At 45.2% G+C, this 72089-nt stretch overlaps 1 long non-coding RNA gene and 1 pseudogene across 1 annotated transcript; one reads left to right on the forward strand and one right to left on the reverse strand.

The window, feature by feature from the left end:
• The first annotated feature begins 21087 nt into the window (after positions 1 to 21087).
• LOC120962477 (uncharacterized) lies at positions 21088 to 23162 on the forward strand. Its single transcript, XR_012182799.1, has 2 exons — positions 21088 to 21731; positions 22310 to 23162. It is a non-coding gene; the product is annotated as an uncharacterized lncRNA (long non-coding RNA).
• A 17836-nt stretch (positions 23163 to 40998) lies between these two features.
• LOC109758290 (myosin-binding protein 7-like) lies at positions 40999 to 49665 on the reverse strand (annotated as a pseudogene).
• Positions 49666 to 72089: the final 22424 nt, after the last annotated feature.

Here is a 72089-nt window from a genome sequence, read left to right on the forward strand (position 1 = left end):
TGGCGTCCTTATCCCCTCCCGGCATCGGCGCCGGCGAGGTGGTCCGGGGCGACCTGCCCCTGTAGCGACCCGGTCGCATGAACAGGGGAGAGGGAGGGATCCCCAGGGCAGGCCGGCCTGGCTGTTTAGTTAGATGGGCCAAACCGCCTAGTAGATTAGGTCTTTTTCCTTTTCTATTTTGTTTCCATTTTCTCTTTTCCTTTTGCATTTTCTTTTTGTACCAAATGAGTTTTGTTTTGAACAAAACTTGGCACATGAATCTAACACAACATATTGAGATGGAACAAAAAGTATGGGGTCAAAAGGAGTTGCCTAACCATTTTTTTAGAAATTGAAAAGGCCAAATTTAATTGTTGCTGGACCAAAAATTAATTCCAGGGGCATTTTGGGAATTCAAAAGAGGTTGGTTCCAACATGACAAATATCCAGGGATTATTTTCTACCGTTTGAACATTTTAGTTTGCATGTTTGAGAACTTTGAATTTTGGACTTTAGTTTGAACTTGAATTTGAACTAAGATCTGGATCAAGCGAGGATTAGCAACAGTAATGTGATGATAAGGCACCATTAGCAGAGGATTACTGTAGCTTAATTATTCGGGCGTTACAGCTGTCTTTTCCATTGGATGTAGCTGCTCCGTGCTCTTCCTCCAAGTACCTGATCACACATAGTGTTTCCGTTTGAGGTAGTAGCCATGTCTCATGTGTAGAAAGTGGTATTTCGGAGAGGAGCGAGTTCACCTTATCCTCGATAGCCTTTGCTCAGGCTCTTGTCATTGGTCCAAGTGGTGTCGTGGGAGATGTCGATACGTCCATGGGGATGATCGTGGGATGCTCCGCATCATCTCCCCCCCCCCCTGGGAAAGATCCGACCTCGGATCAAAATCTTCATCACCATGGTAGGGCGAGAGATCCTTGACGTTGAAGACGTCAGTCACGTTGTATTTGTTGCGCGGGAGATCGATCTTGTAAGCGTTGTTGTTGTAGCATGCTAACACCTTGAAGGGTCAATCGGCTCGTGGTAGAAGTTTGGACTTGCTTTCGTTGGGGAAGCGTTCCTTGCGAAGGTGTAGCCACACGAGATCTCCAATGTTGAATATCATGGGTTGCTTGTTGACGTTGAGCTTGGTCGCGAGTCGTTGTACTTGGCGCTCGATTGTGTGCCTTGTATCTTAATGCATCTTCTTGAGATAGTTCACTCGAGCACTCACCTCCACGTTGATGCGCTCTTGTAGTGGTAGAGAAAGAATGTCCAATGGGGACAATGGGTTGAAACCGTAGACGACCTCGAAGGGGGACTTGCCGGTAGTCGAATGTCTTGCACGGTTGTAGGCGTACTCGGCGATGGGTAGGCACTCTTCCCACTCCTTGATGTTCTTCTTGATCAACACGCGTATTAGAGTGGAGAGCATTCGGTTCGTCACTTCCATTTGGCCGTCGATTTGTGGATGGTATGCCATGGAGAATAATAGCTTGATTATGAGCTTGGCGCATAAGGTCTTCCAAAAGTAACTCAAGAACTTGACGTCGCAGTCCGAGACAATCGTCTTTGGCACTCCATGTAGGCACAAGATTTCTCTACAAAAAGATTTGCAACATGTGAAGCATCGTCTATCTTGTTGCATGGTATGAAATGTGCCATTTTAGAGAATCGATCCACAACAACAAACACGGAATCCTTTCCATTTCTAGTCCTAGGTAAACCAAGTACAAAATCCATGCTAATATCTTCCCATGGGTGATATGGAATTGGAAGGGGTGTATAAAGACCATGAGATTGAGCTTTGGACTTAGCTTTGCGACATGTCGAACATCCCGTGGTGAAGCGTGAGACTTCACGGAACATCTTGGGCCAAAAATTGTTCTTAGAGAGCGTAGCAGATGTCTTGTCGCGTCCAAAGTGTCCCATTAGTCCTCCTCCATGAGATTCTTGCAAAAGTAACAAACGAAGAGAAGACTCGGGGATGCAAAGTTTGTTAGCTCTCATAAGATAATCATCTTTGATGTAATAGCGTTCCCAAGATGTATGCGTCAAACACTTGGCACAAGGAATTGCAAAAGTAGGATCATGCGCATACAAGTTTTTTATGTGCTCGAAGCCAATGACATTCAATTCAAGTTGAGTAAAAAGCATGCATATATGGGAAAGCGCATCCACCACAAAATTTTCCTTGCCTTTGATATACTTGATGACATAAGGAAATGACTCAATGATTTCACTCCATTTAGCATGACGCTTGTTCAACTTAGTTTGACCCTTGAGATACTTAAGTGTTTCATGATCGGTGTGAAGAATGAACTCATGAAGACGGAGATAATGCTCCCAAACATGCAAGACTCTCACTAAAGCATATAACTCTTTGTCATAGATTGGATAATTGAGTTGCGCTCCGAAAAGTTTTTCACTTAAGAAAGCTATAGGGCGCTTCTCTTGCATTAACACACCTCCTATGCCATAACCACTAGCATCGTAATGAATCTCAAATGGTTTATCGAAGTTGGGTAAAGCAAGCAAAGGAGCATGTGTAAGAAAATTCTTAAGTTCATTGAATGCGGTATCTTGGGATGGTCCCCAAACAAAAGGCGCATCTTTCTTACTCAAAGCATGCAAAGGTGAAGCAATGGTGCTAAAATCCTTCACAAATCTATGATAGAAACCGGCTAAACCAAGGAAACTACGCACTTGTTGCAAGTTGGTTGGTTGGGCCCAAGTTTTAATAGCATTGATCTTAGATTCATCTACATGAACACCCTTAGAAGACACAATGAAACCCAAGAAAACAAGCTTATCAACACCAAAAAGGCATTTTTATCCATATTAGCATAAAGGCGCTCTTTCCTAAGGGTTTGCAACACAGTTCTAAGATGGGTGACATGATCCTTGAGAGATTTGCTAAACACAAGGATATCGTCAAAATAGACCACAACAAATACACCAATATAAGGTCGAAGAACAAAATGCATGACTCTCATGAAAGTACCAGGTGCTTCGGATAAACTGTAACGCCCACGATGCGGCTATATCTCCCACGTGTCGAGGCACGACTTAGAGGCATAACCGCATTGTGGGTGTTACAAGTTGGTAATCAGAGCCATCCCCGACTTAGGAGCCCCCTGCTTGATCGAATCGCTGGCGTTGTTGAGTCTAGAACAAAAATGTTTTGATTCTTAGGATTATATATATCGGAGAGTAGGATTCTTTTTACTCCTCAGTCCCTTCGTCGCTCTGGTGAGGCCTCCTGACGTAGAAGTTTTGACTCTTCTTTCCTCAAATTTCACTAAAAAAAAATTTAGGATCACGCGGGTATCTTAGAATCGTTCCGATGGTTTTGTGACGAGAACATTGTTCTTGGTGCCTCCTGACATTTAGGGGTTGTGGCAGTGTCCCGGGGAGTTGATCTCCGAGGTGTTGTCGTCACAATTTTATCGTTGCAGTTCTGGAATACCTGAGTTTCGCCGACATCGAAAATCTCTTTTATGCAGTTGTTGGTGAGATCACCTCAACGCCACCCAGTACTGGGGTGGGAGTTCGGGAGTATTGCCATAACTCGTATAACGGATGCTTTTTGAAGGTTGAGGTACACGATTTCCGAAGGTTTCTTGGTTATGTGTTGACGGATGGATACAGCTAGATCTAGGGATTGCTAGTTTGGGTGATATATTTTGTGTCCCCTGTATCCCCAACACCAGATTGCATAACCAGAAAGTTTCGGGAGTTTATAAGTGCAAATTCAAGTAGCTCCTAGGATATCTTTCCGACAGACACATGATATGAGATTGGGGTTCGACGTCTAGTGGTCCGCCTTTCCACGGTTGGTTTTACAGTGGTCTCGTAGTGTCTTAAAGAGTCCTTGGCTATGCCGACTCGGGGACGCTTCGTATGTCATGTGCACTGCCTTGTACATGATGGTGTTGTACGATCGAGCCCGTGTGGGCCCCACCACGAAAACACAAAATCTCTATCATATGTTTGTTCCAGCTTATTCTGCAAGCCAATACTTTGTTTTGTTTTGAATTGTGGTATTCGAGTTGCCTCGAAGTCAAATGTTGATTCCATACCTTTTTCTAAGTGGCTTCTCAACTTAATGGAAGTGTGATGATTTACTATGGAATTCATTCGTTCATCCTCGTTCGAATGTTTATTGTGAAGACTATATGTTGCAATTTCTATCCGTTGATTCTACTTGTCTATTTGTCTATCAAGATGCTAACGGATGTAACCCTCTTCAGGATGGCTCCGCCAACGCGTCAGAATCCGGAACGCAATGAAGGGAGTCAGGCGAACCCTCCGCCACCACCTCCGCCTCCGGAGGCATGGCAAGCTATCATGGCAGCCACCAACGCCAATGCTCAGATGATTTTGCAACTCTTGCAAGAACGCACCCAAGGGCAAGGCAATCAAGGAAATCAAGTCCAAGGCAACAATCAGCCTCACTTCGCTACCCTCAACCAGTTTCTCGCAAATCAGCCCAAGTCTTTCAGCTACTGTGCCGAGGCCACAGATGCCGATGATTGGCTCGTGGACATCAACAAGCATTTTGAATGTAGCAATGTCAGGCCTGAGGACTATGTCAAGTTCGCTTCTTTTCAGCTCAAGGACCAAGCTGCTGATTGGTATCAACACATAGATTCCAGAGGAGGTCGTGTGATCACTTGAACTGACTTCTATCGGGACTTCAAAGTGCACCACATTCCACAAAGTGTTGTTGAGAGCAAGCTTGAGGAATTCCGCAATCTCAAGCAAGGCAACATGTCTATGTATCAATTCAACATCTAGATTCAGAAACTTGCTCGCTTCGCTAAACAAGACGTTCCTGATGAAAAGAGCATGATCTATCACTTCAGAGGTGGCCTTAGAGAGGATCTGCAGTTAGCTCTAGTTCTTGTTGAGCCTACTCAGTTTGATCAATTCTATAACATGGCACTGAAGCAAGAGGCTGCTCAGCTCAAGTGTGAGGCTTCTAAGAAGAGAGTCAGGGACGCAGTTCAGTCTTCTTCTTCCTCACTAGTGGCTGCTAAGCAACAGAAGTTCTGGTTGCCTCCTCCTCCTCCGTTTCGTCGGCCTTACCAGCAGAAGAACAAAGGTGGCCATGGATCTTCCCACTCAACCAACTCTGGCTATCAGAACAAGTCCCATAATCAAGCTAAAAAGTCGAATGCTCCTTATCATCGTCCACTCTCAGAGGTGACTTGCAACAAGTGTCAGCAGAAAGGTCACTATGCTAACAAATGCTTCAACCAAAGGCGCCTTCCGCCTCCTCCTCCTGTGAGATCTTCTAGCAATGCAGTGGTCAAGCATAATCCCAAGTCTGCAAAGGTGAACATGATGAATGCAGCTCAAGCGGAGGATTCTACTGATGTGATAATGGGTAATCTCTCAGTTAATGATATTCCTGCAAAAGTCTTATTTGATACTGGTGCATCTCTTTCTTTCATTTCAAGACCTTTTGTTGCCAAGCATGAATTCACTTGTTCACATTTGGGTAAACCCATGGATGTCGTTTCTCCGGGTAAACGTTTGAGTTCTAGTTTGGTGGTTCCGGATGTTTCCATCAAGATGGGAAACTATAAATTTCTGTCTTCTCCAATTGTTCTTGGTGACTCGGATATTGATCTTATTCTCGGGATGGACTGGCTTTCTAAGAACAAAGCTCAACTTGATTGTGCTGCCAGGGAGATTCAATTGACACACTCTTCTAAGGATGTTATCATTTATGCCGCTCGTGATGAAACCATTCGGTTGTTTTCTCTCAATGAGAAGGGCGAGTTGAATGCCATCTCTCAGATTCCAGTCGTTTGTGAGTATCAAGATGTCTTTCCAGAAGAGCTTCCGGGTATGCCTCCTCACCGGCCAGTTGAGTTCGTTATCGATCTTGAGCCTGGCACTGAACCCGTTTGCAAGCGTCCATACAAGCTTGGACCCAAGGAGCTAAAGGAATTGAAGAAACAGCTCGATGAACAAGAGCGTATGGGTTTGATCAGATCGAGTTCATCTCCATGGGGTTGTGGTGTTCTTTTTGTCCAGAAGAAGGATGGCACGGAACGACTTTGTGTCGACTACCGTCCATTGAACAAGAAGACAATCAAGAACAAGTATCCACTTCCCAACATCAATGAGCTATTCGAGCAACTCAAAGGTGCTAAAGTATTCTCCAAGCTTGACCTTCGTATGGGTTATCATCAGATTCGCATTCGTGAAGAAGATATTCCAAAGACAGCATTCAGAACAAGCTTTGGTTCTTATGAATATACTGTCATGTCTTTCGGCCTTGTCAATGCTCCTCCAACATTCTCTCGGATGATGAATTTCATCTTCAACCCCTATACCAATGAATTCGTCCTGGTGTATCTCGATGATATCTTGGTCTTCTCCAAGAATAAGAAGGATCATGCCAAACATTTGCGATTGGTGCTCGACAAGCTCAGAGAGTATCAATTTTATGCGAAGTTTTCCAAATGTGAGTTTTGGCTTGATGAAGTTCTTTACCTTGGTCATATCATCTCTGCCAAGGGCATCGCTGTTAATCCCGAGAAGGTGTCTGCAATTGTGAATTGGGAACCTCCTCAGAATGTCAAGCAGCTTCGCAGTTTTCTTGGTCTTGCAAGCTATTGCCGAAGATTCGTTGAGAATTTCTCTAAGATTGCAAAGCCTCTTTCCAACCTCCTCCAGAAGCATGCGAAGTATGTCTGGTCTCCTGAGTGTGACGTTGCTTTCAACACTCTCAAAGAGAAACTCGTCACAGCTCCTGTCTTAACTCCTCCTCACGAATCCAAACCATTTGAAGTTTTCTGTGATGCTTCTCTTCAAGGTCTCGGTGCTGTGATAATGCAAGAGAAGAATGTTGTGGCCTATACCTCTCATCAGTTGAAGCCCAACGAAAAGAACTACCCCACTCACGATCTTGAGTTGGCGGCAGTTGTCCATGCATTAATAACATAGAGACATCTCTTGTTGGGAAGACAAGTGGACATATTCACCGATCACAAGAGTCTCAAGTACATCTTCACTCAGCCCAGCCTCAACCTCAGGCAAACTCGATGGGTCGAAATGATTCAAGAGTACAATCCGAGTATTGAATATACTCCAGGCAAGGCCAATGTCATTGCAGATGCTTTGAGCAGGAAGGCTTATTGCAACGGCTTAATTCTCAAGCCATTCCAACCGGATCTTTGTGAAGCTTTCCGCAAGCTGAATCTCCAAGTTGTTCCTCAAGGCTTTCTTGCCAACCTCATAGTCTCTCCTACTTTGGAAGATCAAATTCGTGAGGCACAACTCCTGGATACCATGGTGAAGAAGGTGAAACGTGGTATCGACAAGGGTCTTTCCAAATACAAGTGCTATCGCATTGATGACAGAGACACTTTATTCTTTGAGGACCGGATTGTGGTTCCTAAAGGTGATCTAAGGAAAGTCATAATGAACGCGGCACACAATTCTCTTCTTTCCATTCATCCTGGAAGTACGAAGATGTACCATGACCTCAAGCAGTCGTATTGGTGGACTCGAATGAAGCGAGAAATCGCTTAATTCGTGAATGAATGTGATGTCTGTCGAAGGGTGAAAGCAGAACACCAACGACCAGCTTGTCTCCTCCAACCTCTTGTTGTCCCAGAGTGGAAGTTTGATCATATCAAAATGGACTTCGTGACTGGATTTCCTAAGTCCAAACGCGGAAATGATGCTATCTTCGTTGTCATCGACAAGCTCACTAAAGTGGCTCATTTCCTTCCAATCAAAGAATCCATCACAGCAGCTCAGTTGGCAGAGCTATACACCTCCAGGATTGTCTCCTTGCACGGCATTCCACAATTGATATCTTCAGATCGTGGAAGCATCTTCACTTCTAAGTTCTGGGACTCCTTCCAGAAGGCCATGGGCACAAACATTCGCTTCAGCACAGCTTTCCATCGTCAAACTAGTGGCCAAGTCGAGTGAGTCAATCAAATTCTTGAAGATATGCTCAGGGCTTGTGTCATTTCCTTTGGCATGAAATGGGAAGATTGTCCTCCATATGCCGAATTCTCCTACAACAACAGCTTCCAAGCGAGTTCGGGCAAGGCCCCATTCGAGATTCTCTATGGCAGAAAGTGCCGTACTCCTCTCAATTGGTCAGAGACTGGTGAACGCCAACTTCTTGGCAATGACTTAATCACTGAAGCTGAAGAAATGTGTAAAGTCATCCGTGATAATCTCAAAGCCGCGCAATCGCGCCAGAAGAGTTACTATGATAGTAAGCACCGTGATTTGGCTTTCGAGATCGGAGACCATGTCTACCTCCGCGACTCTCCAATGAAAGGCACTCGTCGCTTCGGTATCAAAGGGAAGCTTGCCCCTAGATACGTGGGTCCTTTCAAGATCCTTGGCAAAAGAGGCGGCCTCGCCTATCAACTTGAGTTTCCCTCCAACTTCGCAAACATGCACGATGTGTTCCACGTGTCACAGCTTCGCAAGTGCTTCAAGACGCCTGAGCGCACCATCAACTTCGAAGAGATTGACCTCCAGGAAGATATGTCTTATCATGAGCACCCCGTTGCTATTCTTGAAGAAACTAAGCGCAAGACTCGCAACAAGTCAATCAAATTCCTGAAAGTGAAGTGGTCGCACCATTCCGACCGAGAAGCCACCTGGGAACGCGAGGATCATCTCCGTTCAGAATATCCGGAGTTCTTTCAGTCCTAGATCTCGGGACGAGATCCTCTCGTAGTGGTGGAGTGTTGTAACACCCCGGATGTAACTTTCCATATTTGTAACTCCAACTCTTGCCATTTTCGGCTATGTGCTATGATATTCCCTTTGTGGTCGGGTTTTGTTTTTCGTTTTGCATTTTGTTCATGTCATGCATCTCATATCATGTCATCATTTGCATACGTGTTTGTCTCATGCATCCGAGCATTTTCCCCGTTGTCCGTTTTGCAATCCGGCACTCCCACGTGCACTGGCTCACCCATCTTGTTTCTTTTCATGAGCGGGTGTTAAACGTTCTCGGAATGGACTGAGGTTTGTCAAGTGGCCTTGGTATACCACCGGTAGACCACCTGTCAAGTTTCGTTCCATTTGGAGGTCGTTTGATGCTCCAACGGTTAACCGGGTAACCGCAAAGTCCTTTTGTGTGTTGCAGCAAAACCCCCCTCCAAACAGACCAAAACCCCTCTAAGTCTCCTCCATGCTCTAGTCGTTCGATCACGATCGTGTGGCGAAAACCGCACTCCGTTTGGAGTCTCCTAGCTCCCTCTACCTATAAAACACCTTCCCCCTCCGAGAGTCTTCGCAGATCAAACCCTAGCAAAACACCCCGCCGCCACCGGACGCGTCCGCCGCCGGCCGGACGCATCCCCGCCGCCGCGCCCGGCCAACCAGGGGCCGCCACGTCAGCGGGCCGTACGCCGCACCGCTGAAGCCCGCGAGGCCCGGGGTCGACCCCCGCGGCCCGCCCCTCGCCCGCCGCCGCCCCTCGCCCTCGCCCACAGCTCCCCGCCGCCGTTCCCGGCCGCCGCCGCAGCTCGCCGGCCGGCGCCTCGCCGCCCGGCCGCGCCCGCGTCCCCGCGGCGCCCCGCCGTTCCCCGCCACCGGCGCCTCCTCCCCGCTCCTCCTCGCCGTCCTCCTCCTCTCCTCCGCTGGCCACCCTCTGCTCCGGCGAGCCCGAGCTCGAGCTCGAGGCCCGATCCAGATCCACAGTGCGTTGACTTCTCCTCCCCCCCCCCCCCCCCCCCCGATTTTTCTCTGTCCTAAAGTTTTTACAATACATGCTCCTGTTCATCACATCATAACTCTCTGCATATAGCTCCGTTTCGTGCGTGTAATATATAGAAATGTTCATCTCGAGATGCTCTTCATTTTGTTCCATTATGCCATTTTCATTGGAGTCCATCTTGATGCCCGAATCTCTGGTGCAAGAGTGCTAATTGCTGCTAACTGCTGTTACTTATCAGAACATGAGGATTTGTTATTTTTGTTGCATTTAATGTGTGCATCTTATGAGCATGAGATCTACATGTGTTTTGATGTATGTCATTCCATCTGTACAGAGGTGTATTCTATGTATTTTTGTGATCACTGTGGTGACTAGCACAAGCATGCAAACTAGGCTTCGTGATGTTTCTGTTTTCAGAGACTTAGTAATTTTACTAAGTCTGTGACTGCTGTTATTTTGTTGCTATGTATCCATGTGGCTACAGAGAGATCCATGCTTATTTTGTAGATGTTCAGTAAGGATGTTTTGTAGATATAGTTGTGCTCTATCAATCCATGCATCTGTTTGCAATTATGGAGTGCCATAGCATGACTCAATCTTGCTCTACTTTTGCTATAAAATGTTCCTGGCAGATTGTTTACGTGTTATTCCATTTTGCCAAGCTTGTTGTAGTTGTTTCATACATGCTTTGAACTTGCTCTTGCCATGGATAGATTTATAAACATGCCATCTTGCTGTAGGTATGCTTGTTTTGTCATGCATTGCTTTTTGGTGAGTGCATCAAGCTCACCAAAATGCCTTCATATTACTGTTTCTGCCATGCTCTGTTTTCTGCTGTCTGAAACCTGTTAACGAAACTTGCTATGTTTACATGGTTGCCATCATATCTTCTGATCCTTTTTGGCTTATGGTCAGTAAGGGACTTTCGTTCTATGCATTTAGTAGATTCATGTCATGCCTTGTTTTGCTATTTTAAGTTCCTATAGCATGTTGATTTCGTGCTCTGAACATTGCTACCTGATGCTGTTTCTGCCATGTCCAGTAATTTCACTAAGTCTGTGAACCTGATATCTTTTTCACTTTTGCCATGCTTGTCTGAACCTGCTGTGGTGTGATCTAGCCGTAGCTCATTGTTCATCTTTTGTCAAGCACCTCCTGTAGATTACTGCCATTTGCTTTGTTGCTATGTTGGGGTGCTGTAGGATAGTTTATTGATGTATTCTAAGTGCTATCATGATGTTAATCACAGATTCGTGTCATTCTTGTTTTGCTTGCCTTTTGCAAACCGTGCATCCGTTTCCGGTGATCTTTATATCGATTTCGACCGAAATCATCTCATCTTTCCAGTGGCATACATGTTTTGCCAAGTTACTGCCTTGTTCATCCTTTTTCCTCCAGAGCACGCATATGCATCGCATATCATATTCCGCATATCATACATGTTTTGCATCATGTTGCTTGTGCATTTCTCGTGATTGATTGTGGTTCCGTTGCTTGTGTTCTTGTTTTGGGTAGAGCCGGGAGACGAGTTCGTGAACGAGGAACCTGTTGAGTACGCTTACGAGGATCAAGCTTTCGACAACTCTGAGAACCTTGCAGGCAAGATGACCATACCCTCGAAATCACTTCTATCTTTCCTTTGCTAGTTGTTCGTTCTATTGCCATGCTACGCTACCTACCACTTGCTATATCATGCCTCCCATATTGCCATGTCAAGCCTCTAACCATCCTTTCCTAGCAAACCGTTGTTTGGCTAAGTTACCGCTTTTGCTCAGCCCTTCTTATAGCGTTGCTAGTTGTAGGTGAAGTTGAAGTTGGTTCCATGTCGGAACATGGATATTTTGAATATCACAATATCTCTTATTTAATTAATGCATCTATATATTTGGTAAAGGGTGGAAGGCTCGGCCTTATGCCTGGTGTTTTGTTCCACTCTTGCCGCCCTAGTTTCCGTCATACCGGGATTATGTTCCTTGAGTTTGTGTTCCTTACGCGGTTGGGTGATTTATGGGACCCCCTTGACAGTTCGCCTTGAATAAAACTCCTCCAGCAAGGCCCAACCTTGGTTTTACCATTTGCCACCTAAGCCTTTTCCCTTGGGTTTTTGCGAGCCCGAGGGTCATCTTTATTTTAACCCCCCCCCCCCCCCCCCGGGCCAGTGCTCCTTCGAGTGTTGGTACGAACCGAGCAGCCTGCGGGGCCACCATGGGGAAACTCGAGGCCTGGTTTTACTCGTAGCTTGAATTATCCGGTGTGCCCTGAGAACGAGATATGTGCAGCTCCTATCGGGATTTGTCGGCACATTCGGGCGGCTTTGCTGGTCTTGTTTTACCATTGTCGAAATGTCTTGTAAACCGGGATTCCGAGACTGATCGGGTCTTTCCGGGAGAAGGTTTATCCTTCGTTGACCGTGAGAGCTTATAATGGGCTAAGTTGGGACACCCCTGCAGGGTATTATCTTTCGAAAGCCGTGCCCGCGGTTATGAGGCAGATGGGAATTTGTTAATGTCCGGTTGTAGAGAACTTGTCACTTGACTTGATAAAATACATCAACTGTGTGTGTAGCTGTGATGGTCTCTTCTCGGCGGAGTCCGGGAAGTGAACACGGTTTGAGTTATGCATGAACGTAAGTAGTTTCAGGATCACTTCTTGATCATTTCTACGGTCGCGACCGTTGCGTTGCTTCTCTTCTCGCTCTCTTTTGCGTATGTTAGCCACCATATATGCTTAGTGCCTACTGCAGCTCCACCTCATTACACTATCCTTTCCTATAAGATTAAATAGTCTTGATCTCACGGGTGTGAGATTGTTGAGCCCTCGTGACTCACAGATTCTACCAAAACAGTTGCAGGTGCCGACGATGCCAGTGCAGATGACGCAACCGAGCTCAAGTGGGAGTTCGACGAGGAACGTGGTCGTTACTATGTTTCTTTTCCTAATGATCAGTAGTGGAGCCCAGTTGGGACGATCGGGGATCTAGCATTTGGGGTTATCTTATTTTCATTTGTATTTGACCGTAGTCGGTCTATGTGTGGATTTTGGATGATGTATGAATTATATTTATGTATTGTGTGAAGTGGCGATTGTAAGCCAACTCTTTATCCCATTCTTGTTCATTACATGGGATTGTGTGAAGATGACCCTTCTTGCGACAAAACCACAATGTGGTTATGCCTCTAAGTCGTGCCTCGACACGTGGGAGATATAGCCGCATCGTGGGCGTGACATAAACCCATTGGCATAACAAGCCATTCATATAAGCCAAATTTGGTCTTAAATGCGGTTTTCCATTCACCGCCTTCTTGGATGCATATTTGATAGTAGCCACTCTTAAGATCAATCTTAGAGAAAATGGTGGCTCCGCTAAGCTCGTCTAGCATATCATCTAGGCATGGAATAGGGTAACGATAACGCACGATAATAGCATTGATAGGACGATAATCAGAACACATGCGATATGTACCATCCTTCTTGGGAACAAGGATTACCGGAACGGCACAAGGGCTCAAACTTTCTCGTACATGGCCGTTGTCGATGAGTTGTTGTACTTGCCATTGGATCTCCTTAGTCTCCTCGGGATTGACGCGGTAGGGAGCCTTGTTAGGAAGGGGTGTCTGGGGATGAGGTCGATTCGGTGCTCGATGCCTCGTAGAGGAGGTAGGCCCGGAGGTAGCTAGTCAGGGAATACATCTTGGAATTCCTGCAATAGAGAAGATAACACTAAAGGTAGATTGTGAGAGGTGTTAGCTTTTGGTGCCTCGTCCTTGCACAAAAGGACATAGTGCATGACACTTGATGCATTCTCACACACTTCTCTTATCTCACTTTTGGTGGCAAATAGGACTAAGTTCTTCTTGTCGCTCATCGTGGAGGCACTCAATTTGGGCTTGTGGCGCTCACTCTCTTTTGGGAGGTTCGCTCTCTCACTATTCTCTCCATGATGGGTGGCTTGCTTGTCGGCGATCACTTGGCTTGGAGACATAGGTCATAGAACGTACTCCTTTCCTTTCATCTTGAAGCTATAGTGATCTGTACGTCCGTTGTGGATGACACCTCGGTCAAATTGCCATGGTCGTCCAAGAAGGAGGTGCCAAACGGACATCAGAACGACATCACACTCCAAAGTGTCTTCGTAAGCTCCGATCTTGAAGGAAATTTGTACCATATGCTCGACTTGGATAGTGCCGGAGTCACTTAGCCATTGAACTTGTAAGGATGCGGGTGCTTCATCTTGACCAATTGGAGCTTCGAGCAAAGTTCTTCACTTGCCAAGTTATGACAACTCCCTCCATTGATGATGACCTTCACGGACCTTCCATTGATGCCGGCTTTGGTATGGAAGATATGGCATCTTTGGTCTTCGTCTTGTTGATGTTGAAGTGTCAAGACCTTGGAGACAACGAGAGCGGGGCTCGGATCTTCATCACAAAAGACTTGATCATCTTCATCTTCGTTCACTTGCCGGTGCATGGCCACTTTCTCAAGGGCTTCCATTTCTCCTTCACTCATGGAGTCATATGTACCATCGTCGTTGAAGATCATGGTGCGCTTGTTTGTACATTTGAAGTACTTGTGGCCTCGGCCGCCGCATGTGAAGCATTTGAAGGAACTTGTCTTGATGGTCTCGTCGGTTGGAGTAGATGATGTTGAAGCTCTCGACTTGAAGTTGCTTGTCATAGGAGGACGACTTGAGGTGGTCGAAGTTTTCTTGTAACTTGACTTGTCGTTGTTGCTTGTATATGGCTTGGTTGAGGTAGAAGGTGTTGGAGTCGTTGAAGCTTGAGAGTTGGAGAAACCAGAGTACTTGGATGAGAACTTGGCATATTTGAAGTCATCTTGCACTTCACGTTCCGCTTTGGTAGCTTGATGTACTAGCTCGATGAAGTTCGAGTATGGTTGGAAGTCGGCGATCTTCTTGATAGGATGATTGAGTCCATTCAAGAAACGTGCCATAGTTTGCTCATCATCTTCCGTGACATTGGCTCGTATCATGGCAATCTCCATTTCCTTGTAGTACTCTTCAACGGTCTTTGTTCCTTGCTTGAGGAGTTGGAGTTTCTTGAAGAGGTTGCGGTTGTAGTAGTTTGGCATGAAACATGCTCTCATGATATCCTTCATTTGCGTCCAAATTATGATGGGTGGTTCTCCTCTTGCCTCACGGTGCTCAATGACTTGTTCCCACCAAATGAGGACGTAGTCTTGGAACTCAAGGGATGCCATCATGATCTTCTTCTCTTCCTTATAGTTGTGCAAGCGGAAGATTTTGTCAACCTTCAATGCACATGAAAGGTATTCTTCGGGATCATTGCTTCCATTGAACTTGGGCATGGTGAACTTTAGCTTGTCGTAGCGTTGCTCTTCATTATGTTGGGGTCGAGGGTGATGGCGTCCTTGACGAGGAGGATTGTCTCTCTCAACTTGCTCTTGTCTTGGAGGATTTCCATTGTCTTCTGCTACCTCTTGAGCATGCGTTGGTTTTCCCTTGAAGATGAAAGGGTGATGCAGCAACGTAGCGTAAGTATTTCCCTCAGTTTTGAGAACCAAGGTACCAATCCAGTAGGAGACAACGCACAAGTCACCTAGTACCTGCAAAAAAATTAAGAACCTTGCAACCAACGCGATAAAGGGGTTGTCAATCCCTTCACGGTCACTCGCAAAAGTGAGATCTAATAAAGATAGTAAAGTAAATATTTTTGGTATTTTTTTGTATAGATTGAAAAGTAAAGATTGCAAAATAGTAAACGAGATGCGATGTAAATAAAAGAGATGCAATATAATAAGAAAGAGACCCGGGGGCCATAGGTTTCACTAGTGGCTTCTCTCAAGATAGCATGTATTACAGTGGGTGAACAAATTACTGCCGAGCAATTGATAGAAAAGCGCATAATTATGAAGATATCTAAGGCAATGATCATGAATATAGGCATCACGTCCGTGTCAAGTAGACCGAAACGATTCTGCATCTACTACTATTACTCCACACATCGACCGCTATCCAGCATGCATCTAGAGTATTAAGTTCATAAGAACAGAGTAACGCATTAAGCAAGATGACATGATGTAGAGGGATAAACTCAAGTAATATGATATAAACCCCATCTTTTTATCCTTGATGGCAACAATACAATACGTGCCTTGCTGCCCCTACTGTCATTGGGAAAGGACACCGTAAGATTGAACCCAAAGCTAAGCACTTCTCCCGTTGCAAGAAAGATCAATCTAGTAGGACAAACTAAACCGATAATTCGAAGAGACTTGCAAAGATATCAAATCATGCATATAAGAATTCAGAGAAGAACCAAATAATATTCATAGATAATCAAGTTCATAAATCCACAATTCATCGGATCTCGTCAAACACACCGCACAAGAGTATTACATCGAATAGATCTCCAAGAACATCGAGGAGAACTTTGTATTGAGAATCAAAGAGAGAGAAGAAGTCATCTAGCTAATAACGATGGACCCGAAGGTCTGTGGTAAACTACTCATGCTTCATCGGAGAGGCTATGGTGTTGATGTAGAAGCCCTCGGTGATCGATTCTCCCTCCGGCGGATCATCGGAAAAGGCCCCACGATGGCATCTCATGGGTACAGAAGGTTGCGGCGGTGGAAAAGTGGTTTCGTGGCTCCCCCTGATGTTTCTAGGGTATAAGAGTATATATAGGCTAAAGAAGTACGTCGGTGGAGCTACGAGGGGCCCACGAGGGTGGGGGGCGCACCCTCCTTCCTCGTGGCCGCCTCGTTGCGTCTCCGACTTCATCTCCAAGTCTTCTGGTTTGCTTTCGGTCCAAGAAAGATCATCGCGAAGGTTTCATTCCGTTTGGACTCCGTTTGGTATTCCTTTTCTGCCAAACACTAAAATAGGCACAAAAAACAGAAACTGGCACTGGGCCTCCGGTTTATAGGTTAGTCCCAAAAATAATATAAAAGAGCATATTAAAGCCCATTAAACATCCAAAACAAATAATATAATAGCATGGAACAATAAAAAATTATATACGTTGGAGACGTATCAAGCATCCCCAAGCTTAATTCCTGCTCGTCCTCAAGTAGGTAAATGATAAAAATAGAATTTTTGATGTGGAATGCTACCTAACATAATTATCAATGTATTTTTCTTTATTGTGGCATGAATGTTCAGATCCGAAAGATTCAAAACAAAAGTTTAATATTGACATAAAAATAATAATACTTCAAGCATACTAACAAAGCAATCATGTCTTCTCGAAATAACATGGCCAAAGAAAGATATCCCTACAAAATCATATAGTCTGGCTATGCTCTATCTTCATCACACAAAATATTTAAATCATGCACAACCCCGATGACAAGCCAAGCAATTGTTTCATACTTTTGATGTTCTCAAACTTTTTCAATCTTCACGCAATACATGAGCGTGAGCCATGGACATAGCACTATAGGTGGAATAGAATGGTGGTTGTGGAGAAGACAAAAAGGAGAAGATAGTCTCACATCAACTAGGCATATCAACGGGCTATGGAGATGCCCATCAATAGATATTAATGTGAGTGAGTAGGGATTGCCATGCAACGGATGCACTAGAGCTATAAGTGTATGAAAGAACAACAAGAAACTAAGTGGGTGTGCATCCAACTCGCTTGCTCGCGAAGACCTATGGCATTTTGAGGAAGCCCATCATTGGAATATACAAGCCAAGTTCTTATAATGAAAATTCCCACTAGTATATGAAAGTGACAACATAGGAGACTCTCTATCATGAAGATCATGGTGCTACTTTGAAGCACAAGTGTGGGAAAAGGATAGTAGCATTGCCCCTTCTCTCTTTTTCTCTCATTTTTTTATTTGGGCCTTTCTAATTTTTTATGGCCTCTTTTTTTCGTCCAGAGTCTCATCCCGACTTGTGGGGGAATCATAGTCTCCATCATCCTTTCCTCACTAGGACAATGCTCTAATAATGAAGATCATCACACTTTTATTTACTTACAACTCAAGAATTACAACTCAATACTTAGAACAAAATATGACTCTATGTGAATGCCTTCGGCGGTGTATCGAGATGTGCAATGAATCAAGAGTGACATGTATGAAAGAATTATGAACGGTGGCTTTGCCACAAATACGATGTCAACTACATGATCATGCAAAGCAATATGACAATGATGGAGCATGTCATAATAAACGGAACGGTGGAAAGTTGCATGGCAATATATCTCGGAATGGCTATGGAAATGCCATAATAGGTAGGTATGGTGGCTGTTTTGAGGAAGGTAAATGGTGGGTGTATGGTACCGGCGAAAGTTGTGCGGTACTAGAGAGGCTAGCAATGGTGGAAGGGTGAGAGTGCGTATAATCCATGGACTCAACATTAGTCATAAAGAACTCACATACTTATTGCAAAAAACTATTAGCTACCGAAACGAATTACTCACGCATGCTCCTAGGGGGATAGATTGGTAGGAAAAGACCATCGCTCGTCCCCGACCGCCACTCATAAGGAAGACAATCAAAAAATAAATCATGCTCTGACTTCATCACATAACGGTTCACCATACGTGCATGCTACGGGGATCACAAACTTTAACACAAGTATCTCTCAAATTCAAAACTACTCAACTAGCATGACTCTAATATCACCATCTTCATATCTCAAAACAATCATAAGGAATCAAACTTCTCATAGTATTCAATGCACTTTATATGAAAGTTTTTATTATGCCCATCTTGGATGCCCATCGTATTAGGACTAATTTTATAACCAAAGCAAATTACCATGCTGTTCTAAAAGACTCTCAAAATAATATAAGTGAAGCATGAGAGATCAATAATTTATATAAAATAAAACCACCACTGTGCTCTAAAAAGATATAAGTGAAGCACTAGAGCAAAATTATCTAGCTCAAAAGATATAAGTGAAGCACATAGAGTATTCTAATAAATTCTGATTCATGCGTGTCTCTCCCAAAAGGTGTGTACAGCAAGGATGATTGTGGTAAACTAAAAATCAAAGACTCAAATCATACAAGACGCTCCAAGCAAAACACATATCATGTGGTGAATAAAAATGTAGCCTCAAGTAAAGTTACCGATAGACGAAGACGAAAGAGGGGATGCCTTCCGGGGCATCCCCAAGCTTAGAATTTTGGTTGTCCTTGAATTTTACCTTGGGGTACCTTGGGCATCCCCAAGCTTAGGCTCTTGCCACTCCTTATTCCAAAATCCATCAAATCTTTACCCAAAAACTTGAAAACTTCACGACACAAAACTTCAACAGAAAATCTCATGAGCTCCGTTAGTATAAGAAAATAAACCACCACTTTAAGGTACTGTAATGAACTCATTCTTTATTTATATTGGTATTAAACCTATTGTATTCCAACTTCTCTATGGTTCATACCCCCCGATACTACTCATAGATTCATCAAAATAAGTAAACAGCACATGAAAAACATAATCTGTCAAAACAGAACAGTCTGTAGCAATCTGATTTGTTCGAATACTTCTGGAACTCCAACAATTCTGAAATAAATTGGTGGACGTGAGGAATTTGTCTATTAATCATCTGCAAAAATGATCAACCTAAAAGCACTATCCAGTAAAAAATGGCAGCTAATCTCGTGAGCGCAAAAGTTTCTGTTTTTTACAGCAAGATCGCAAAGACTTCACCCAAGTCTTCCCAAAGGTTCTAATCGGCACAAAAACTAATTAAAACAGACCACATCTAAACAGAGGCTAGATGAATTATTTATTACTAAACAGGAACAAAAAGCAAAGAACAAAAATAAAATTGAGCTGCCTCCCAACAAGCGCTATCGTTTAACGCCCTTAGCTAGGCATTGATAATTTCGACGATGCTCACATGAAAGACAAGAATTGAAGCACAAAGAGAGCATCGTATAGCATATGAAAAACACATCTAAGTCTAACATACTTCCTATGCATAGGCATCTTATAGGCAAATAAATTATCAAGACAAGCAAAAACTAGCACATGCAAGAAAGAAGTGAGAAACAATAACAATCTCAACATAACGAGAGGTAATTTAGTAACATGAAAATTTCTACAACCATATTTTCCTCTCTCATAATAATTATATGTGGGATCATATTCAAATTCAAAAATATAGCTCTCACATAAAATTTTCTCCACATGATCTACATGCATGCAAAGTTGACACTCTTCCAAAATAGTGGGAATATCATTAACTAAAGTCATGACCTCTCCAAACCCACTTCTATCAAAAACTTCATAAGATTGAACATTATCCAAATATGTGGGATCTAAAGTTGACACTCTTCCAAACCCACTTTCAGTATTATTGCAAACATTATTATCAATCTCATAATCATCATGGGGCCTAAATAAATTTTCAAGATTGTAAGAAGAATCACCCCAATCATGATCATTGCAACAAGTAGAGGACAAAGCAAAACTAGCATCCCCAAGCTTGGGGTTTTGCATATCATTAGCACAATTAACATTAATAGAATTTATAATAACATCATTGCAATCATGCTTTTCATTCAAAAGATTTACCATGAATCACTTCATAAAGTACTTCATAACAATTTTCAGATTCACGGATTTCAAGCAAAGCCTCATAAAGATAATCTAGTGCACACAACTCACTAGCAATTGGTTCATCATAATTGGATCTTTTAAAAAGATTAGCAAGAGGATGAGGATCCATAACAATAGATTTTTAGCAAGCGAAGATGCAAGCAAATAGAAGGCACATGGTAACACGAGCAAACAAAAGGACGAACGGAAGAGGGGCAAAGAAAAAGGCAAAGGTTTTTGAAAATCGTTTTAGAAGTGGGGGAGAGGAAAATGAGAGGCGAATGGCAAATAATGTAATGCGAGGGAGAAGAGTTTATTGTAACATCCCAAATTTTCAAATTTGGATTTGTTAATAGGATCATTTTTTCGTCTTGATTTCTATGCATATTTGAATTTTCTGAATATTCAAATCATTATTGCAACTTAAGGCAGACTGTTGGAGTGGAGATAACATGACTTCTCCCCTATTATAAAAAGTTCATAATGATAAAAATATTATTTGGAGTTCACCTGATGTATTTCTGTAATCTTATGAACTCCAAATGATTTTTAGATTTGTTTTATACTGCTCTTTGTGTGTTCTTTATTGCATGCAATAGTTTTACAAAATTTCGTTGGGGATGGAATTATATTTCCTGTAGTATATATTAGTAGTAGTATTTTACTGTGTGTTTATGTATTTTAGAAATTCCATCGGCACTTTTTTGATAGCCAATAATTCTTGTAGTTTTCTTTACCAGCCAGTTTTACTGTGCATTTGGTCTGCACAGTATGCCACCCCCTCAGCCCGCCTCTATCCCTTGCCTACGCGCACTCAAGCGGAAGCAACAGCAGCTAGTAGGCCAGCCCATCACCGCAGCCCCTTTGTTTTTCTTTTCTCGGATGAAAGGGGCCCAGCCGTCATCTCCCTCCTCTCGCCTGACTCCTGTTCATCCACGAATCCCACATCGAGTCCCGACCCATGTCCTCACCTGATTCATTCCCCTACCACACGGAAATCACCTTATAAATATTCCTCGTCTCTCTCTCATTTGATTTCCGCCAAAATTGCCAACTCCTGTGCCCTAGAACAGCGCCCTAGCCTCGCCGGAGTTTGCCGCCGCTGGAGCTTCGTCCTCGGTCACGTTCGTCGCCTCCAGATAGGTTCAGCGCCTCCTTCCCCTCTGATTCACTTCGCCTTGGTTTCCTCTCTCTCCCTCTTCATCTACTTCGCGCAGGGGAGCAGTGCGGCGACGCACACAACCTCAACAGAAGGTTGCCGCCAGCAGCCGTGTTCCAACCGGACGGTGCTGTCGCGGGAGCAATCCCCGGTCATCCCCGCAGACGTATTCCAGTCGCCGTGGACGCCGCCAAACTCACCATCGTCGTACGCCTCTTCCTATGGTCGGCCCGCCGTCGCCGGAGATTTCCTGTAGCTGTTGGCATCATCGAGGTCCGAGCCGCCGAGGTCCTCTTCTCCAAGTCCGGCAGCCACCCGGCTGTCCTCTGTTCCTCTCCGGTGAGTCACCTTGCACCGTCCGATCCCTCTCCGATGGTCAAGATTAGATCTGTTGTTTTTATTTAAGGCCGAACCATTTTTCTCTATGTTGTGGCCGTTTGCCGTTTAAGCCTCCGAGCGGACAGGTAACAGCCAGTAGTAACCCACCACATGGCAATGCCACAGCAGCCGCGGCAGTTCTTCCCAGAACGCTATTATGGCATAATTTTATCTTTGCAGATTCCATATCAAATTTTCATTTAGGTATATTTTGAGATCTGTATATCCAAATTCATCGATTCTTTTTCCTAAGAACTTATATTGACCAGGAGCATCTAGTAGAACCAAAATTTCACATTTTTGAACTGTTTAAATTTGGATTTTCTCTAATTTGAATTTAACCTTTCAGAAGCCATATCTTTCAAACCGTAGATCCAAATTAGATGATTCTTTTTGCATTATGATCCTACTAGCATGTAGATAATATATACCTACTGATATGTTCTGTTAATTAAGTTTTTATTTGAATTCTTTGATGTTGGTTTTATTGTGGGTTATGTGAGTACGGTTTATTTATCGGTGCCTTCGTTACCGTATAGATTGTCCGAGTGTGAAGCGGATCAGAATTAATCATTAGAGTACTTCAACACTGCTCAAGGCAAGTTTGCACTTTTGATTTTGCTCATCCTATATTCTGCTACGCATGTGTGGTCTGATGCTATGATATATGTTTGGCCTGATATGTGTATCCCATGTTGTCATGTTTGATATTGATTGTGTTATGTGGTGGTGTGGTCATCTTGCTATGGTAGACGTGGGGCTATGTCGAGTGATCCATGAAAGTGGTGAGTATTTATAGCTGTAGGCTCGGGACTTTTTCTCAGGTGAACGCGTCAATGGCTGAGCGCTCTATTGCCCCTAGAGAATGTGCCATGGCTGAGCGCACTTGAGTTGTCGGGGCTTTTTCTCACGTGAATGCGTCATTGGCTGAGCGCTCTATTGTCCCTAGAGAATGCGCCAGGACTGACCGCACTTGTGACATCTTGAAGATCTTTATCATTTGTGTTATTTGCACCTTGCCTATGTCATGGAGGTAGGTGAAGGTAGTTTTACGCGAAACCAAACTTGAGTGTTTTGTTTGTCATACTTTGCTTGTGGATGTTGGTTTGCTTTATCATATTGTGTGATTTACCAATATATTCAACGTATTGACCCTTGTGGCTGCAACTTATCATGTTGCAGGATTTTCAGATGATCAGTGAGATATAGTAGGGTCGCGAGTCTTCATTCAGCATTTTCGCTAGTGGGCATTGATGGGATTCATCGTTTGCTTATGCTACCTTTCCGCTGTTATTATTGAATAAAGTTAGCTATGTGCTACTCAGTTTGTAATACTTTATGAATTATGGATCATACATTATAGTAAATGATGCACTTGTTATTTGATATTCATATGTACTGTGTGTGCTAGCGAATTGATCCAGGGACTAGCACAGTGAGCACAAAGACATCGAATCTTGTCAGGTTCAGGTCGTTACATTTATGATGGGTACTTGGTATGTCTTGACTTGGCGTAGATCTCCCCGGCAACGGTGCCAGAAATCCTTCTTGCTACCTCTTGAGCATGCGTTGGTTTTCCCTTGAAGATGAAAGGGTGATGCAGCAAAGTAGCGTAAGTATTTCCCTCAGTTTTGAGAACCAAGGTACCAATCCAGTAGCAAAGTAGAGATGTAAATAAAAGAGATGCAATATAATAAGAAAGAGACCCGGGGGCCATAAGTTTCACTAGTGGCTTCTCTCAAGATAGCATGTATTATGGTGGGTGAACAAATTACTGCCGAGAAATTGATAGAAAAGCGCATAATTATGAAGATATCTAAGGCAATGATCATGAATATAGGCATCACGTCCGTGTCAAGTAGACCGAAACGATTCTGCATCTACTACTATTACTCCACACATCGACCGCTATCCAGCATGCATCTAGAGTATTAAGTTCATAAGAACAGAGTAACGCATTAAGCAAGATGACATGATGTAGAGGGATAAACTCAAGCAATATGATATAAACCCCATCTTTTTATCCTCGATGGCAACAATACAATACGTGCCTTGCTGCCCCTACTATCACTGGGAAAGGACACCGCAAGATTGAACTCAAAGCTAAGCACTTCTCCCATTGCAAGAAAGATCAATCTAGTAGGCCAAACTAAACCGATAATTCGAAGAGACTTGCAAAGATATCAAATCACGCATATAAGAATTCAGAGAAGAACCAAATAATATTCATAGATACTCAAGTTCATAAATCCACAATTCATCGGATCTCGGCAAACACACCGCAAAAGAGTATTACATGAATAGATCTCCAAGAACATCGAGGAGAACTTTGTATTGAGAATCAAAGAGAGAGAAGAAGCCATCTAGCTAATAACTATGGACCCGAAGGTCTGTGGTAAACTACTCACGCTTCATCGGAGAGGCTATGGTGTTGATGTAAAAGCCCTTCGTGATCGATTCCCCCTCCGGCAGATCACCGGAAAAGGCCCCAAGATGGGATCTCACGGGTACAGAAGGTTGCGGTGGTGGAAAAGTGGTATCGTGGCTCCCCCTGATGTTTCTAGGGTATAAGTGTATATATAGGCTAAAGAAGTACGTCGGTGGAGCTATGAGGGGCCCACGAGGGTGGGGGCCGCGCCTACCCCCCTGGGCGCGCCCTCCTGCCTCGTGGCCGCCTCGTTGCGTCTCCGACTTCATCTCTAAGTCTTCTGGTTTGCTTTCGGTCCAAGAAAGATCATCGCGAAGGTTTCATTCTGTTTGGACTCCGTTTGGTATTCCTTTCCTGCGAAACACTAAAATAGGCACACAAAAACAAAAACTGGCACTGGGCCTCTGGTTAATAGGTTAGTCCCAAAAATAATATAAAAGAGCATACTAAAGCCCATTAAACATCCAAAATAGATAATATAATAGCATGGAACAATCAAAAATTATAGATAAGTTGGAGACGTATCATCTTCTTGCGCTTGGTGAACTTGAGGTTCTTGTCGAGCTTGTGGAGGAGCTTGTCGAGCTTGTGGAGGAGCTTGTCGATGCACACGTGATTGATAAATCCTCTCTTGAACTTCATCGCGAAGCGCTTCCTGTTGCTCACGAGCTTGCCGGCTTCGTGTGGCTACGGCTCGACTTGATTCTCGGAGGGCACGTTGCGCCTCAAGTGCTTGAGCTTCACGTAGTTGTTGTTCTTGACGTTGTGCCTCGGCATCTTGTGCATCTTGGTGTTGTCGCGCTCGCTCTTCCTCTTGTTGTCGTAGGCGTTGCCGTTCTTGTGCTTGCACAAATGTAGCTTGGTTTTGACGATGCCGATGCTCTTGCACGCGAAGTTGTTCTTGATGATCGGTGTCGTGTAGGGGATTGTGATTTGCTTGACGATCTTGAAGCGTGGCACGACGAAGAGTGTTCGATGTTGAAGTACTTGAGCCAGAGATGGTGTCATCGGAGTGTCGACTCGAGCGGCTCCGTCTTGAGTAGGACGAAGATGTAGAAGAGTGGTTGACCAACAAGGCACGAATCTCGTCCATTCTTGCATTGTTCTCTTGCTTTTGTTAGTCGAGCTTGTTGTCGAAGTAGTCTCTTGTACGTTGCTCGGAGAGTCGCAAGGCGGTGGCGAGATGGTCGATGCGGTTGCTCATTGCTTGTTGCTCTTGATGCAAAGCTCGTTGTGTGCCAAATAGGTGGAGCTTGGTGACGTAGTTGTTGGGGTCGTCGTCTTGCTCTAGGAGTGGGTTGGTAGTAGAACTTGGCCTATCCATCATGCCAAGCAAATATGTGAGTGGGAGAAAGAGAAGAACTTATACCAAATGTACCTTGACTGATGTTGAAGATGGATCAATGATCACTCAAATGTGTAACAAGGAAATAGCACAATTGGTACCAATTCTTGTCGGTTCTCACACCTACACAAATAAAAGCTTATGGTGGAGCTTGGTTAGGATGGTGGCACAAAATTTGTTGCAATTGTTAGTGAGCCTCGGTAATGTTGGAAAAGATTCACAAATTTGCAAATGCAACAAGTAGACCAATAGCAAGATATGGTACATAGAAACACACACGCAAATAGATAAGTGGGGTTGTGCAACCAAGGAATGAGCCAAAATGTGGAATCCGCAAAATGCTCTTGTTGCACAACACTAGAGAGACACTAGCACGATTGCACAATAGGCGGATATGAAACTTGTGCACAACCTACTAAACAAAAATGCAACGACTTCTATCCCAAGTATGCTATATGTATGGTATTCCGATGATATGATCCAAGATGATTGAGTATGACAATCTTAATGTAGTATGATGCTATGGTTCTTGCTTATAAGCTCTTTGCTTATCTTTCCCTTTTGCTTAAAAGCTTGGTTGGCTCTTTCTCTTTTGAGACCTTTTCGCATGCAAAACTTCACGAACCAAGATAGCAACTGTGTATGCGAAGACAACTTTGTGACACAAGAGATGATACCAAGATATGCACCACGATGATATCGTATGTATGCTATGGGAAGTATGATCACTAATGTGCACAAGTAATGTTGCCGGCAATACTCAACAGCTAGTCTCGATGGGTAAGTTACGCAAAATGGGCTATGTGGTTATCAATGTAATGGCAAGGAGTAGACAAAGATGTCGTCAAAGTTACCGTCCGTGGTATGTCGAGTGTAAGCAAGGACGTATGAAGATGAGGTTGTTGTCAAGTCGTTGGCGAAGATGAGCGGCGGTGATGTTGATGTCGAACCATTCCTAGTTAGTTGAAACACCCTAGGAAACGATGAACCACAACTCAAATTCTCAAAACCAAATGTGTCAAAATTGTGATGGAGTGCGAAACAAGTAAGCAATGGTGGTTGCGGAAAGCGATGATGGTAACGGGGTGCTTATGCGGAGGTGGAATTGGTATTGGGGTGCGTATGCGGAGGTGGAGGTGGAGAGGTGGTGGTGGCCGAACTGAACTTTTTCAGTTTCGTCAGGAAACGGCGGACATCCGGTGGATGTCGGACGACCGGTGGTCGGACGTCCGGTGCCGGGGCGATTTCGGGAACGAAATGAACAGCTAGGGTTCATGGAGGAGGGGGCAAAATTGGTCAAATCCGAGCGATTTTGTGGATGGAAAAGGTGGAGACAAAGGGGAAACGCTAGATCCACTCGTGGCAAAGCAAATCCATGGATCAAATCCAACAAAACTTCATCAAACCAACAAATCACAAAAAAAATTAGGGCTATTTTTGGTGGAGATTTTCGAAATTGGGTAAGAACACAACAAAATCAAGCTAGAAAACAAGGTGTAGGGGCTCCAACTCCGTGATCAATGTGGCTCATGATACGAAGATGATGTAAGGTAGAAACCTAGGGACCCGATCTTTCACGAAATGGAGGGATCCTACGAAGAACACGAAGAACACGAGGGGAACTCGAGGCAAAACGCAAGAGAAATCACTCAACCAACAAGATTCGGTCACACATATGCTAGATCTTCGGAACACAAGGAAATACATGATCCACAATCAACAAGGGACGATACATAGGGTAACTGGTTCTTCTCCGTGAGGAGGTCTTGAGTTCTTCCCATTAGGGGTCTTGAATCCAAGTGGATCTTCTCCGTAGAGGCACGGTCTCTCTTGGAGGAGTAGTTCCGGATGGATGAGCAAGGCTCTATCTCACAAATGAGTTATCACTTTGCTAACCCTAACTAGGAGGAGGAGGTATATTTATAGTATTAGTGCAAATGGGGGCAAAGTGAAGGGGTACATGGGCCTCGGGCCTGAAACTATGCGAAGACAGGTACCGGACGTCCGCTGCGTATCGGTCGTCCGGTGGCTCGTGGGCGTCCGGACGTCCGGTCACTTCAGACTTCCGCTAATTTTCCCTCGGTGGTGATGGTGCCGGTCGTCCGGTGTAGGCCGGACGTCCGCTCCCTGGGAGGTGTGGCCGGTCGTCCGGTGAAGGCCGGACGTCCGCTCGATGTAGCTTGCGTTGGCTGGGACTTGGGTATGCTGGGGCTTCAGGTGCCGGTCGTCCGGTGGTTGTAGCTTCAATGGCAGCTCTTCTTCTTGTCCCTCATACTTGGTGTCCTCCCCGTCTTGTCCGTTGGATGTAGCTGCTCCGTGGTCTTCCTCCAAGTACCTGATCACACATAGTGTTCCCGTTTGAGGTAGTATCCATGTCTCATGTTTAGAAAGTGGTATTTCGGAGAGGAGCGAGTTCACCTTATCCTCGATAGCCTTTGCTCGGGATCTTGTCATTGGTCCAAGTGGTGTCGTGGGGGATGTCGATACGTCCATGGGGATGATTGTGGGATGCTCCGCATCACTTCCCCACCTTCATCACCGATACATTCCCTGTCTCCACCTCTAGTGATTCCGGCTCTTCCCACCTTTCCTTTCCATTATACTCGTCGTCCACATGTTATGGATGAGTCTACTGATGTGCCCTCTACTTCGGGTGTGTCATCTTCCTCCTCTCAGCCGACTTATGGTCTTTGTTCTTGGCCTTGTCCGCTCCCTGACCAATATTCTCCTTCTCGCTATGGTCTTTCGACCATTCTTAAGCCAACTTGTTATCGAGATGTTGTTGTTCATCCTGAATAGTGATACGTCTCCAACGTATCTATAATTTATGAACTATTCATGCCATGTTTATAACAATTCTATATGGTTTTGGTATGATTTGATTAGAACTAACCCGGACTGACGCTATTTTCAGCAGAACTACCGTGGTGGTGTTTTTGTGCAGAAATAAAATTTCTCGGAATGGGCTGAAAACTTACGGTGAATATTTTTGGAAAATATAAAAAATACTGGAGCAAAAAGATACCAGAGAGGAGTCCCGAGGCAACCACAAGGGTGCCCCCCCTTAGGGCGCGCCTCCATGTCTTGTCACCGCCTCGTGGACCCTCTTGACTTGCCTCCGACGCCAAAAGCTCCTATAATTGAGGAAACTCCAGAACGAAACCTAGATCGGGAGTTCCACCGCCGTAAGCCTCTGTAGCCACGAAAAATCAATCTAGGCCCTCTCCGGCACCCTGCCGGAGGGGGCCATCATCACCGGAGGCCATGGAGGAGGATCCCGGAGGGGGGCATCATCGCCATGGAGGCCAAGGACTAGAGGGAGATCCTCTTCCCATCTAGGGGGGAGGCCATGGAGGAGGAAGCACAAGGGGGAGACTCTCTCCCCCTCTCTCTCGGTGGCGCCGGAGTGCCATCGGGGGAACCATCGCCGCGGTGATCGTCTTCATCAACATCACCATCCTCATCTCTTTTACGCGGTCCACTCTCCCGCACCCCGCTGTAATCCCCTACTTGAACATGGTGCTTTATGCCACATATTATGATCCAATGATGTGTCGCCATCCTATGATGTTTTGAGTAGATTTCTTTTGTCCTTTGGGTTGATTGATGATCTAGATTGGTTTGAGTTGTATGTTTTATTTTGGTGCTGTCCTATGGTGCCTTCCGTGTCGCGCACACGTGAGGGATTCCTGCTATAGGGTGTTGCAATACGTTCATGATTCGCTTATAGTGGGTTGCTAGAGTGACAGAAGCTTAAACCCGAGTAAGGGAGTTGTTGCGTATGGGATAAAGGGGACTTAATACTTTAATGCTATGGTTGGGTTTTACCTTAATGATCTTTAGTAGTTGCGGATGCTTGCTAGAGTTCCAATCATAAGTGCATATGATCCAAGAAGAGAAAGTATGTTAGCTTATGCCTCTCCCTTATGAAATTGCAATGACGACTACCGATCTTCTTAACATTTGCCTAGGACAGTTCCGCACACCGATCCATCATTATTCCACACTCACTATTTATAATATATAGTAAATATTCTAACTTTATATTAACATCACTTACTTTTATATTTTAGTTATTCGATATCATGCAAAGCTATCCTCATCATACCCACAATGTAGTTTTACTTCTCGTTTCTAGTTGGAAGCAAACGTTCGGTGTACGTAGAGTCGTATCAGTGGTAGATAGGACTTGAGAGAATACTGATGTTACCTTTAGCTCCTTGTGGGTTCGACACTCCATACTTATCACTTCCACCTTTGGAAATTGCTACGATGATTCCTTTCACTTGGGGATTATCAAGCTCTTTTCTAGCGCCGTTGCCGGGGAGGTATAGCGTGGGGTTGATATTCTCGTGTGTGCTTGTTTGCTTTCTTCACTAAGTAGATTTTGTTTTTATTTAGTTGTGGGTAAAACAAACAAAATTAAAATACAAAAAAATTTACTTGCCTCTTTTGCCTAAAAACTTTTTCAAAAAGAGAAGTGATTGGAAGGTTATGCATTGGAGAAGTGAGGGTCGACCTTGAACACTTGTGTTCATGCTCATGGAAACAATGTAGAATTTTTCATGGAAGTTTCTCAAAAATAAGTATCCCCTTGTATATATTCATTGTATTACAAAATTAATGTGCCAAGGTTTGGCTTTAGAATGTTTAAATTGCTTGTTTGGTGTGTGCAGCAGAAAAACAGAAACTTTGGTTGTAGTGTTTAAATTTTTTTTACTGGAGCATGATAAAATCTTGAAATTTTTACACATTACCTCACTGAAAAAAATAGATTTTACTAATTTTTTAGAATTTTATATGGAAGTTCCAGATTGCTACAGACTGTCCTGTTCTTGACAGGTTCTGTTTTCTATGTGTTGTTCACTTATTTTGATGAATCTATGGGTAGTATCGGGGGGTATCAACCATGGCGAAGTTAGAATACAGTAGATATAATGCTAATATGAAATTGGAATGAGTTTACAACAGTATCTAAAGGTAGTGATTTGCTTTATTATACTAACGGATCTCACAAAGTTTTTTGTTAAGTTTTGTGTGGATGAAGTGTTCGAAGAACGAGGAGTTACCGATATGAGAAGAATAAGGAGAGGCAAGAGTTCAAGCTTGGGGATGCCCAAGGCACCCCAAGTAAATATTTCAAGGATACTCTAAGCTTGGGGATGCCCCGGTTGGCATCCCATCTTTCTTCTTCAACAATTATCGGTATACCTCAGTTTTTGTTTTGTTCACATGATATGCGTCTTTTGTGTTTATTTCTATTTTATTTCCTTTATGCTCCATGCTAGTATGAGATAGCTCGTCGTTGATTTGTAGAATGATCTTTGTGCTTCACTTAAATCTTTTGAGTATGGCTTTCTAGAATGCTCTTTGTGCTTCACTTAAATCTTTTGAGTACGGCTTTATAGAATGCTTCGTGTGCTTCACTTATATATTTTGAGCTTGGATTTTGGTAAAATCTGTATTAATTGTATAATGCTCCACGAAACTTCACTTATATCCTTTGGAGTATGAATAACATTATCACCAGAATTGGGCTTGGAAGAGTATCATTGTAATATCATGCCTAGCTAAAATGGCATTAAAGAAAAGCGCTTGTTGGGAGACAACCCAATATTTATCCTTACTGTTTGTGTGTTCACATGATTAAGCTACTATAGTAATCATGCTTTATAGCTTTTGTTTCAATAAAGTGCCAAGTAAGACCTTTGGGATGGCTCACGGTGATAGTTAATTTGATCTTGCTGAAAAGCAGAAACTTTTGTGCTCATGGCCACAATTTTAAAAAACCACAGAAGTGTGCTTTTGATCTGAATTTTTTACACAAGATTGATATACAAATTTCCTAGGTTGTCCTAATTTTTCAGAATTTTTGGAGTAGCAGAAGTATGGTTGTTGTTCAGATATCACAGACTGTTCTGTTTCTGGCAGATTCTGTTTTCAATGCATAGTTTGCTTGTTTTCTAGTTTCTGTGGCTTATATTGCTCAATATAAATTGTAGAAATGATATGGTATAGTAGGCATTGTATGAGAACAATTATGAATCTTGTCTTCGACAGTACCAAGGTGAATGATTTACTCTTTATCATACTAACCCGTCTCACGAAGTTCCGTTAAGTTTTGTGTGATTGAAGTCTTCAAGTTTTGGGTGAGATATCGATACGAGGAGAATAAGGAGTGGAAAGACCCTAAGCTTGGGGATGCCCAAGGCACCCCAAGGTAATATTCAAGGAAGACTCAAGCGCCTAAGCTTGGGGATGCCCGGGAAGTCATCCCCTCTTTCGTCTTCAAAACCATCAGTATAACTTACTCGGAGCTATATTGTTATTCGTCACATGATATGTGTTTTGTTTGGAGCGTATTTTCATTTTACTTGCTGTTTGAATAAAATCACTGGATCTGAAATCTTGAATGAGAGAGAGTCCTCCCATGGCTATTTAACTATTTGACTACTCATTGATCTTCACTTATATCTTTTTGGAGTAGTTTGTCATTTGCTCACGTGCTTCACTTATATCCTATGAGTAAATGGTTGAATGAATTGAATATCATAGATCTGAAATTATATATGCTTCATATGCATATCCCATGGGGAGTAATTACTTCACTTATATGAAGTATAGGTGGTAAAATTTATTGAAAGTTAGCAAACTCAACATTGGTCACTTGAGCAATTCATGAAAGAATATTGAAGGAAGAGAGATTTCACATATAAATATACTATCTTCGACATCTTCTATGATTGCGAGCCCCATTAATTATTTTCATACTTGAGCAAATTAGTTGAAGTTGGACAAGTAAGACAATGTAATGAGTTATGTTTGGGTATATTTGCATAGGAGTTATATTGTTATGGATCCTCTAACATGTGGTGCTTGCTTAGGATCTTTTGCTAGCCAAAATTTTGTACTAAGTAGAGATACTACTTGTGCATCCAAAACCCTTAAACCCAGTTTCATGCCATGAGTGTCCACCATATCTACCTATGGATTGAATAAGATCCTTCAAGTAAGTTGTCATCGGTGTAAAGAGCAATAAAAATTTCTCCTAAATATGTATGATCTTTTCTTGTAAGGAAAATAAGCGTTGTACGAACTTGTGGTGGTAAATAAAAGCGATGGACTGCATAATAAAGGTTGTTATCACAAAGGGCAATACAACCGTGACGTTCCTTTGCATTAAGAGTTTGCACATACAACATTTAAAAGCGCATGACAACCTCTGCTTCCCTCTGCGAAGGGCCTATCTTTTACTTTCATGTATTTACTTTTATGCAAGAGTCAATAGTATCCCTTCCTATTTCAACCTCAATTATTCTTTAGTTGGCAAGCATCATGTGGTGGGGAAAGATCCAAGCATATATGGCCATTCAAATATATTTAATCATGAATTATTATTGTTGACAATTGTCTATATGATAAATAAGTTGGGAGGCGAAACATTAAGCCCCTATCTTTCTTTGTGTTTGACGGATGCTATTTGTTCTAAAAATATGCTTTGAGTGTTAGCAATCATGGAAGACTATATGATTTACTAAATCAAAGCTCTTACATAGACCCTTCCTGAAAATAAGATGAATTGCAATTGTTTGATGACTAAGAACATGGTTTGTTAGTTTTCAAGAAACTTTATAGTCTATACTTTAACTTGTGAATAGCTTGCTACTTGATCATGAGAAGTTTTATGAGATGAGCTATTGTTTATGATATATAATGATGCTAGAAAAAGTGTTTGGAACTATCATTGATCAAACTTTTACACTATGCTAGCATTCACACTTCATAAATTATTTCTTTTATCATTTACCTACTCGAGGACGAGCAGGAATTAAGCTTGGGGATGCTGATACGTCTCTGACGTATCTATAATTTATGAAGTATTCATGCCATGTTTATAAAAAATTTATATGGTTTTGGTATGATTTGATTAGAAGACTGACGCTGTTTTCAGCAGAACTACCGTGTTGTTGTTTTTATGTAGAAATAGAAGTTCTCGGAATGGGCTGAAAACTTACGGAGAATATTTTTGGAAAATATAAAAAATACTGGAGCAAAAAAAACCAAATGGTAGTTTGCGATGGCAGAGGAGATTGCTGCCCTTGAGCACACTGGCACATGGGATCTGGTTTCTCTTCATCCCCATGTTTGTCCCATCACTTGTAAGTGGGTCTATAAGATTAAAACTCCCTCTGATGGTTCTCTTGAGCGTTATAAAGCTCGGCTTGTGGCTTGTGGCTTTCAGCAGGAGCATGGTCGTGATTACGATGAGACTTTTGCTCCTGTGGCCCATATGACCGTTGTCCGCACACTTCTCGTCGTGGCCTCTGTTCGCCACTAGTCCATGTCTCAGCTTGATGTTAATAATGCATTTCTTAATGGTGAGTTGCGTGAGGAAGTTTATATGCAGCCACCACCTGGGTATTCAGTTCCTGATGGCATGGTTTGCCATCTTCGTCGCTCTCTATATGGCCTTAAGCAAGCCCCCGGCGCTTGGTTTGAGTGTTTTGCCTCAGTGGTCACTGCAGCTGGTTTTTCTCCCAGTGCTCATGATCCAGTGTTGTTTGTCCACCTTTCTGCTCATGGTCGCACTCTTCTTCTTCTTCTATATGTTGATGACATGATCATCATTGGCGACGATCTTGAGTACATTGCCTTTGTCAAGGCCCATCTCAGTGAGTAGTTTTCTATGTTTGATCTTGGTCCTCTTTGTTACTTTCTTGGGATTGAGATTTCCTCCATCTCTGATAGCTTTTTTATTTCCCAAGAAAAGTATATCCAGGATCTTCTTGCTCGTGCGGCTCTTAGTGATGAGCGCACTGTTGAGACTCCTATGGAGCTTAATGTTCACCTTTGTGCTTCTGATGGCGAGCCCTTGTCTGATCCAACTCGTTATCGTAATCTTGTTGGGAGTCTTGTCTATTTCGTTGTTACTCGTCCGGATATCTCCTATCCTGTCCATATCCTAAGTTAGTCTGTTTGTTCTCCCACTTCGGTTCACTATAATCAACTTCTTCGTGGGCTACGATATCTTTGTGGCACGATCTCTCACTATATCTTCTTTCCTCGACCTAACTCATTACAGCTCCAGGCCTATTCGGATGCTGCCTGGGCTAGTGATCCTTCAGATCGTCATTCACTTTCTGCTTACTATGTCTTTCTTGGTGGTTCTCTCATTGCTTGGAAGACGAAGAAATAGACTGCAGTTTCCCGTTCGAGTGCAGAGGCTGAGTTGCGAGCTATGGCTCTTCTCACGGCAGAGGTGACTTGGTTACGCTGGTTACTTGAGAATTTTGGTGTTACTGTTACTACACCTACTACACTCTTGTCAGACAGTACATGTGCTATCAGTATTGCGTGGGACCCCGTGAAGCATGAGCTTACCAAGCATATTGGTGTCGATGCTTTCTTTGTGCACGCTAGTGTGTAGGATCATGTTATTGCTCTTAAGTATGTGTCTTCCGAGTTACAGCCGACGGACTTCTTCACGAAGGCCCAAACTAGAGCGCAACATGGATTTTACCTCTCCAAACTCAGTGTTGTGTATCCATCATGAGTTTTTTACCTCTCCAAACTCAGTGTTGTGGATCCACCATGAGTTTGAGGGGGGGGGGGTGTTAGAGTTATACTTATGGTGGATTTTGGCCTTTTGATAATACTATGTTGCATATAGGGGTGGGCATTCGGTATAAACCAGAAAGGAAAACGTTTGGCTCCGGAGCGCTGGCCGAACATTGGGTCGGTCGCTCCTTCTTCCTTGCGTCTCCTTCTTCCTCGCGACTCCTGCATCTCCCCGCATCTCGTGCACGCAGCAACCCCACATATGGAACAGCTTGTCGGGGGGCGCGCGCCGCGCTTTCCTGCTCCCCCCCCCCCCGGGTCGCAGCAACACGTCTCCCCTCCCGCTCGACCATGGTCTCAAGCTTGCGGCGACCATCGCAACTCTGCGCGGTGACCATCCCATCTCACCGGTAACCGGGGTGACCACGGGAGATGCTGTAACCGGGGACGACGGGGTGCTACCACGACGATGTCCATGTGCTGCAACCCCGCGGCGGCCGGGGTGTGCGACGGCAATGACCGAGGTGACCGCGGGCTGCAACCACAGTTTTTCTGTCGCTGATAGCCATTTGAAGCTTTTCCCATATATGGTTGAATCTTTTTCTGTCAACGTTGGCAACTTTTCTCTGGTTTGAAGTGTCTAATTGGAGCTTTTTTCCAACGGTTGAAGCTGTTTTCATACACGGTTGAGGCTTTTTCCATCCATGATCGAAGCTTTTCTGTAAACGATTTGAAACTTGTTTCGTTCTTGAGCGGCGCTTGATTGAAGTTCTCTCTATCATCTGGTTGAAACTTTTTCAATCTAAGGTTGAAGCATTTTTGTGCGAGCAGTTGCATATCCCCCTGATTCGCAGTGCCGGTTGAAGCTTTTCCATATAGGGGTTGAAGCTTTTCCATCCAGGGGTTGAAGCTTTTTTCCAGCGTTTACAACACAGGGGGTTTGCGACGGTTTCAATGCCGCCGACTGAATGAGGTGGCCGTCATCGTCGGCTGCAGCGAGCATTAACGGCGAGGGGCGGTGGCGGAGCTACACCCATCGTCGTTGAGAGCTGCAACGGCAGGTGCAGCTGTTGCATGGGTCGAGGTGACGACGAAGACGGCTGACGAGGGTGGTGACTGGCGACTAGGACGGTCAGCCGAAGAGGATGAGATGGCGACTAGCGAACGAGGAGGGTCCCCACCTGCGACGAGGACGGCCACCAAAGGGAACTGGAGGCACGGCGACGAGGACGCCGAGCGGGAGCTGCAGATCTAGCCCGAGGTAGAAGAAGCCCGGGATGAATCGTTTTTTTTTTTTGCTGCATCCAATGGCCACGCGGGCTCGCATCCAAGGGCTGGGACGCGGCCGGCCAAAACTTTTCGACCGGTGCGCCGGCACCTAGCATCGCCCAACCAGAAATTCGGTTTCTACCGTTTGATTTTTTCACAATTTTGGTTTTCAGATTTACTAACCGAAAAAGTCAACCCAAAAGGGCTAACCAAAACTTTCAGTTAACCGAGTAATTCAATTCGGTTTGCGGTTTACACCGAGAAGCATTGCTTTAAGCAATTTGTGGTCATGGTGGCTGCTGCAACCTATTATATACCCGAAGCTCTGTGCCCCATTTGCTTCGTCCAAGCGAGGTGGGACTAAACGAACATCACGTTCAGACTTGTCTGGCCGACTCTCGCACACGGGCTGATTCCGATGCATGTGGTCGGCCCACAGCCCACAAAAGGGACGTCCATGGTCTCTTTTGCTGGTTGTACATGGGCTGGGTGATTCCTATTTGGCGCTTAAGTGCTCGTTCGCAAACGGGCGCCTGCAAGCGCGGCCGGTTGGGCTCGGCCCAATTTGCTCTACTACTTTCTCTGGTTAAAAAGAAAAAAGACCGCGCGCGTAAAGGATTCAAACCTGCGACCTCCTACTCGAGGGCTGGCTGATGTAACCACCCCGCCAACAAGCACAGTCATGCTTACCTTCTAACCTATAGGTATTTTATTCAATCCTTTTCCCTTTTTCTTTTTTTCGTTTTCCTTTTTTGTTTTTGTTTTTCTTTTTCTTCTTTTTCCTTGACCGATGAATTGTCCCCAAATATGCGAACATTCTTTGAATTTGTTGAACTTTTATTCAAATCGATGAACTTTTTTCAAAATCCATGAACTTTTTTGAATTTTGATGATTTTTTACATGAACTTTTTTTTTGAATTTTGATGAACTTTTTTCAAATTTAATGAACTTTTTTTAATTGGATGAACTTTTTTTCAATTTTGTGAACTTTTTTTAAAATTGATGAACTTTTTTTCGAATCTATGAACTTTTTTCAAATCCGATGAAATTTTTTTAAATTCAATGAACTTTTTTCAAAATCGATAAACCTTTTCCAAAAATTTATGAACCTTTTTTAAAGAGATGAAATTTTTTTAAATTGATGAAATTTTTCTTTAGATCTGTAAACCTGTTTTTATTTCACATTTTTATTTCGTAATTCGTAAGAAATAGGAAAATTGGGTGGTTTCTCAAAAAGAAAAAGAAAAAAATGGCTGCTAGCGAGAGGCCGAGCGAGCGACGGATATAGCGATCAAACTCAGCGATTGTTTTCGTTTCCCCGAGCGAGCGAGCGCGCTCGTGGGCCGGCCCATGCTAGCTACAGTGCAAGCGCCAGCTCGTCAACGAGCGCCTACAGCGCTGACTAGGGGCTCCCCACGGGCTGAGTTGTCAAGCTCTGTTTAGCAGAACACCCATGCCTACTTAGCGTAGAGTTTTGTCTAAAAAAAAAAAACCTTAGCGTAGAGTTTTCTCGAAACAAAACAAAAACTTAGCGTACAGAAGTGTACGGGAAAATGAGCAACGCTCTTCGTCCATACTGCCAGAGCCCAAGAGAGAACTCCATACCAGTATGTCTGACATGTCCAGTTCGGTGTTATTTCGGTCAACCGAGATACGTACCAAATCAACAGAAGTTAGTTCGGTTATTGCAAGTAGAAACCAAAAATTATCTGTTCTAAAAAGAAAAACCGAAAATTCAGTTTTTTCGGTTTGGGCTTTGGTCCGGAGTTCGGATTGTCGGTTTTTATGCCCACCTCTTCTTTTTTTTTTGCGAAAAAAATTTCAATCTATTCATCTTCAATAATGGCAGTACAACAAATACCAAAAATAAAAATTACATCCAGATTCGTAGACCACCTAGCGACGACTACAAGCACCGAAGCGAGCCGAAGGCGCGCTGCCGTCATCGCCCCTCCATCGCCGGAGCCGGGCACAACTTGTTGTAGTAGACAGTCGGGAAGTCGTCGTGCTAAGGCCCCATAGGACCAGCACCCCTGAACAGCAACCGCCGCCGATGAAAAATAACGTAGATCGGAAGGATCCAAACTGAAGACACACGAACGTAGACAAATAACGACGAGATCCGAGCAAATCCACCAAAGATAGATCTGCCGGAGACACACCTCCACACGCCCACCAACGATGCTAGACGCACCGCCGGAACGGGGGCTAGGCGGGGAGACCTTTATTCCATCTTCAGAGAGCCGCCGCCGTCTCGCCTTCCTGAGTAGGACACAAACCCTAACAAGATTGAAAAAAAAGACTAAAAACGGAGCCCTCCCGCCGGCCCTTGCCAGGATCCACCGCGCCTCCATGGCCCTAGGGCCACCGGAGATGAGGCGGACCTGCGCCGGTGCCCGCGAGAGGCACAAACCCTAACTTTCTTTCTTGGAGAAGGAGGAGGAGGCGGAGCCCTAATTTTTATGCCCACCTCTAGTTGCATATTTTTTCTAACAGTAATAAAGTGTGGTGACTACTGTAAAAAATATATGAAGAAAAGCTTGCCAAGCCGCTAAGGCCTTGTACAATGGTAGGTGCTTAAGGAAGGTGTTTAGACAAATAAACCAAGTTTTCTTTAAGCACCGATGCTTATTTATACATGATAGATACTTAATTAGGCGTCTCTCCGGTAGAAATAGGCGTCGATGCTTCAGAAAAAACCAGTTTATTTTTCTTTTCCTTAGGGCTAACCGGTTTAAGCACCACCCTAATCACAAGGCCTAAGAGCTAAAAACGGCCCAGTTAGGGCCGAATTTGGCACCGGCGGATCCAGGCTGAACCTGGCGCGCTGGGGGACGCCGGGGGAAACATTTTTGGCGCGAAAGCCTGGTGGACCTGCCGAGTCAGCGACCAGGCGCGTTCGTCGTCCTCATCGCCTCGGTTTCCCGCGGGGTATCAATGCCAAGGTTGCCGCCGATCAGCCTTCCATTGATTCCTCACGGGCGGTGCAATGAAGGCGCATCGACGCGTGTTTCGCCCCTCCCGCAACGCGTACACACGCATGCCGCCCGCGCCGCCCCACGCCGCAATAAGAGCCGCCCCCTCCCGCGCCAGCGGCCGCACACACTCCTCCCCCCCCCTCGCCGAGGACGACCCTTTCTCGCCGCCGACGCCCCCTCTCTCCCAGCCGATGCCCCCTCCTCCGACGACAATGGCAGAGCGCTACCCCAGCGACGGAGCGGTGGCCAATGGCTTCGGCCGCCGCCACCTACACGAGGACGAGGCCCGCCTCCTCTACGAGGCAGACTTCCGAGCCCCGCCGGACATGCGGGTGCTAGGCTCCTGGAGGCTCAGCACCGGCAGCGTCCCGGTGCCTCCAACGCCCACCAGCGCTGATCGGTGCACAGAGATCGCGCGCATCCGGTCGTCGCTGCCGGAGCAGGCACGGAACCAGCCGAGGTACGCCCCCGACAGCAACACGCTGTGGACGGCATACTTCGACCACCTCCACCAACGGCGTCGAGCCCCGCAACCGTCTCAACTCCGAGGGGCGGCGCCAATGGTGGGGCGGCGCCAATGGTGGGGCGTCCCCGACCGCACCCTCGAAGCTGTCCTCGAGCACATCGAGGCCGGCAACACGCCGCGCTTGGAGTACCCGGCGTCCCCCTCCTTCTCTCGCCGCCGCAGCAGCTCCTGGAAGTCGCGTCGAATGGAGACGACGTCCTCCTCGTTGTCGGGCTCCCTTTCCTCCGGATCGCCGGCACTCCGCCCCGTCAAGCCAGAGCCACAGGAGACGTCGCTCGCACGGCGCACCCGCGGCGGCGCCCTCGTCATCAACAAGGGTGGTCGTGGCCCCTTTCCTCCCTCTTCCCGCCTAGTCACGCCGAAGACCGAGCCGGGGCTCCTCGCCGTCAAGGAGCATGAGGCCATGGCCGCCAACAAGGAGACCGGCCTGAAATGGGCGTGGGACGACTACGTCCGGCAGAAGATGGAGCGCCAGCGCCGCGCCCTCGAGCAGATCACCGCCCAGCGCTGCGGCCGCGAGAAGGGCGGCATCATCATCCTCGACGACAGCTACGAGGAGGCGCCCGGGCCGTCCAACCCCGTCCGCCACGGCGACCCAGGGCTGGGATGCAGCAGGGACGACGGCGGCGTGCAAGGGACGGGGGCAGCAGCGACGACTACACCAAGATGTACCGGTTGCTCGCCATGTAGAAGGCGGGCGGGCGGGCCGGGGGGGGGGGGGGGGGGGGGGGCTAGTAGTAGTAGTTTTTTTAGTTTGGTTTTGAATTTATGTTTTAACCTTACCGATTAGGTCCCGCTTGAACCTGTGCAACTGATACGTTGGGCACAGCATCTGCCTTCTGCCTCATTACGCATCGCCCACCCAACCAGAGGCTTGCCTTTCGATATTTCAGAAATTAGTTAATGGTTTATTTTTGTGGTAAAATTACTGGTAACTTCAAAATCCGGTCTTCCACAAAATCTGGTATGAGTACAGAAACAGGAGCACATCATGTTGGAAATATTAGCACTTTCTTGAGATTAACCACCACTTGCCGTACACATGCATGGGCCCTAGAGATTAACCAGGGATTATTGTCTTATATGGGCCTAAGCCCATCAACAATCCAACACATCATAGCACTGCTAAACAATCTCTACTTCTGATATTGCTCGTTACTTGGGAGTACTTTGTACAAATGAACCAATTCATACTTGTCTTAAAAAACAATCATCACAATAGTAGGAGAAAAATAGGCACCAAATCAAATAAATGGACAAGACCTCGAACCTCAGTTGATAACTAGATAGATTGCCAGACCAAACCAGCATAAAATTTATGAACAAAAGAGCGAAAAGATATATGCAACAATGACAACATTTTTCACAAAGCATCATACAAGCGCAGAGTCTTCCACGGCCGCTGCATATAATAAGTGAGCGGCATCACCTAGCTCTCTTAAGAAATCTTCTGTATCTCTGTTTGTGGGACCTATCAAGCAGCAGCATTAGTCCAACATAGGTCCCGCACAAACCAAACGGGTACCTGCGAACGATGCCCAGCAATGGTCACATACAGAAAGATACAAGGTAACCGTTAACAAATTGAGCAAGATTTGACAACTCACTTGATGCGATCTAATTTCTTTTGCCGGGAAAAGACAGATACGATCCACTGGATGAAACAGAACAGAAGCAAATCAGCAAAGAAACTAAGGTTTACCCTATAGTTGCCATGTAATACTAATATCTGCTTGAACCGGATTAAAACATGCAAATATAGTAAATTGAGTACTCTGCATTATCATTGAAGTGAGCTGCTCAATTCTTTACTCCCCCTTTCCCCATTCTTCCTATCTTGCTGACAGGTGGGTCAGTTCATCGAAGTTTAGACAAAGTTCATAAAAAATCATGGAAATAATTGCCCCGTAAATTTAATTTAATATCCAGGAGAATGAGGTCAGGGAGGCTTTAAAAAGGATGAAAGCAGACACAGCGATGGACCCTGATTGTATCCCTATTGAGGTGTGGAGAGGCCACGGAGACATAGCAATAGTATGGTTAATTAAGATTTTCAACCTTATTTTTTGAGCAAACAAGATGGCTGAAAAATGAAGGCGAAGTATATTAGTACCGATCTACAAGAACAAGTGGGATGTTCAAAGTTGTACTAATTACAGTGGGATTAAGCTGATGAGCCATATAATGAAGCTATGGGAGAGTCTTGGGCACCGCTTAAGAAGAATGACAAGCATGCCCAGGAATCAATTTGGTTTCATGCCTGAGAGATCGACCATGTAACCCATTTTCAGGAGAATAAGGACCTGACATGATCATTGACTTGGAGAAAGCTACAATAAGATACTGCAGAATGTCATGTGATGAGCCTTGGAGAAACACAAAGACTCAAGAAAGTACATTACCCTTATCAAGGACATCTACGATAATACTGTGGCAAGTTTGAACAAGTGATCGCGACACTAATGACATTCTGATTAAAATAGGACTGCATCAAGGGTCAGCTTTGACCCCTTACCTTTTTGCATTTGCAATGGACGAGGTCATAAGGGATATACAAGGAGATATCCATGGTGTATGCTCTTTGCAGATGATGTGGTGCTAGTCGACGATAGTCGGACAAAGGTTAATAGAAAGTAAGAGTTGTGGAGACGGACTTTGGAATCGAAAGGTTTTAGACTTAGTAGAACTAAAACTAAGTACCTCCTTGGAGGTCTTTTCTATCTTTTCAATGAAATGAAACGCAAATGTCCTTTACGTTTTCTCAAAAAAAGTACATGAGGTTAGGTTTCAGTACTACTAGGCACGATAACAAGTAAGTTAGCTTTGATGGGCAGGTGGTGCCTCAGAAGGTCACCTTTCGATATCTAGGGTCAATGAACGTGATATCCATGAAGATGTCAGCCGTTGAATCAAAACTGGACGGATGAAGTGGCGCCAAGCTTCTAGCGTCGTGACAAGAGTGCCACAAAACCCAAAAGGCAGGTTTTATACGATGCCGACTCAACCTACCATGTTATATGAAGCTGGATGTTGGTCAAGTAAAAGGGGACATGTCAAACAGTTAGGTGTAACAGAGATGCACACATTGAGATGAATATGTGGCCACACAAGAAAGGACCGGGTCCGGAATGATGATATTCATGGTAGAATTGGGGTAGCACCGACTGCAGAGAAGCTTGTCCAACATAAGATGGTCTGGGCATAGCGTACGGTTAAAGCGTGTTGATAATGCCAAGAGAGGTCAAGATAGAAACATGACAACGGAGAATTACGTAAAGAAAGATCTAAAGGACGGGAATATCACCAAGGAAATAGCCATGGACAGGACGCGTGGAAGTTCCTATCCACATGCCAGAACTATAACTTGATTTCGAGATCTTATGGGTTTCAACTCTAGCCTACCCAACTTGTTTGGAAATGAAAGGCTTTGATGTTGTTGTCGTAACCATACCACAATTTGCACAACAATGCTGTCAGGCGCCATGAGAGCTATGGCAGGTTATAGTCAACTGTGCATAGGTCAAACCTCATGCTTAATAATAAAATGTCAGTAATGATCCAGTCCTGACGCCTCACATGTTGATGACATTCACGTATTTTACTCTGTTTAAGGACATTTGGTAGCAGACCTGACACTAACCCATATAATAAATAAACGTTCGGTCATGATCCAATTCTGACACTTCACATGTTGATGTGTAATGTCACGCATACTGTTCTGTTTACAGGACATTCGTAGCACACCTGTTTTGTAATGTCACGCATACTAACCCATATACATCCATTTGAGGGACAAGTTTTTTCGTACGGAGGGAGTAACAAAGAACTTGATTTCATGTCAGACTGCTTTCTTCCGCTGTTTGGTAGTATAATGGAATACAACAAAGTGTCTTCTAATTCAGGTTTGATGGATTAGAAGATGTTCACGTACTGACTGAGTGAACTAAGAAAATGGGGCCTAAAGATCGAATGCAACAGATGCACAAGAAAGAAACAATTTGTCCGTATCCTCAAATTGACAAATTATAAGGCATATTTTGCTCATGTGTTTGGTGACACTATAACCCAAATACTCCCTTCGCTCATTATTATAAGATGTTTTGGATATTTTCAATATGGACTACGTATGGACTGAAATGAGTAAACAAACATACCAAACATACATCCGATTTGGAAAAAAGTTAGAACATCTTATAAAGTGAATGGAGGAAGTAGTATTTTAAGAATTTTAATTGCTGTAAGAAACAGAGGGGGGGGGGGGGGGGGGGGGGGATATTTCAAGAATATTGCACAGTACTCATGTGAAATGAGGGTGAACCACCACCCCTTTGACCAGTGCATGATGCCTACCCCTAATCTAGCAGCTGTGTTGCCGTGAATAAAATAATAAGGAATAAATAAATACCATGCTGGTGATATACAAATAATGACTAAATTCTCAGGTTACTCCCTCCGTTTTTATTTACTTCGCATATTAGTTTTGGTCAAAGTCAAGCTTTACAAACTTTGACAAAGTTTATAGACAAAAATATTAACATATACAATAACAAATCAATACCATTAGATTCGTTGTTGAATGTACTTCCACATCATATAGATTTGTTATGCTAAATATTTATATTCATTTCTAAACTTTATAAAGTTTGACCTCAGTCAACTCTAATATGCGAAGTAAATAAAAACGGAGGGAGTACTTAATACTGCAGCCTATTTAAAACTGGGTGCATATATACAAGTGAAATTACACAAACCACCAACTATTGAGGTTAATTTTGCACACAACATGCACTCTTCAGATTTATTGGACAAAACACCATCTATTGATGTAACCAAGAATTACGAGTCGACAAGTCGAGCTGAGGTTGAGACTCACGTGACTACTGCTGGACTAGTCGACATGGTACTGTACTGCTGAACTATACATAGTGTGTACTCCCTCCGTTCACAAATACTACCAAGATGTTTTGGGTATTTCAATATGGACTGCATAAGGACTAAAATGAGTGAATAAACACACTAAAACGTGTCTATATACATCCGATTCACAGAAAAAATAGAACATGTTACATTTGTGAACGGAAGAAGTAGTATATAGAGTACTACTCCCTCCGTTCCTAAATACTCCCTCCGTCCCAAAATTCTTGTCTTAGATTTGTCTAAATACGGATGTATCAAGTCACGTTTTAGTATTAGGTACATCCGTATCTAGACAAATCTAAGACAAGAATTTTGGGACAGAGGGAGTATAAGTCTTCTTAGGGATTTCAATATGGACTACATACGGATGTATATAGACATACTTTAGAGTGTAGATTCACTCATTTTGCTCCGTATGCAGTCCATATTGGAATCTCTAAAAAGACTTATATTTAGGAACGGAGGGAGTATATAGTACAGTATAGTATACAATAAAAATTGAATGCATGGGAAGTGGATGAAGAATGTGAGGCTGGGCCAATATTCAATGGCCATGGCCGCAGCAGAGAAATCAAACCCAAGAAGAAGGGAAGGAGAGAAGGGAGAAATTACTTGCTGATGAGTGATATTTTTACACTCATTCACCCTTTGTTTAAACCGAGATATTCGCTCCGATATTGCTACTAATGACTAAAGAATGCAAAGGATTCCACAAATCATCTCTTTGATGTGTTTCCACAGGAAATGGCCTAAAAAGTGAAGAAAACACGTGTGAACATGGAAAGGAGTGGAAAAGGAGATAGAAGAAATCAGGAGGTGCACCAGAGAAAACAGCACAAAAGACGGCGTTCCCGTGGATTCTGAGGCTCCTCGTCCACCTGAACAACTTTTATAAAGGGAACCACGCCAGAATGTCAACAGAACGTCCACAAGCGAAGCCAGAACAGAGCCACCTTCATCCCCTCTCATCAACCCTAGCCGCCGCCATTTCCATCTCCATAGCCACCATCACCACTATAGTTCATCTTCCTCTAGTTCATACTTGTAATTGTGCATCGCACAAGGCATCCATTGTAAGATATATTATCAATCGATCGATCTTCAAGATTTGTTCTTCATGTGATCTGATCTCAATGTGTGAGTAGTTCAGTAAGGTATGGGTTGAGGCCTAGGCCTTGCAACCCGTTGTATTTGGTGTGGGGATCAATGAAAGTGCTTTGAATTAACGGCCCGTATATGTGAAATAAAATTATTCTGTAGATGTCTCTTGTCTCGTCCGCGTTCTTCATCCCTGCAGGTACCCAGGATCATGGAGAGCAAGCCACGGAGAGGCTAAGGGCAGGGAGAACGTAAAGTGTTATTCTGAACACCGGTGACAGAAGGGTTCGCGCGGTGGTTTTCAAGTTAGTTTTCACGCCAGTGGCAAGGCTCGAGTCTGTGCGGCTGATCCTTGACCTACCGGCGAACCGGGGCTGGGAGGTTCACCACATGGACGTCAAGTCGGCGCTCCTCAACGGCGACCTTGAGGAGGAGGTTCAGGTGTCTCAACCGCCGGGCTTCACCGCCAACCATCACGAGCACGGCATGTACAGGCTACACAAGGCCCTGTACGGGCTGCGGCAAGCACTGAGGGCATGGAATGCCAAGCTAGACACGAGATTGGCATCGCTCAACTACACGCGCAGCGCCTCGGAGCACGGTGTGTATGCACGAGGGACCAGGGACGCACAACTAATCGTCGGCATCTACGTCGACGACCCTGTCATCACCGGAGTTGAGCAACACGACATGCACTGCTTCAAGGAAGAAATGAAGCAGCTCTTCAGAATGAGTAACCTCAAGCTGCTACACCTTAGGCTGGAGGTGAACTAGGAGCGCGGATGTATGTACAATCACCCAGGCCGCCTATGCCAGCAAGATGCTCAAATGAGTGGGCATGGCGGACTGCAATGCCACGCACACCCCAATGAAGGCCTGCTGCAATAGCAGGGAGAACAAGGAGAGGCCAGTGGACGCGAAGTTCTACCGCACTGTCATCGGTAGCCTCAGGTACTTGGTACACACCCGACCAGACATCGAGTTCCCAGTCGGGTTCCCGAGCAGATTCATGAAGGCGCTAGCCAGCGATCATCTCGTGGCAGGTTCATGGACCATTTACGCTATCATACCGTGGGTACGCTCTCTTTCCTCATCTCTAATAGACCTAAGTTGCAGTGTGTCTCTATAGGATGCTAGTGCTTGCTGCCGCTCAAACCTCCCCATTTTTTTAGAACAATGCATACTTAGAATAGATCTGATGTAAGTCTTGCGCGGAGTACATCATGTGCTCATCTTGTTTTTCAACCACCAATTGTTGCAAAGGACTACTCCGACTTCGACGGCGACTACTATGTTGAGCTTGCACGCGATGAGTGGACCAGAGGTTCCCCGGTGGCTGGCTGAGATTGTGGGCAGGACGTTGTTTATCCCCAGCCCTCTTAGGCCATTTGCTTTTTTGTCTGCGCTCAAACTATTTGATCTTTTCTTGGATGATGTAACCTTGGATCTTTCAGGTCTCTAGATGTAATACTTACTCCCTCCGTCAAAGTTGTACTAAATCAGCTACACTTATTTTGGGACGGAGGGAGTACTATTTTAGCTCATGTGTGCATCGTTCCTATGTTATATTGTCGTTTGAGTCTTGTAATGATACAACGACGTAAAAAAAACATAAGTACTCCCTCCGTCCGGAAATACTTGTCCTAGGAATGGTTGTATCTAGACTTATTTTAGTTATAGATACATCCATTTTATTCATTTCTAGGACAAGTATTTCCGGACGGAGGGAGTATGTATTAATGTGTGTATGTATGAAAATAAACGTTATGGCAGGACTACAGATCTGCACGTATCCAAAGTTGGCAGAAAGCTAAATTTGGAATAGTTCCAAATCCGGGGTCCGACACCGGCCCAGGAGCACCAGCGCAGCATGGATGGATAGTGGGGACGCGGCGGCAACGGCTGCATGGAGAGGGCTTGGGCACAAGGAAATGTGAGAGGATCCAGCCCGCATCGATGACTACTCTCGCCCAGCTGACGTGGTGGTAAAAACGGGATTCTCCCAAGTGCTTTGGGGGGGGGGGGGGGGGGGGGGGGGGTGATTACTAAACCGGGTGGCTAGTTCAGAGCGTGCAATAACCGGTTTTAAAGTTGGGGGTTGAACCTTAAACCGAGTGGCAAGTTTAGGGTTATAAAGTGAACTTCTCTCCTTAAAATATCCAAATAAGGTGAGCCACTGCAGTAGTGCAACCACAAATATTCCTAATTTGATAAAGGACTACAATTATGACTTTCGGCTAGTTATATCGAGCAATAAAGCACTTCTAATAACTTACTCTGATCATATTCAGCGCACATATAGCAATGCCTTGTTGCATGTCTAGATTATTACTATTACAATGCATGTGGTTTGCTCAAAACCCAGTATAACAACATGAAGAAATGAAGAATACTTAAATGTACCGGTTTACTTATAACTCATGGATCACTATGAACAAACTAAGAATTTATAGAAGCACGAGACCAGCTGAGTTTACCTTAATTGCGGTCACAATGAAGAATTTCACGCAGAAAGGCTGCCTCTTCACCAACTTCCTCTTTGGCGCTACCACCGCTTGCGGCACTGGATGCAATTTCAATGAAACTGCAGGCAATGGTGCTGCCTCCTCGCAGGGCTGGTGAGCGATATCCTTGAGCATCACAACCTGCGCCTTCTCTGCTCCCATCGACATGATTGCATGCCGCATCGACTCCCGATCTGCCTCAAGTGCTTGTAGCCTTGCACTGAGCTTTTGTATCTGCTGCTCCTCAGCCCACGCCCCAACCCCATCAACAAAGCCCACGTCATTCCCATCGGCGTCTGAAAGTAGCAGCAGTCCTCAGGTGCGGCGACAGGCACACGATGCACTGCGTCCACAGTGTACACCCGGTCGCAGTCATCATCCTGGTCCGACACGTCCCGCTCCACCACGTACGTGAACTCATCAGCCGCTGCAATGCGGCCATCATAGAAGCTGTCATTGGAGAGTGCGCGCCCATGGCGCTGGCGCCGTGGTGAAGCATCTCGGCCGGGCATTGTATAGAGCATGTGGTGGGTGCGTGGAGTACCGACGTCGGAGGGCGCAGGATAATCGAGGCATTGGATGGAAGGGTAGTCGTCAGCGAAGAGGTGGTCCCCCGCGGCGGCTGTGGGAGATGAGGGGAGGAACGACGGGGAGAGGAACCCGAGCTGGATGAGGCGGGAGCGGCACACCCGGAGCTGCTCCGAGAGCGACTGGATGGAGGCATCACGCCGCGCGATGGCGTCGTGGAGGGCGGCGACCTCGGAGGCGTCGTGCGCGAACCGCTCCTCGGCGAACCGCCGGAACTGGCGCGCCTCCATCATGGCCTCGGACTTGTCCCGCTGCAGGCGCAGGATCATGGACATGGCCTCGCTGGCGGCCTCGGCAGCGGCGCGGCGCTCCGCCTCGAGCTCCTCCTGCAGCTCCGCCATGCCGCTCTGCTGCCACGCGACCGCCTCACGCGGCGCGGCCGCCTCGTCACCGGGCCCCACCCGCGCAACGGCCTCCGCTGGCAGGTTCCGCTTGCGGAGCGTGACGCGCGCAGGGGCGGCCGTCACCGGCGCCTGGTCATCCCCGCTGCCGCAGAGCGGGCACGCGTCGCCGCCGCCGCCGGGGTCGCTCGCCATGGCGGAAGAAGGGCAAGCCACAGGCAGGCATGCGTGGTGTAGGCGCCCGCGCAGGAGGCGAGGGCGGCGTTGCGGCGGTTAGGGTGAGAGGGTGCGGTCAAAGCCGAGGAGAGGCGCGGCGCGAAAGGTGGCCTCGAAGCGAAGGAGTCTGCGGCTCGGTGATTTCTTTTCCCAGATTTGCTATTTCACATCTATAGACGTGAAATATCTCACATCTAATTTTAAGCTGTTGGATCTCGACTCTTTATAAGATTCGTGCAAATGTAGTTTTTTGTTTGTCGCGCTCGTTTTCTGGCTGTCACCCTCGCTAGTGGGGCATTGTCTCGTGCAAGACCTTTTTCATTGGAAAACGTTTCTAGCCGGGGCGTCGGCCAAAGGGTGTGTCGGTTCCATCAATGACGCCAGATTTCACTTAATCGCACTGTCCCTTTTGCTTTTCGTTTCTTTTTTTTCCTGCCTTATCTTCTTCCTCCTCCCTTCGTTTCTTATCCATACCTCTCATTGACGCTGAGTTGTTCTGTTCCGAGGAACCCGCCGGGGATGAACTACGGCGGCGCTGCCGCTGCAGGCCAACTGGCGGCGCTGCTGTAGGAGGAACCGCCATGGGCGGATAAATGACCACAACGAGCGCCTCCTCCTTCCTCTCTCCTTTTCTCAAGGAAATCTCACCTACAGCGCACACGAGCGGCATCGGCACCGAGCTTCAATGCTGCAACGGTGAATGGCCGCGTGCTAGAAACGGAGGAGCGACATGCTGGGATACATGCTCCCTTGTGAAGCAACCACCGGCAAGCGTTGGCATGCGACCGGCGAGGCGATATTAGAACCGCCTCATAAAAGGGTTGCAACCATTTGACGAAAAACCTGCAAGCCTAGATCAAAAAAGCTTCAACCGTCAACCGGGAAAGCTTCAACCGTCAACCGGGAAAGCTTCAACCGGCCAATGTCAAACTGAAAAAGTTGCAACCGTTATGAGAAAAGCTTCAACCTTATATAGAAAAAGCCTCAACCGGAGATAAACAAGTTTCTACCGCGTATTTGTTCGACAAAAAAAGTTGCAACCATCGACAGAACAAGATTCGATCGTCGATTAAAAAAGCTTCAACCAACGGTAGAGAGAGCTCTACAGGGGAACTACACAACCAAAAAGCTACAACTGTTCAAAAGGAAAGCTACAATCATAGATTGAAAAAGCTTCAAAGAGTTGTTGTTCTGGGATTCATGGCAAGGCGAGTGCGAGGCGAGCATGCGAGGCGGAAGGGGGAGAATGACGCGTCCACATCAAGCGGGTGGCGCATTTTTGCTACTTTCTTGAGCGGATGGGCTGCCGCCCTCGCGGGAAGGGGACACACATGGTGGTGGCACTACTAGGGAAAACCTTATACACATAGGTACAGCAGTAGCGCTGGTCAAGACAAAGCACTACTGCTACTTATCCGTAGCGAGGGGCAAAAAAGGGTGCTACAGCTATTGTTCTAGCAGTAGCCGTCTGGAGGTAAAAGCGCTACTACTATAATTCCCACACTGTTGCCGGTACGCTAGGATTGTGGAAAACACGCTACCGCTAAGTTCCTTGTAATAGCGCGTTTCCGGTGGAGAGCGCTACTGCTAAGATAAAGAAAATAAAATGAAAAGGAAATAGAAAAGTAAATGAAAATGAAAGAAATAGAAAAAGGAGAAAGGAAAAAAACATGTAAAGAAAAATAAAGAAAAAAGGCATACCAGCAGCGCTTGTTTTCACAAAGCGCTATAGCTACTCTAGCAGTAGCGCTTTCTGTAGGCCCGCGCTATAGCTAAGTTCCTTAAATAAAAGAAAAATAAAAATAAATAGCTACTTCCTATAGCAGTAGCGTGATACGTCTCCAACGTATCTATAATTTCTAATTGTTCCATGTTGTTATATTATCATTCTTGGATGTCTTATAGTCATTTTATATCATTTTTTGGTACTAACCTATTGACATAGTGCCAAGTGCTAGTTGTTGTTTTCTGCATGTTTTTTACATCACAAGAAATCAATACCAAACGCAGCGAAACTTTTTATGGATTTTTTTGGACCAGAAGACATCCAGTGGGCCGGAGAAGCACCTAGGGGGTGCTCCGAGGGGAGCACAACCCACTAGGGCACGCCAGGAGGCCCACACGCGCCCTGGTGGATTGTGCCCACCTCGGGTGCCCCCTGAACCGACTCTTTGCTCTATAAATACCCCAATATTCCAGAAACCCTAGGGGAGTCAACGAAAATAATTCCAGCTGCCGCAGAGTCCAAAACCACTAGATCCAATCTAGACACCATCACGGAGGGGTGCATCGTGTCCATTGGTGCCTCTCCGATGATGCGTGGGTAGTTCTTTGTAGAACTACGGGTCCGTAATTAGTAGCTAGATGGCTTCCTCTCTCTTTTGATTATCAATACAATGGTGTCTTGGAGATCCATATGATGTAACTCTTTTTGCAGTGTGTCTGTTGGGATCGGATGAACTTTGAGTTTATGATCAGATATATTTTTTTATCCATGAAAGTTATCTGAGTCTTCTTTGATCTCTTATTGTTGAAAATATGCCCTAGAGGCAATAATAAAATGGTTATTATTATATTTCCTTGTTCATGATAATTGTCTATTGTTCATGCTATAATTGTGTTATCCGGAAATCATAATACATGTGTGAATACATAGACCACAACATGTCTATAGTGAGCCTCTAGTTGACTAGCTCGTTGATCAATAGATGGTTACGGTTTCCTGACCAGGGACATTGGATGTCATTGATAACGGGATCACATCATTAGGAGAATGATGTGACGTAGAAGACCCAATCCTAAGCATAGCACAAGATCGTGTAGTTCGTCTGCTAAAGCTTTTCTAATGTCAAGTATCATTTCCTTAGACCATGAGCTAGTGCAACTCCCAGATACCGTAGGAATGCTTTGGGTGTGCCAAACTTCACAACGTAACTGGGTGGCTATAAAGGTGCACTACGGGTATCTCCGAAAGTGTCTGTTGGGTTGGCACGAATCGAGACTGGGATTTGTCACTCCGTGTGACGGAGAGGTATCTCTGGCCCACTCGGTAGGACATCATCATAATGAGCTCAATGTGATCAAGGAGTTGATCACGGGATTATGTGTTACGGACGAGTAAAGTGACTTGCCGGTAACGAGATTGAACAAGGTATAGGAATACTGACGATCGAATCTCAGGCAAGTATCATACCGGTAGACAAAGGGAATTGTGTACGGGGTTGATTGAATCCCCGACATAGTGGTTCATCCGATGAGATCATCGTGGAACATGTGGGAGCCAACATGGGTATCTAGATCCCGCTGTTGGTTATTGACCGGAGAGATGTCTCGGTCATGTCTACATGCCTCCCGAACCCGTAGGGTCTACACACTTAAGGTTCGATGACGCTAGGGTTATAGGGAAAGTTTGTACGTGGTTACCAAATGTTGTTCCGAGTCCCGGATAAGATCCCGGACGTCAAGAGGAGTTCTGAATGGTCCAGCGGTGAAGATTTATATATGGGAAGTCATCATACGGTCACCGGAAGTATTCGGGGGTTTGCCGGTATTGTACCGGGACCACCGAAGGGGTTCCGGGGGTCCACCGGCCCCGGAGGGCCCTATGGGCTGTATGTGTAAGGGAACCAGCCCCTAAGTGGGCTGGGCGACATCCCCCCTAGGGCCCATGCGCCTAGGGTTGGGGGGAACCCTAAAGGGGGCGCCCCCTTGGCTTGGGGGGCAAGCCCCCTCCCCTTGGCCGCCGCCGCCCTCTAGATCTCATCTAGAGGGGTCGGCCCCCTTCCCCCTTCGCCCTATAAATAGAGGGGTGGAGGGAGGGCAGCTGCACCACATCCAAGGCGCAGCCCTCCCCCTCTCCAACACCTCCTCCTCCTTCCGCGGTGCTTGGTGAAGCCCTGCCGGAGTACCACGCTGCTCCAACACCACCACGCCGTCGTGTTGCTGCTGGAGTTGTCTTCCCCAACCTCTCCCTCTCTCCTTGCTGGATCAAGGCGTGGGAGACTTCACCGGGCTGCACGTGTGTTGAACGCGGAGGCGCCGTTGTTCGGCGCTTAGATCGGAATCAACCGCGATCTGAATCGCTACGAGTACGACTCCTTCATCCGCGTTCTTGTAACGCTTCCGCATCGTGATCTTCAAGGGTATGAAGATGCACTCCCCTCTCTCTCGTTGCTAGTCTCTCCATAGATTGATCTTGGTGATGCGTAGATTTTTTTAATTTCTGCAACGATCCCCAACAGTGGCATCATGAGCTAGGTCTATGCGTAGTTTCTATGCACGAGTAGAACACAAGTTGTTGTGGGCGTCGATTTTGTCAATTTATTTGTCGTTACTAGTCTTATCTTGATTCGGCGGCATCGTGGGATGAAGCGGCCTGGACCGACCTTACACGTACGCTTACGTGAGACAGGTTCCACCGACTGACATGCACTAGTTGCATAAGGTGGCTAGCGGGTGTCTGTCTCTCCCACTTTAATCGGATCGTATTCGATGAAAAGGGTCCTTATGAAGGGTAAATAGAAATTGGCATATCACGTTGTGGTTTTGGCGTAGGTAAGAAACGTTCTTACTAGAAACCTATAGCAGCCACGTAAAAACTTGCAACAACAATTAGAGGACGTCTAACTTGTTCTTGCAGCATATGCCGTGTGATGTGATATGGCCAAAAGGATGTGATGAATGATATATGTGATGTATGAGATTGATCATGTTCTTGTAATAGGGATCACGACTTGCATGTCGAAGAGTATGACAACCGGCAGGAGCCATAGGAGTTGTCTTAATTTATTGTATGACATGTGTGTCAATGAAAACGCCATGTAATTACTTTACTTTATTGCTAAACGTTAGCCATAGTAGTAGAAGTAACAGTTGGCGAGACAACTTCATGAAGACACGATGATGGAGATCATGGTGTCATGTCGGTGACGATGATGATCATGGCGCCCCGAAGATGGAGATCAAAAGGAGCAAAATGATATTGGCCATATCATGTCACTATTTGATTGCATGTGATGTTTATCATGTTTTTACATCTTATTTGCTTAGAATGACGGTAGCTTAAATAAGATGACCCCTCGTTAAAATTTCAAGAAAGTGTTCCCCCTAACTGTGCACCGTTGCGAAGGTTCGTTGTTTCGAAGCACCACGTGATGATCGAGTGTGATAGATTCTAACGTTCGAATACAACGGGTGTAAGCCAGATTTACACATGCAAAACACGTAGGTTGACTTGACGAGCCTAGCATGTACAGACATGGCCTCGGAACACGGAAGACCGAAAGGTCGAACATGAGTCGTATAGAAGATACGATCAACATGGAGATGTTCACCATTGATGACTAGTCCGTCTCACGTGATGATCGGACACGGCCTAGTCGATTCGGATCATGTATCACTTAGATGACTAGAGGGATGTCTGTCTAAGTGGGAGTTCATTAAATAATTTGATTAGATGAACTTAATTATCATGAACATAGTCTAAATATCTTTACAATATGTCTTGTAGATCAAATGGCCCACGCTAATGTTGCCCTCAACTTCAACGCGTTCCTAGAGAAAACCAAGCTGAAAGACGATGGTAGCAACTATACGGACTGGGTCCGTAACTTGAGGATCATCCTCATAGCTGCCAAGAAAGCATATGTCCTTGAAGCACCGCTAGGTGAAGCGCCCATTTTCCCAGCAACTCAAGACGCTATGAACGCCTGGCAGTCGCGTAGTGATGATTACTCCCTGGTTTAGTGCGGCATGCGTTACAGCTTAGAACCGGGGCTCCAAAAGCGTTTTGAGCAACACGGAGCATACGAGATGTTCCAAGAGCTGAAAATGGTTTTCCAAGCTCATGCCCGGGTCGAGAGATATGAAGTCTCCGACAAGTTCTACAGTTGTAAGATGGAGGAGAATAGTTCCGTCAGCAAGCACATACTCAAAATGTCTGGGTTGCACAACCGCTTATCTCAGCTGGGAGTTAATCTCCCGGATGACGCGGTCGTTGACAGAATCCTTCAATCGCTCCCACCTAGCTACAAGAGCTTCGTGATGAATTTCAATATGCAGGGGATGGAGAAAACCATTCCTGAGGTATATTCAATGCTGAAATCAGCGGAGGTGGAGATCAAAAAGGAACATCAAGTGTTGATGGTCAATAAAACCACTAGTTTCAAGAAAGGCAAGAGTAAGAAGAACTTCAAGAAGGACGGCAAGGGAGTTGCCGCGCCCGGTAAGCCAGTTGCCGGGAAGAAGCCAAAGCATGGACCCAAGCCTGAGACTGAGTGCTTTTATTGCAAGGGAAACGGTCACTGGAAGCGGAACTGCCCCAAGTACTTAGCGGATAAGAAGGCCGGCAATACCAAAGGTATATATGATATACATGTTATTGATGTGCACCTTACCAGCACTCGTAGTAGCTCCTGGGTATTTGATACCGGTGCGGTTGCTCATATTTGTAACTCAAAACAGGAGCTGCGGAATAAGCGGAGACTGGCGAGGATGAGGTGACGATGCGCGTCGGGAATGGTTCCAAGGTCGATGTGATCGCCGTCGGCACGCTACCTCTACATTTACCTACGGGATTAGTTTTAAACCTCAATAATTGTTATTTAGTGCCAGCTTTGAGCATGAACATTGTATCTGGATCTCGTTTAATGCGAGATGGCTACTCATTTAAATCTGAGAATAATGGTTGTTCTATTTATACGAGAGATATGTTTTATGGTCATACCCCGCTGGTCAATGGTTTATTCTTATTTAATCTCGAACGTGATGTTACACATATTCATAGTGTGAATGCCAAAAGATGTAAGGTTGATAATGATAGTCCCACATACTTGTGGCACTGCCGCCTTGGTCACATTGGTGTCAAACGCATGAAGAAACTCCATGCAGATGGACTTTTGGAGTCTCTTTGTAACATCCCAAATTTTCAATTTGGAATGTTATACATTAGATCATCATTGCATAGCATATTTTATTGCATTCTGGCAAATCCTCAGAAAAAATCCTAAGCAACTCAAGGACCCTCGGAGAGAGTTGGGGATTTTCGTGGTTTTCATATTTGATTTTTATCAAATAATGAAACGAGGATTTTGGTTTTAATTATTTTTCTCTCCGAAAATATTTCGTATTAAAATAAACGAGAGGAGAAAATATGACTTCTCCAAAATAATTGAAATATTGGAGGAAAAATATTAAAATCAAATATTGGATTTTATTCGGGTTTTATTTGCAATTTTAATTGCATTAGAAAAATTGCACGTTTTCAAAACTGCATTTTTGGGCCAAGAAAATGTTCATCTTGTTCTAATTATTTTAATTAGACGGTCAAAATTTGTTTTAGCATTTTTGGATTTTTATTTATTTTTCTATGATTTTTTAAGATTCGGCGAAATTATTTAAAACAAAAAAAAATGTCGCCCGAGTGCCGACTGTGCCGAAGCCCAGCCGACGGCCCAGCTTCCCCGCGCGGCCCAGCCGCTGTCGTCTCCCACCTGGAGTCGGACACCACCACCGCCGCTTTGCCCCCTCCCCCATGGCACCCCCTCCCCTCCTATAAGTACCCCACCCCGCCCCCTCTCCCTCACCCCGTTCCCCAACCCGACGCCGCCCGCCGGAGCTCGAAGCCGCCGCCGCCCGGAGCCCGTACGCCGCCGCCCTCGTCGCCCCTCGCCGCCCCCGACGACCCCGAAGCCCCGCCGCCCCTCGCCGCACCTCGCCCGACCCGCCGGAGCCCGTCCCGAGCCTCGTCGGAGGTTAGCCGGAGCCGCCACCGTTCGCCGTCCGGTTTTTTTAAAACCACCTCGGTTTATTTTTTTCTCGAAACCCTAGATTTTTTTAAAAAATAGATCGGTTTAATTTTTTTCTTCGGTTTAATTAATTAGTGAACGTTCACCGATCCGTTCGTTTCAACGAACGTGTTCGTCGGTTAGTCGCCGTTAACGAACGTCCGTTCGTTTAACTGTTCGTCAGTTTTCTTTTTTGTCGGATTTTCCGCGATTATTCCAGATCACGATTTCTGATCAGATTTTTGTTTTAGTTTATCTTTTCGCTCGTTTATCGGAATCAGGCGATTCAAGCGCCTGGAGTTTCGTCTCAAAATTCTCTTTCCGTTTAACCTACTCAAACAAGTTTTTGCTACTGTAAAATTTGACTTAGATCCAGATTAGTAAACGAAGCTTGTTTCTCTCGCCGTTTGACTTTCGTTGCTTCGTTCGATTTGATTCTTTTTGCAAACCGGAGTTCTTAAGTTGAACTTTCTGATTAGATCTTTTATTTGAGTTTTACCTGTGCATTTGATGAGTGCTTATTGTATACTTGTTTGTTTGCGATAGAGTACCCGGAGTGCGCCGCTTGCTACTTCGAATCTCTAAGTTTCACGGATCATCAGCAAGGCAAGTAACACTTTGATCATACCTTTTTACTACCCAGTTTTATTGCATTAGACCAACCCTCAAACATTGCATGGTTAGGATCTAATTAAATTGTGGGTATTGGGATGTAGTTGAGGTAGTACCTATTACCTGTTTATTATCAAACCCTTGGGAGTTACTTCTACGTTTGCTTATATCGCTATGCTATGCTAGTAGACGTGGATTGGGTTTGAGAGATATTCACGACAGATGTGAGATTGTTAATTAATGGTTTACTTAAGGTGGCAACTAAAACTCACATCTGGGTGGATTGAGGCACCTGGAGAACCCAGTGTTGCCTGTTTTTCTAAGGACCGCCACCCAGGCTCAAAGGGATCATAAGATTATTCATGCTAGAAACATTCGTGTGCAGCCACAAGCTATTATGGGCTCTAGAATAGTTGAGTAGGTTACATGATCTCTTGAAGAGGTGGGCTAGCAGATGTAGGGGAAAGTAGGTGTAACTGTCCACCCGGAGTAAAGAGTTATTGTTTCTGAAAGACTGTGTCTCGTTCATCCGTTTCTCAAACATCATGTAGTGCGAGAATCAAGCGGAGGCGATCGAGTCTTGTGGGGAAAAGTGCGCAAACCTCTGCAGAGTGTACAAACTAATCATGGTTAGCCGTGTCCCCGGTTATGGACATCTTGAGTATCTAGTACTTGGATTATCATGTGAATCTCATCACCATGTTACTTTAATTAATTTTGTTGGGTTAACAATGATACTTAATTGGGATTGAGAATGCTGTCAACCATTCTCAATGTTTAACAACCACCATGATAGTTAAATAAAATTTATTCCTTTGCAGTAGGGAAAAATTGGCTTTTCGCAAAACAATAACCATAGAGCTTACCACCAGCCATATATGCATGTAGAATAGCATTATTTTGTTCATTACTCTCTATGTGTTACATTGCCAGCATATTCCATGTGCTGACCCGTTTTCGGGTTGCAACGTTTTATGTTGCAGACTTTTCAGACAACGAGTAAGGTGCCTTAGGTCGTGGTCTTATACTCAGTGATGCCGTTGGAGTTGATGGACTCACTATTCTTCCAAGTCTTCCGCTGTTATCGTATTAGATGGCCTTAAGCCATATTTATCATACTTATTTCTCTTTTGAGATACTCGATGTAATAAGTGTGTGATTGCTACTCTGTTATAAATCCTCCATTTGTACTGTGCGTGTCAGCATTACTGATCCAGGGATGACACTAAAGCACAGAGCACAGACTGTTTGAGGTCTGGTCGCTACACTCTTGATTATGAATCATTTGACACGTGCGAACCATGCCTCATGGGCAAAATGACCAAGACTCCGTTCTCCGGAACAATGGAGCGAGCAACCAACTTATTGAAAATCATACATACTGATGTGTGCGGTCCAATGAGCGTTGAGGCTCGCGGTGGTTATCGTTATGTTCTCACCCTCACTGATGACTTAAGTAGATATGGGTATGTCTACTTAATGAAACACAAGTCTGAGACCTTTGAAAAGTTCAAGGAATTTCAGAGTGAGGTTGAGAATCAACGTGACAGGAAAATAAAGTTCTTACGATCAGATCATGGAGGGGAATATTTGAGTCACGAATTTGGCACGCACTTAAGGAAATGTGGAATTGTTTCACAACTCACGCCGCCTGGAACACGTCGGCGTAATGGTGTGTCCGATCGTCATAATCGCACTCTATTAGATATGGTGCGATCTATGATGTCTCTTACCGATCTACCGCTATCATTTTGGGGTTATGCTTTAGAGACTGCCGCATTCACTTTAAATAGGACTCCATCGGAATCCGTTGAGACGACACCATATGAATTATGGTTTGGGGAGAAACCTAAGCTGTCATTTCTGAAAGTTTGGGGATGCACTGCTTATGTCAAGAAACTTCAACCTGAAAAGCTCGAACCAAGTCGGAAAAATGCGTCTTCATAGGATACCCTAAGGAAACTATTGGGTATACCTTCTACCTCAGATCCAAAGGCAAAACCTTTGTTGCCAAGAATGGGTCCTTTCTAGAGAAAGAGTTTCTCTCGAAAGAAGTAAGTGGGAGGAAAGTAGAACTTGATGAAGTACCGCCTCTTGAACCGGAAAGTAGCGCAGCTCAAGAAAATGTTTCTGTGGTGCCTGCACCGACTAGAGAGGACGTTAATGATGATGATCAAGGAACTTTAGTTCAAGTTACTACTGAACTTCGTAGGTCCACAAGGACACGTTCCGCACCAGAGTGGTACGACAACCCTGTCCTGGAAATCATGTTGTTAGACAATGGTGAACCTTCGAACTATGAAGAAGCGATGGCAGGCCCGGATTCCGACAAATGGCTTGAAGCCATGAAATCCAAGATAGGATCCATGTATGAAAATGAAGTATGGACTTTGACTGACTTGCCCGATGATCGGCGAGCCATAGAAAATAAATGGATCTTTAAGAAGAAGGCAGACGCGGATGGTAATGTGACCATCTATAAGGCTCGGCTTGTCGCTAAGGGTTATCGACAAGTTCAAGGGGTTGACTACGATGAGACCTTCTCACCCGTAGCCAAGCTGAAGTCCGTCCGAATCATGTTAGCAATTGCTGCATTCTATGATTATGAGATATGGCAAATGGACGTCAAAACGGCATTCCTTAATGGTTTCCTTAAGGAAGAATTGTATATGATGCAGCCAGAAGGTTTTGTCGATCCTAAGAATGCTGACAAGGTATGCAAGCTCCAGCGCTCAATCTATGGGCTGGTGCAAGCATCTCGGAGTTGGAACATTCGCCTTGATGAGATGATCAAAGCGTTTGGGTTTACACAGACTTATGGAGAAGCCTGTGTTTACAAGAAAGTGAGTGGGAGCTCTGTAGCATTTCTTATATTATATGTGTATGACATACTATTGATGGGAAATGATATAGAATTCTTGGAAAGCATAAAGGCCTACTTGAATAAGTGTTTTTCAATGAGGGACCTTGGAGAAGCTGCTTACATATTAGGCATCAAGGTCTATAGAGATAGATCGAGACGCCTCACTGGTCTTTCACAAAGCACATACCTTGACAAGATATTGAAGAAGTTCAATATGGATCAGTCCAAGAAGGGGTTCTTGCCTGTATTGCAAGGTGTGAGATTGAGCACGGCTCAATGCCCGACCACGGCAGAAGATAGAGAAAAGATGTGTGGCATCCCCTATGCCTCAGCCATAGGGTCTATTATGTATGCCATGCTGTGTACCAGACCTGATGTGAACCTTGCTGTAAGTTTGGTAGGAAGGTACCAAAGTAATCCCGGCATGTAACACTGGACAGCAGTCAAGAATATCCTGAAGTACCTGAAAAGGACTAAGGATATGTTTCTCGTTTATGGAGGTGACGAAGAGCTCGTCGTAAAGGGTTACGTCGATGCTAGCTTCGACACAGATCTTGATGACTCCAAGTCGCAAACCGGATACGTGTATATTTTGAATGGAGGGGCAGTCAGCTGGTGCAGTTGCAAGCAAAGCGTCGTGGCGGGATGTACATGTGAAGCGGAGTACATGGCAGCCTTGGAGGCAGCACATGAAGCAATCTGGATGAAGGAGTTCATTACCGACCTAGGAGTTATTCCCAATGCGTCGGGCCCGATGACTCTTCTGTGACAACACTGGAGCTATTGCCCTTGCCAAGGAGCCCAGGTTTCACAAGAAGACCAGGCATATCAATCGTCGCTTCAACTCCATTCGTGAAAATGTTCAAGATGGAGACATAGATATTTGTAAAGTGCATACGGACCTGGATGTCGCAGATCCGTTGACTAAACCTCTTCCACGAGCAAAACATGATCAACACCAGAACACTATGGGTGTTCGATTCATCACAATGTAACTAGATTATTGACTCTAGTGCAAGTGGGAGATTGTTGGAAATATGCCCTAGAGGCAATAATAAAATGGTTATTATTATATTTCCTTGTTCATGATAATTGTCTATTGTTCATGCTATAATTGTGTTATCCAGAAATCGTAATACATGTGTGAATACATAGACCACAACATGTCCCTAGTGAGCCTCTAGTTGACTAGCTCGTTGATCAATAGATGGTTACAGTTTCCTGACCATGGACATTGGATGTCATTGATAACGGGATCACATCATTAGGAGAATGATGTGATGGACAAGACCCAATCCTAAGCATAGCACAAGATCGTGTAGTTCGTCTGCTAAAGCTTTTCTAATGTCAAGTATCATTTCCTTAGACCATGAGATAGCAACTCCCGGATACCGTAGGTGTAACGCCCCAAGACCGACGCTTCAGAAGACTTCCATATTTTCGTGATCACCGTGTGTTTCTTTTGTGCTTGCTCTTTTATTTTTCATTGCATCATGTCATCATGCCATCATGTCATTTAATTTTTAAAACTCAACTAAATAAATTGCATAGATTTTGATCTATTTAAATCGAGGGAATTCACATGGTGATTTCTCTTTATAACATATCCTCCCAATATTATTAGGGAGCTATAAAATAATTATTCCATTAATTTGGAATTAACCACAACCCACTTGCATTTTAAAGTTCATTTTGTTTCCGAATATTCTCATCCTTGCTCTATTCCCCTTTTGACTCCAATTCTTCCTGTCGAGCCTTGATATATTCCAGTGAGGTCGCTTGCCAAATTTCACTTAAATTGGGATTTATTTAGACCTCCAAATAAATCATTTGGCCCCTCTTATCTTTTCCAATGAGAAAACTTTTTTTTCTTTTCTTTTCTCCAGGCGACCAGGCCTCTGGTCGTTTCCCTCTCCGCTGGGCTGGCCTCCCTGGCCCAACGATCCCTAGGCCCAGCCGCGCTCCAACTCTTAACCCTAGCCCAGACCCCTCCTCTCGATCTCTCCCTCTCGTCCTCCCACACCGCCGCCACACACACGCATCGCACAGGAGAGGCGCGCACGCGCTCGATCCCCATGGCGCCCCTATTCCCCGCACCCGTGGCCCTCGACGCTCGCCGGCGCTGCAGCTCCTTCTCCAGTTCGTCGTCGCCCTCGCCTCGCCTTTGCCCTGACCCTGCCGCGGCCACCTCTCCTCGCCCTTCCATCTTCGCCGCTGCTCCAGCTCGCCTCTGCTCCGCGCCGCTCCTCCTCTACCATGACCTTCCTCCTTCAGCGTCGCGCCTGCACCCATCGTCGCCGCCCCAAGCCGCTCCCTCCCCGACCTCCGGCCTTGTCCAGGACATCCCTGCCGTCGCCTCTCCAGCCGCGTCGACCCGCTGTCAGGCCCGTGCTCGACCCCAGCCTCCTCTGCTTCGCCTTCTCGCCGGAGATCGCGTCCCTGCCATCTTCTTCACCTCCTGCCCGAGACCCATGTTCGGCTCGCCATGGTTCGCCTGCACCATTTCCGTCCGACAAGGACGTCGCCCCGCTGCCTTCTCTTGTCGCGACCAGGATCCCCCTCCTCGCGCCTCTGGTCACCTCGCCACCCCTTCACCCGTCTTGTGCCCGCGTCCGCGCAACACCATCTCTGCCGCCTCTACGCACCTCCAGTGACCTCCCGAGGCAGGGCCTTGACAAGTCCCTCGATGCCCCTCCAGATGTGTCAATGCCTCTGTTTGACCCATGTACAACTACACGGTGATGCGCCAAGTACCCCCTCGGATCGTCAAGTTCGACTACACGGAACTGCCAAGTACCACTACGATTGCCGTGTACATCTACGGACGCCAAGACCGGAACAATAAGTACCCCAACAACGTGTGTAACTCTATCGTCGACCCCGTGGACGTCAAGTTCCTCGCCGTGACCCCTATCCTCTATGGAGTGTGTACGACTACGAAACGTGAACCACTACTTCCACTACCGTCGCCGTGTGCCACTACTTCCCCTACGACCATCCCGAGAACGTCTACTTCCTCTACATCGCACCGACTCGATCCGCCCCGAAAACGCACGCTTCGAAGGTATAACCCCGAGGCGACGCTCGTGAACGAATGCATGTGTGTTGTATGAAATGCTTGTGTGTGCACCGTGTCTGAGTTGTCATTGCACGTCCCTCCTTGTTTGCCATGCCGTCGAACCGTGGGAACCCGGTTGTCGGGATCACCCCACCATCCTTTGCACGTTCCATAAATCCACACTTCTGCATCGATATATCAGTGAGTTATGAGATCATCGGAATGTCGTTGTGGCACCATTTTCGTTGTCGTTGCCGTGGCACCCCTTTCGTTCCACCACGGTGACAAATGCTTCATATCATGCTCATGTCAACATTTTCATAAAAAATGCATAAAACTTGCATATGTCATCCACATCATGATAACAATATTTAAAATGTTTAAAATTGTGTTTGTATTAAATTGCTAAATGACATGAGGATTTATTGGAATTATTGTTTGATGTTTCCGACCTCATTTAAATTGCCTAAAATGTGTAGTTTACTTATGTCTCACCTCTTGCCATGTTAATCAACATTTAATATTGTTGGGTACATAAATGAGAGAAAACTAAATAATTGATGTGGTGTTTCTTCAATAAGCAACTTGTTGCATATTGAGCTTCACTTAATTTGTAGTATTGTTTGTGCACTTTGCCATGCCATGCCTCATTAAACCGGACATGCATCATACTTATTTGTGCATCATGCCATGTGTATGTGGTGGTTGTTTACTATGTTGTTTGTTTCTTTCCGGGTTGCTTCTCTCGTTAGCTTCGGTTTCGTTCCGGAGTTGTGAGGATTCGTTCGACTTCATCCGTTTGTCTTCTTCATGGACTCGTTCTTCTTCCTAGCGGGATTTCAGGCAAGATGACCATACCCTCGAAATCACTTCTATCTTTGCTTGTTAGTTGTTCGCTCTATTGCTATGCTGCGCTACCTATCACTTGTTTATCATGCCTCCCATATTGCCATGCCAAGCCCCTAACCATCCTTCCTAGCAAACCGTTGTTTGGCTATGTTACCGCTTTTGCTCAGCCCCTCTTATAGCGTTGCTAGTTGCAGGTGAAGATGAAGATTGCTCCATGTTGGAACATGTTTATGTGGGGATATCACAATATATCTTATTTTAATTAATGTATCTATATACTTGGTAAAGGGTGGAAGGCTCGGCCTTATGCCTGGTGTTTTGTTCCACTCTTGCCTCCCTAGTTTCCGTCATACCGGTGTTATGTTCCTTGATTTTGCGTTCCTAACGCGGTTGGGTGATTTATGGGACCCCCTTGACAGTTCGCTTTGAATAAAACTCCTCTAGCAAGGCCCAACCTTGGTTTTAACATTTGCCACCTAAGCCTTTTCCCTTGGGTTCTGCAGACTCAAGGGTCATCTTTATTTTAACCCCCCGGGCCAGTGCTCCTTCGAGTGTCGGTCCGAACCGAGCCGCCTGCGGGGCCACCTCGGGGAAACTGGAAGTCTGGTTTTACTCGTAGTCTGTCTCATCTGGTGTGCCCTGAGAACGAGATATGTGCAGCTCCTATCGGGATTTGTCGGCACAGTCGGGCGGTCTTGCTGGTCTTGTTTTACCATTGTCGAAATGTCTTGTAAACCGGGATTCCGAGACTGATCGGGTGTTCCCGGGAGAAGGAATATCCTTTGTTGACCGTGAGAGCTTATAATGGGCTAAGTTGGGTCACCCCTGCAGGGTATTATCTTTCGAAAGCCGTGCCCGCGGTTATGAGGCAGATGGAAATTTGTTAATGTCTGGTTGTAGAGAACTTGACACTTGACTTAATTAAAATACATCTACCGCGTGTGTAGCCGTGATGGTCTCTTCTCGGCGGAGTCCGGGAAGTGAACACGGTTCTTGTGTTATGGTTGTGCGTAAGTAGTTTCAGGATCATTTCTAGCTTCACGACCGTTGCGTTGCTTCTCTTCTCGCTCTTATTTGCGTATGTTAGCCACCATACTTGCTAGTGCTTGCTGCAGCTCCACCTCACTACCCCTTTCCTACCCTTAAGCTTAAATAGTCTTGATCTCGCGGGTGTGAGATTGCTGAGTCCTCGTGACTCACCAGATACTTCCAAACAGTTGCAGGTGTCGTTGACGTCAGTGCAGGCGATGCTACCGAACTCAAGTGGGAGTTCGACGAGGACCTTGGTCGTTACTGTGTTTCGTTTCATGTTGATCAGTAGTGGAGCCCAGTTGGGACGATCGGGGATCTAGCATTTGGGGTTGTCTTCTTTTGTTTTGGTTCCGTAGTCGGACCTATGTGTGTACTCTGATTGATGTATGATTTATTTAAGTATTGTGTGAAGTGGCAATTGTAAGCCAACTCTCTTTATCCCATTCTTGTTCATTACATGGGATTGTGTGAAGATGACCCTTCTTGCGACAAAACCACAATGCGGTTATGCCTCTAAGTCGTGCCTCGACACGTGGGAGATATAGCCGCATCGTGGGTGTTACAAGTTGGTAATCAGAGCCATCCCCGACTTAGGAGCCCCCCTGCTTGATCGAATCGCTGACGTTGTTGAGTCTAGAATAAAAAATGTTTTGAGTCTTAGGATTATATTTATCGGAGAGTAGGATTCTTTTTACTCCTCAGTCCCTTCGTCGCTCTGGTGAGGTCTCCTGACGTAGAAGTTTTGACTTTCCTCTCCTCAAATTTCACTAAAAAAATTTAGGATCACGCGGGTATCTTGGAATCGTTCCGATGGTTTTGTGATGAGAACATTGTTCTTGGTGCCTCCTGACATTTAGGGGTTGTGGCAGTGTCCCGGGGAGTTGAGCTCCGAGGTGTTGTCGTCACAATTTTATCGTTGAAGTTCTGGAATACCTGAGTTTCGCCGACATCGAAAATCTCTTTTATGCAGTTGTTGGTGAGATCACCTCGACGCCACCCAGTACTGGGGCGGGAGTTCGGGAGTATTGCCATAACTCGTATAACGAATGCTTTTCGAAGGTTGAGGTAAACGATTTCCGAAGGTTTCTTGGTTATGTGTTGACGGATGGATACAGCTGGATCTAGGGATTGTTAGTTTGGGTGATATACTTTGTGTCCCCTGTATCCCCAACACCAGATTGCATAACCAGAAAGTTTTGGGAGTTTATAAGTGGGAATTCAAGTATCTCGTAGGATATCTTTCCAACACACACATGATACGATATGGGATCTATCATATGTTTGTTTCCGGCTTATTCTGCAAGCCAAATCCTTTGTTTTGTTTTGTTTTGTTTTGTGGTATTCGAGTTGCTTCAATGCCAAGTGTTGATTCCATACCTTATCCTAAGCTGTGTTCTCATATTGCTATGTGAATACTAATCCTTCTTGATCATCGAGGTCGTCATGTTAATTCTTTTCCAACCGGCGTGCTTCTCTTCAAGTGGATCCGATCATTTCAACATTCGCGAGATCAATTCTAAGTTTTCTCAACGGTGTTTGTTTCATCCGTCCCAAGTTGCCTTTGTTTTTCCCACCCTTCCACCCTTTTTCTTCAAGGACTCAGATTTCTTAACCAAGTATCCATTTTATTGACTGAAGTTTCTTCATTCTTTTCCTTTAATGTTTTTATCTGGTGATTTCTCATGAAGACGCTAAGGAAGCTTCAACTTTATCATTGTTCCATTCTAATTTTCTTCTCCGGTGGATTCAATTCAAGCTTTCGGTGTTGATCATATTCCTTTTCTCATTTCAAGTGCTTTCTTATGCCGGTGTATCTCTTAATCATTCACCTCTCGCTTTCCATTTGTTCCGGAGTGCTGAAGAAATCTCTGAAGATTCGTGTTTCCACTCGGCATCAATTCTAACTATTTCGAGGTTGTTACCTCATTCAAGCCATTTAATTCAACCGGTGTTATCTCCTTTTCAAGTAATCATTTCAACGGTGTTTCTTTTGAGTGGGCCCTAACCCACAGGTCTTTTCCCAGGATCTTACCTGACTCTTCTAATTTTCCCGGAGCTTCAAAAATTCTTTTCAAAGTTTGACGTAAGAATGAATTGTCACCAGTCAAATGTCTTTCTCCAAGATTTTTCAAATCATTTTCATTGTTCGGTCAATCTTTTCTAATTTTCATCCCGGAGTTTCTCTACAACTCAAGGTGGTGGTTTCTCATCGTCATTCTCGGATTTTGAAGACGGAAGAAGAGTTTTTCCTCCAAATCCTTACCCATTCTTCCAAAGATTCATGGTTCAAGCTTGATGCCATCCTCTCATAATTGTTTTTCGATTGTGAGAATTCTTTTCACCCATCCGGAGCAATTCATGAGTCTTTTCAGTTTGATTCTCCGAAGGCCATCATTTCAGAAGATTTATTCGTTCTCAACATTCAACTCTCGTTCTCCAAATCTTACCGGTGCATCATTCAAGTATCCTCTAGTCAGCTCTTGATCTCTGCGTTCACTTGTATCTGAATTCTCTCAAGTATCTTCGTTCATTTTCTAATTCTTCCCGGTGTTTCCTTATCTTTTCTTCGGTCATTTTCAATTCTTACGGTGGTTCGTTCAAGAGTTCTCTTCCTTGGTTATCATATCAATTCATTCGTTCTTTCCAAATCCTACCGGCGGATCGTTGAAGACTTTTCCCAAGTTTGCGCAATATCTATCTTAATCCTTTCTACGAGAATAAGTAGTATGCAAAAATCTGTTGCTTGTCATCAATCTAAATTGGTGAAGGCTAAGCATAATGTAATTCTTATTCTTGTTTCATCCAAGTGATTAATTCCTTATTCCGGAGATTCATCAAAATTCTTGATCTCATTTGTTCATTTTTCTTTTCGGAGCTCCAAGTTATTTCAATTATATCATTTCAAAGCTTCATCTAATCATTGCAAGGCTTCTCCCGGAGTTCTTTTCAACTTTCCCTTTCGTTTGATCATTCTTTTTTTATCGGAGTTCTTCATGGAGGCTCTACATGGTGCTTCGTCAAGGATTCCTTTCATTCTTCAATTGTTCTTCAAGATTTCTCTCGAAGTTATGATCCGCCAAGCTATACTCAAAGATAAGCATGGTGTTCTACACATGTTTTGTTTTGAGGAGTTCAAGCATTCTTCATCTAGCATTCCGAAGTGCAATTCGTTCTACCTTATCATTTGAGGTGGTGTTATGTCATTCTTGACAATTTGAGTTCGCGTTTCATGATTCACATGTTGTCAAGAATGAGATATTTTAAATCCACCAATCTCTTCGTTGGATTTATCTTGTGTCATGTTTCACCTAAAGCCTTCCCTAAGGAATGTTGCTATTATGGTGATTATCAATGATCCAAGTTTTCTCATATCCTCTCGGTGAGAGAAGTTTTCATCTCTTCGTTGATCTCAAGCAAGCAATTGTTTCCGTTAGTGGCGGGTTGTCACCTCATAATTTTGAGATGTGTTCCATAAGCCCACAACAAGCTTGTTCTTTTCGTTGTTGATTTCCCAACAACTCCGTTATAACCTTCTTGGAAGGATGCTTTCCAAGCTCATTTGTAGCAGAAGTTGTCATTTTCTTCTCCATTCTTTATTCCAAGGATCTATCTTCTATTATTTATTTCTTCCGGAGGCATTGTGATGTGGCTCTCTTCACTCATCTTCTCGGTTTGTGAGGACCGTGTTCTTTTCGTGCTTATCCATTTCCAACCGGAGTGTCGTGCCCTCTTTTCAAGTTCTTCTCATTCTGTCAAGTTTTGCCTCCCTTCTTAACCGGAGTGCTGTCTGAAATCTTTCTGACCCATTGTGCCATTCTTTCAATAGTTCCGGAGGCAGTGTGTTGTTGATTTCATCAAGTATCATCCCATCTTCTCAAGTTCATGTTAATTCCTTCCATTTTCTATCGGAGTGCTGTCCAAATTATGTCATTCTTGTTCCTTGTTTCTCTTTTCTACCGGTGTGCTTTCATATTAATTTTGATCCGTTAAGCTCTTGTTTCATGTCCTTCAACCTACAAGGTTCTCGCAATGTTCCTTGTTCCTCTTGCTGAACGGAGTGTTTTAAATTTTGTTCACCTCTGTCGTGTCATTTCTTCAAGCTTTGCGACCTCTCAAGGTTCTTTGGTTTCACTCGTTTGTCAAAGAAGCAACTTTGTTTTACCTCTTCCTCTTCCTCTTTTCTCTCTGGTGCCATCCTAGATCTCGGGACGAGATCCTCTTGTAGTGGTGGAGTGTTGTAACGCCCCAAGACCGACGCTTCAGAAGACTTCCATATTTTCGTGATCACCGTGTGTTTCTTTTGTGCTTGCTCATTTATTTTTCATTGCATCATTTCATCATGCCATCATGTCATTTAATTTTTAAAACTCAACTAAATAAATTGCATAGATTTTGATCTATTTAAATCGAGGGAATTCACATGGTGATTTCTCTTTATAACATATCCTCCCAATATTATTAGGGAGCTATAAAGTAATTATTCCATTAATTTGGAATTAACCACAACCCACTTGAATTTTAAAGTTCATTTTGTTTCCGAATATTCTCATCCTTGCTCTATTCCCCTTTTGACTCCAGTTCTTCCTGTCGAGCCTTGATATATTCCAGTGAGGTCGCTTGCCAAATTTCACTTAAATTGGGATTTATTTAGACCTCCAAATAAATCCTTTGGCCCCTCTTTTCTTTTCCAATGAGAAAACCTTTTTTTCTTTTCTCCAGGCGACCAGGCCTCTGGTCGTTTCCCTCTCCGCTGGGCTGGCCACCCTGGCCCAACGATCCCTAGGCCCAGCCGCGCTCCAACTCTTAACCCTAGCCCAGACCCCTCCTCTCGATCTCTCCCTCTCGTCCTCCCACACCGCCGCCACACACACGCATCGCACAGGAGAGGCGCGCACGCGCCCGATCCCCATGGCACCCCTGTTCCCCGCGCCCGTGGCCCTCGACGCTCGCCGGCGCTGCAGCTCCTTCTCCAGTTCGTCGTCATCCTCGCCTCGCCTCTGCCCTGACCCTGCCGCGGCCACCTCTCCTCGCCCTTCCATCTTCGCCGCTGCTCCAGCTCGCCTCTGCTCCGTGCCGCTCCTCCTCTACCATGACCTTCCTCCTTCAGCATCACGCCTGCACCCATCGTCACCGCCCCAAGCCGCTCCCTCCCCGACCTCCGGCCTTGTCCAGGCCATCCCTGTCGTCGGCTCTCCAGCAGCGTCGACCCGCTGTCAGGCCCGTGCTCGACCCCAGCCTCCTCTGCTTCGCCTTCTCGCCGGAGATCGCGTCCCTGCCATCTTCTTCACCTCCTGCCCGAGACCCATGTTCGGCCTCGCCATGGTTCGCCTACACCATCTCCGTCCGACAAGGACGTCGCCCCGCTGCCTTCTCTTGTCGCGACCAGGATCCCCCTCCTCGCGCCTCTGGTCACCTCGCCACCCCTTCACCCGTCTTGTGCCCACGTCCGCGCAACACCATCTTTGCCGCCTCTACGCACCTCCGGTGACCTCCCGAGGCAGGGCCTTGACAAGTCCCTCGATGCCCCTCCAGATGTGTCAATGCCTCTGTTTGACCCATGTACAACTACACGGTGATGCGCCAAGTACCCCCTCGGATCGTCAAGTTTGACTACACGGAACCGCCAAGTACCACTACGATTGCCGTGTACATCTACGGACGCCAAGACCGAAACAATAAGTACCCCGACAACGTGTGTAACTCTATCGTCGACCCCGTGGACGTCAAGTTCCTCGCAGTGACCCCTATCCTCTACGGAGTGTGTACGACTACGAAACGTGAACCACTACTTCCACTACCGTCGCCGTGTGCCACTACTTCCACGACGACCATCCCGAGAACATCTACTTCCTGTACATCGCACCGACTCGATCCGCCCCGAAAACGCACGCTTCGAAGGTATAACCCCGAGGCGACGCTCGTGAACGAATGCATGTGTGTTGTATGAAATGCTTGTGTGTGCACCGTGTCCGAGTTGTCATTGTACGTCCCTCCTTGTTTGCCATGCCGTCGAACCGTGGGAACCCGGTTGCCGGGATCACCCCACCATCCTTTGCACGTTCCATAAATCGACACTTCTGCATCGATATATCAGTGAGTTATCGGATCATCGAAATGTTGCTGTGGCACCATTTTCGTTGTCGTTGCCGTGGCACCCCTTTCATTCCACCACGGTGACAAATGCTTCATATCATGCTCATGTCAACATTTTCATAAAAAATGCATAAAACTTGCATATGTCATCCGCATCATGATAACAACATTTAAAATGTTTAAAATTGTGTTTGTATTAAATTGCTAAATGACATGAGGATTTATCGGAATTATTGTTTGATGTTTCCGGCCTCATTTA

The sequence above is a fragment of the Aegilops tauschii genome, chromosome 4 (genome assembly GCF_002575655.3).
Source record: "Aegilops tauschii subsp. strangulata cultivar AL8/78 chromosome 4, Aet v6.0, whole genome shotgun sequence".
Taxonomy (NCBI): domain Eukaryota; kingdom Viridiplantae; phylum Streptophyta; class Magnoliopsida; order Poales; family Poaceae; genus Aegilops; species Aegilops tauschii.